At 34.0% G+C, this 72,089-nt stretch overlaps 3 protein-coding genes and 1 long non-coding RNA gene across 7 annotated transcripts; 3 read left to right on the top strand and 1 right to left on the bottom strand.

The window, feature by feature from the left end:
* Nucleotides 1–1,728: 1,728 nt before the first annotated feature.
* Nucleotides 1,729–4,164, top strand: LOC126665743 (uncharacterized). The gene is made up of 3 exons (XR_007637690.1): nucleotides 1,729–1,849; nucleotides 2,616–2,713; nucleotides 3,814–4,164. It is a non-coding gene; the product is annotated as an uncharacterized LOC126665743 (long non-coding RNA).
* An 11,869-nt stretch (nucleotides 4,165–16,033) lies between these two features.
* Nucleotides 16,034–24,115, top strand: LOC126665949 (L-ascorbate oxidase-like). Its single transcript, XM_050358894.2, has 5 exons — nucleotides 16,034–16,379; nucleotides 16,851–16,943; nucleotides 17,311–17,523; nucleotides 18,092–18,286; nucleotides 23,002–24,115. The coding sequence occupies exons 1-5, from the start codon at nucleotides 16,119–16,121 to the stop codon at nucleotides 23,965–23,967; spliced, it is 1,728 nt and encodes a 575-aa protein (XP_050214851.1). The 5' UTR covers nucleotides 16,034–16,118; the 3' UTR covers nucleotides 23,968–24,115.
* A 503-nt stretch (nucleotides 24,116–24,618) lies between these two features.
* Nucleotides 24,619–30,644, bottom strand: LOC126654693 (uncharacterized). Of its 2 annotated transcripts, none has more exons than XM_050348641.2 (7): nucleotides 30,546–30,642; nucleotides 30,247–30,440; nucleotides 30,093–30,173; nucleotides 29,850–29,970; nucleotides 29,014–29,313; nucleotides 27,286–27,351; nucleotides 24,619–24,900 (listed from the first exon to the last, which is right to left on the bottom strand). In XM_050348641.2, exons 2-7 carry the CDS (start codon nucleotides 30,435–30,437, stop codon nucleotides 24,805–24,807), a joined length of 855 nt encoding a protein of 284 aa, XP_050204598.1. In that variant the 5' UTR covers nucleotides 30,438–30,440; nucleotides 30,546–30,642; the 3' UTR covers nucleotides 24,619–24,804. The 2 variants fall into 2 exon arrangements, with proteins under 2 accessions (XP_050204598.1, XP_050204605.1); XM_050348648.2 differs by having other exon boundaries at nucleotides 24,900–24,996; nucleotides 30,546–30,644.
* A 41-nt stretch (nucleotides 30,645–30,685) lies between these two features.
* Nucleotides 30,686–37,799, top strand: LOC126654681 (tryptophan--tRNA ligase, cytoplasmic). Of its 3 annotated transcripts, none has more exons than XR_007632673.2 (12): nucleotides 30,686–31,120; nucleotides 31,197–31,382; nucleotides 31,458–31,509; nucleotides 31,605–31,670; nucleotides 32,237–32,323; nucleotides 34,162–34,254; nucleotides 35,051–35,131; nucleotides 36,224–36,295; nucleotides 36,607–36,675; nucleotides 36,914–37,024; nucleotides 37,195–37,335; nucleotides 37,526–37,799. XR_007632673.2 is itself a non-coding variant. In XM_050348620.2 (11 exons), the coding sequence occupies exons 1-11, from the start codon at nucleotides 30,777–30,779 to the stop codon at nucleotides 37,243–37,245; spliced, it is 1,212 nt and encodes a 403-aa protein (XP_050204577.1). In that variant the 5' UTR covers nucleotides 30,686–30,776; the 3' UTR covers nucleotides 37,246–37,504. The 3 variants fall into 3 exon arrangements, 1 of the variants encoding a protein (XP_050204577.1); XR_007632672.2 differs by having other exon boundaries at nucleotides 37,523–37,799; XM_050348620.2 differs by lacking the exon at nucleotides 37,526–37,799 and having other exon boundaries at nucleotides 37,195–37,504.
* Nucleotides 37,800–72,089: the final 34,290 nt, after the last annotated feature.

Genomic DNA, 72,089 nt, shown 5'->3' with positions numbered 1-72,089 from the left:
TAATAGATTTTACTTATATGTTTTTAATATAAAATATGCTTATCATATATTTTAAATACACATAATATATTATAAAATGCATTAAATATACAATATATAATAATTTACGAGACGTGATTGAGATATTTTTTAAACATATTTTCTTAATACTCTACATCTCAAAGACTTATCGAAAATTTTATTACATGTATTACATATAGATTTTGTATACATATTTAATATATCTCTGATAAATAATTTATATATATGATAGATATATTTTTAAAATGTATTAAACAGATACATCGTTGATATATAATTTATACATAATATGTACATCCTTAATATATGTCTTTTAGATGTATTTGTTAGATACATCTTTCATATACAATTAAAATATAATAAGTATATCCTTACTATGTATCATTAATAAATATTTTATACAATTTACAGAGCATGTGGCATATTTTTATTTTTATATATGTTATAGATACATTTCAACTACCCGTTTTCAATGCGTTAAATATACAACTCAAATACAAATACTATACATATACGATACATTTCTTATGACGACATTATATTGTTATTAGTTTTTTTATTTATACGATACATATACGATATATATAGGATACATCAATGATACATTATAGATACATCACCTGATACGTCATAGATGTACCACCGGTACATTATAGATACATTATTGATACATCATAAATACATCAATAATACATTACCAATGCATCTTTGATACATCGTAGATACATCAATCGATTTTTAAACTAGTGGAGTAGCCCATACAAGTGATAATTATATGTTAACGCTAGTTCATCTTTGATCACAAGTCAATTTAATTATTATGCTCGAGAGAGTGTTAGAAAATGAGACCATGAGTAAAGCATTCCCTCTTATGATACATTGCAGACTAAATTTTTTTTAAACTGTAATTTTGTTATAACATAAATGTTAAGTTATTTACATTATAGATACATGTTTGATGTATAATTTATACATTGTAATTTTTATATTAAAATTGATGGATTATTATAAGAGGCTATTGATATTATTTAATGCGTGAATTTTAATTAAAATATGTGATACATATATTTTTTAATTTAAAATATATTATACATACACCTTCGAGACACATAAATAATACATATTAATAATATATTTATTTATTTATTTATTTATTTTTGTTAAAGAAAAATGAAAAAATAGTAATCAAATATGTCCTTGATACATATTTGATACATAACAGATACATAAATGATATATGTTTGAATAGTTTTGACAAACTGACACGTGGTTGGTGCACAGCTCTGATGCGCGTGGCAGACACATGTCAGACGCGTTTCTAACGCGTTTTTGACCTATTCTGACGCGTTTTTGACTTTTTTTGACTTGTTTTGTGTGTGCCATGTGTTGCATCCTCATTGAGAAGGTATTAAATGTAAAGTTTCAGCTTTTTGAGGTGCTCATGTAATATTTCAACAAACTTAGCATTTTTGTTTTTTTCTTCCATTTTTTGAATATTTTTGTTATCTTCTCAAATAAAAAATTAGATAAAGGCCCATGAGGCATTACGAGCCCAACTCAAAATGCAAAAGGCTAAGATGCAAAATCTGAAAGTTAAGAACCCAATTTGTATCATTAAAAGAATTAAAGGATTGAATTGGCACTTTTGCCATTTCATCGCTCAAAACATATCAGAACCAATATTTCTCTTCATTCTCTCAACACCATCCACGCATAAGAGAGAAAAATTGGAAAAAATGATGTCCAACCCTCAAGTCACATAAAATCAAGCCAAAATCTCTACATGATCATCATTCCAGCATAATCACACTGAAACAATAAATTGGAGGTATTGAGCTTAAACCTTAAACTAAACATTGGTTTGAAAAGTTAAGTTTTGTTTTATTTCTGAACTCGATTTGATGATTTAGAGGTCTATGATAGGTTGTAGTGAGTTTTTGATGAGTTTGTAATAGTTTGTAACTCAATTGTTGAGGTTTTGATTTAATTTAAAAATCTGGAAATTAGTTCATCAATGGAGTTTGAACAATTGTGAGTTGAGATGGCTTAGAGGTTGAGGGGGGAGCCCGATGGCCGGAGACGAAGGACTAGTCAGGCCACGGCGGGCCTGACTAATATGCTCGTTGAGCAGACGCGGTCTGCTCTTTAAAGAGCATACCTGCTGGTCTGCCATGGCGAGGCGGACCAGCTGGTCGTTGGGGGTCAAGGGGGTTCGCCAGAGTTTGTCCAATTCCGATGTCTTTTTGACGAATTCGATGCGTTTGGTATTTTTGACAATTTTGCAAAAGTGAATAAATGCTTTGTAAAAGCTGAAAATAAAAGATAAAGTTTTTGATAAATGATTTTTGGATTTAAGGAGTTGGTAAAGTTTGATGCTAAGTGATTGTGTATAGTTGTATTGAAAGCATTAGCTCGCTTGATAGGTTGATTATGTGATAAGTTGTTGGATTATAATGTGTTTTAGGAAAACATGATTAAAAATAAGGACGTAGCGTAAAATTCAAGTTTGAATACTTGAATAGAATACCAACGATTTTGCTAGAGTGTTTATTTGAATATGAAACTCGAATATAACGCTATATTATTATGTATAGATCCTTCGAGTTGTGGCTGTGGGGAAATAGTGGATTACGCGCTCTTTTCGACCGTGAATCCATATTTATTACTTTTGTGCTTTGTGGAAGCTATCGAGGTAAGTTCCTGTATTACTCTCGCGTATTTATATTTTGATATTAAATACTATGCTTTATGATTGTTCTAGTTTCTAAAATATACTTTTGAAACTAGTATTTTGATATGAAAAAGATAATATATGTTATAATTAATAAAGATAGCTACATTTTGATAAAAAGATCACATATATGATTCGATTTTACGAAAAAGATGAAATGCATATAGAATTGTGAAATTATAACCTACATGCACTTAATTCAAGAGATAAGTAAGTTATAATCCAAAAGTGCAATATTATGAAACCGTCAATGAGACGGCAATTCTGGTTTGAGTAATGTGCATTGTATAAGGAGGAAATCCTTATCCTATAAAGGCATGGAATTGATATTTTTGAAATAAAAAATTTATGATTTTAAACAAAGTACTTATTATTCCATTATATTGACTAAGTACTTTAAAGTATTGAATTTGTAGCTGTATATCCTAAAGTTTTAGGATTATATTTTGTGCATGATCCGTAGAAAACGAACTATCTATTAGGTGTCAATAGGCTGTGTGATCACCAAAGTCGTATTGGTCTAGACGTATGTAGTTGTGTATATGATGAAAAGTACGTGGTTCAGAATGGAAAGTGAACGAGTTCGATGTGTTTAGTACCTCATAAAGAGGACATTTTGTGATTAGTGCCTCATAAAGAGGATATCTTGAAATAGACTGTAAGGTATACTCGTTGAGTTATCTCGAGACCTAGGTCTATTTGGGTAACTTGGTGAACTATCTCGAGTCCCACTTTTGTTTAGTAAAGCGATAATACTATTTGGACGATGTGATTTGGTGTGGGTATGAACGTTTTGAACATAAGTGGTATAGGTACCATGTTTCAGGAATAAGAGTAAGGTTTTAAACGGATCAATGTTTGAATCTTGTATACGTACTTTTATATACAATTATTTTATCAATATATATGTTTAAAGTACTTTGTGTTTGAAATGTATTTGTTATATAGTTGAAAGGTTTGTTTTGTTATGATTGCGACCACTTTATTTTATATGTAATACCGATTGTAATCTAAGAACTCACTCAGCGCTGTCTAACCCATTGATATTTAACATTTTTCAGGTGTGTAGATTTTAACTGTCAGATCCAGACTTCTAGTAGTAGATATGGAAGTCGTCTTTTTTCCATGTATAGTTTTCGCTCCTTGGCACTGCGTAGTTCAGACGTTATGCTTTTTGGTCAGGGTTTTTAGCGGTTTATGTTTCTTTTGCTCAGTAACTGATATTGTTTATAATATTTTTTAAGGCCTTGTTTTGCCAGTATATGAGGTTAGTTGTGTATATAAACTGACATAGCTGGTTGATGTGTATGTAGTCTCTGCACTCTGATATGTGTATATGTACGTAAATATGTTTATAAAATGGTTTGCAAACTTTTCAACAGGCACGGTTGGTTAAGTTTACAGCCATTATGTTGCCGATTTTTCTAAAAGAATATATTAATATTTTTATAACAATCATTTTAAAAAGGAAAAAAGTTTGTATCGCTAGGCTTGCTACGGGTTTCGGTGCTACCACACCCATTCCCTAGCGTCGGCCATGGCTTAAAATTTTGGGTTGTGACACTTAAACTGTCAGTAGTTGGATCCTCCATTTCATCTAGAACAACATTACATGGAGGAGGTGGACTAAGGCTTTAACTTTCTAACATCCCTAACGGTATATTTTCTAACATATACCTCAACAGTCCCTATCTTTATCTCGGCCAGATCCATTTACATAAATTGCTCTCATGGTTAATTGGTTTAATCCCTTCATGATACTCTACCCCTGACTCTTTCCAACGGTAATCCACAAGCGCCTTAGGTAATAATTTGCAACTCATTTATCAAGGTTAACCATTCTAATCTCATCAAGGTCTTATATCCTACTCTTGACTTCTCCATTATGATACCTCCACTCCCCAAGTTCCCCACTAATATGTAAGTTTATGGTGAAATATTTTGAATCACCTGGAGAAACTGCAAAATAGAATAGGCAACAAGAATTCAACCAACCAATAAACCAACAACCATCATTTATTACACAAGCCAACACACTAAAACAAACCACAAAATTAAATGCAACAACAATAATTAATTCCCTAACAACCTCCTCCAACACAAAAACCAAGCATATAAAGAAATATTCAAACGACAAATTTAACATTAAAGCATACATAGCATATTCTGTATTAAAAAAACAAGCACAGCCAAATATCTGGTTCCACAGTAATCAACCAATCCATAATTTACATACAGCTAATTTGTAATACATATAGTCAATCATAAATTGTCCTACAAATGTACATGTTAAACAGTCAACCACATTAAAAAAAAACAACAATTTTCATGCTAAACCGTCAACCACCACAATTTTTACTTAAATGATTCTACAAAGTTTCATAAAAGCATACTCTCAACAACATTATCGCTGCTATCAGAACTATACATTAAATCGTATCGAGGTGTCCAGGAGTCCCTTTTCTTTCATCCTTCCTATTTTCCTTATCTTTTCCTTTTCTCTCCATTTTTTGAAACCCACACTGACTTCATCTTTTCCTTTTCTCTTCAAACCTATCAAGCATGAATGATTAATGAAGTTATAATTCCTAATCAACCCACAAAAAATCAAAAAGGTAGTTAAGAAGTTAAAATTTCTTACCTTTTTTAAAAAACAAAATTCGGACTTTTAGGTCCTCGGTCACTGAAACTGCTCCCTTTGTCCCTTTCTTCTTCTTCTTTTTATAGAGATCTTGTTCTTCTTTTTAAGCAGTTAACGAGTCTCTTTTCTTTTTGTTTACAAAGGTCTTCGTCTTCGGTAACAGTGAATAAAAAAAAAGCTTCCCAAAAATGGCAAACGGCGGAAATGATGAACAATGGAGGAAAAATGGAGAAGAATGAAAGAAAAATGGGAAAGAAAAATCAAACCCTAGGTGAGTTGAAATTGAAGAAGACGAAAAGAAAAAATTTAAAAAGAAAGAAGAAACACGAAAATAAGGGGGAAAGAGAAATAAAAGTAAGAGAGAGAATGAAGAGTTATTGCAGTTATATTTTTTTCTTTATTTTTTTTTTAAAAGTCAACTAACATATGCATGACATATGTCTGACATGCGTGCAGGAAATAGGCGCCACCCTTTTTTTTATGTCAGAATGAGTAATTCGATGCCACGTCAGCGAATTATCGGCAATTTTTGAGCTCAGAGGGTTAAGCAAACGCCGCCACAAAAACCAGAAGGTTTTGTGATTATTTTTAAACATTTAGCGGTTTAGTGATCGAGGACCCAAAAATCAGGGTACATGGGTGATTATTAGCCGAAAAATTACTTTCCAGTCAAATAATTTCTTTTAGCATTTATTCCACTAAAATTTTAATTTTATTAATTTTATTCTAATAGTCTAAGAAATAAAATTTTAATATATATATATATATATATATATATATATATTACTTTAATTTATAAAAATGTGTTATAATTATACTAAATATATTTTAAGCTATTTATATTGATTTAACAATGACAAGTGATGGATTTGATAAAATTATTTTTATTTCATTTTATGGATACTTTTTAATATGTAAACTTAGTTCATGATGTTATATTTGTTATTTGATAGTTTTAAATTTAGAATAATTTCAATATTGTGTGAGTTTTATATAAGTAAAAAACGAATTAAATTAATATTTAAAAATGATGAATTTCATAAGCAAATTGAGATAATTTATATTAGTTTAAAAATTTTAAAGGAAAAAAGTTATCATTTTTAAAATTATATCAAACAACATGTCATTTAGACAAAAAAAAGGCCAGCGGCAATGTCGTTTATCTAATAAAATTTAGTCCTCTTGTAATAAAATTTATATTTCCGCTACTGTCCAAAAGTTTGCTGGATAAACTTCAATTATATTTTTATTATTATGAAAAATTATATCAAACGCGTTATAATTTTTTGGATTAGATTTTGGCAGTTCTTTCCGATATTTTAGTTTCTTTTGGAAAAGAATAAGAAACAAAATGTAAATATTATTGAGGTTCTGATGTCTTTTCATTGGGTATTTATTGCCCCCACAACATATGCATATTCATTTTCTACAGCTACTTGTTAACCTGAATACGGCAGATATAAGTATTCATTTAAACAAACAAACAAAAACTCACCTTAATAGAAAAGTTTATCATTTATTGTATCAATAGCAACAATGAAGTAGTTATAAGTGGCTTGCATATGACAAGTTTTTATATGTTTTATATCTAAATTTTCAAAAGAACATAACCGCCGCCTCTCTTTTTAAAAGGAGGTCGCTTAATGCATGCTATAATTGAATTTTTTTTTAATGAATATAATTGAATTCTTTTCATTAAAATATAAAATTAACAGACAATGTTTTTTGGGTTTTTTTTTTCATTTCAAGTCTTTTTATTTTACAAAATTCAAATTTATGCTCATTTTGTATGTATCCGCCCTCTTATAATGACGGACGGTGACGGAATTAAAAATTTTATTCAGGTGAGACAATTTTTTTTAGTCAAACGATGCGTTGTCCGGTTATAGTTTTAGACCGAATGACATGTTATTTAACACTTTGATTTTTGTAGACTAAATGATATATTTTTGAATAATTGTGTATAAAATCACCACATTTATACGAAATCTTAAAAATAACACGATCTTTGAAACGTGTCAATTCAGGTACCACATTTCGTTTTTTTAAAAACAACATCGGTTTAGTGGCGTTTTTACTGATTTGGCATGACACGTGACAGACCCATCGGTGTCTAAGTCAGCAAAATTTTATCTAAACTATGCCCATGTTACTTTTGAAAAGAAATGAAAGGTGATACCCTAAATTGACACGTTTTAAAGGCCGTGTTATTTTTGAGATTTTGTATAAAGATGGTGATATTATATGTAATTAACCCTATATTTTTTGGCTCAATATTTTTTAGAAAATTATGCGATCATCTTTAAAATAACTATTCGGTATTCATCAATCTCGAAAATTTTAAAAAAAAAGAGATTCGTTCAAATAAGTTTTTTTAGACCGAATGCCATGTTATGTGAATCTTTTTTTTTTTAAAGAAAGTTAAATCAAATGATATGTCGATTTCCTCAATTTATTTATAAAAAATATTTTTTTTAAAATAATTATTAGGTACTCATCAGTTTCAGAAATTTCAAAACCGGAATTTATTTGGCTATTTATTTAATTAAACGATATATTTGAATTTTTTTAATAAAAAATAGACCAAATGATATTATTGTTGGGCTCATTTTTTTATAAAAACATTATTTAATCCTATTTAAAATAATTATTTTGTATTTATTAGTTATAACAAAATTGGAATCAGGTAGGAGGCCTGCTTCCGCACTAATGGCTGATAATACGTTTTTTAATAGTGTGTGTGTATTGTTGGTAAAAATACGCAAGCGTACGTAGCCAACTTGTAATACAGACTGCGAAGTCTGGATATCGTACCCACAGAGAAAGCTCTAAAGACAACCAGTTAAGAGACTCGATTCGAATAGTCGGAAAGATAATTTTGTTTGTTGTGTAATTTAAAAGACATAATTTAATGATTGTAAGTTAAATAAACTAAAGCTGTATTTCAAATGATGTTTAACAATAATGGAAAAAGCAGGGATTATTAATCTTTGTTATGCTGTTTACTTGATTCGGATTATGAATTGTATTGTTCTGATGAGGTTCGAACTAATCTAAAGCACCTAAAATTCTCTCTCGAGCAATTACAGGCAAAAACATTAAACTAACTAATATTAGGTTAATTATTCACTCTCGCACAATGATTAACCTATGTATAAATCAATTAAATGATTGTTAAGCAAATTTAAAGAACACACACTCGTTAATTCACTCTCTCACAATCAACTCCTGTGTTCTTAATTATATTGTTCTATTCCAATTATACTCTCTCGAGCTAAAACTAAAACTTATGGCATAAACTAAGTGATCAGTTTAGGCTAAGCATTAAGCACAATAATTAAACCCCATCAAGAACAAAAACCCATAAATCCAATTCAATTAAACAGACATAATTTTAATTAATAATCCCCAATGAAGGGTTTAGCTAGACATAATAATAAAAAGACTTAAAGAAACAATTAAAGAAATCATTCTGTAATAAAAATCAATACTGAATATAGAATTAAGATCAATCGTACCTTGTTTGAATGTAACTAATAATAATTGAAGAAACAATAATGAAATTAATCCAAGAACGAAGCGATGGAAACTATAATCTATGAAATTAGGGTTTTTGTCTAGAAAGCGGTAAATTCGTCGAACCCTTTACAAGATGTAGTCATTAACTATTTATACCCATGTGTAATTATGGTCAAATTCTGATTTGTAGCTATTTGAAATGTCAAATATGCCCCTTAGACTTCAGTAATGCATTGATTTCTCGCAGACGCAAACTTGTAAAAACAACACGTTTCTGGCTGAATTCTGGGGTCTCACGACGCGAGACCCACCCTTCACGTCGTGAGAACTTTGAAATGTCAACAGTAGGTCTTCTTCGTCCTTAACAACGGTGGTCTTCTTCTTCACCGTCAGCAGCGGGGGTCTTCTTCTTCGTTGTTGTCGGTCTATTCTTAAACAATAGCAGCTGTTTATCTTCATTTTTGTGTTTTTTCCTTCATTATTTGTAATGGCTGTAATGGAGGATTTAAGATGGTGGGGATTTAAGATCCACGGTGGATTCAGGTGGTGGGTATTTAGATGAACTCTGGTTGGATTATGTTGTGTGGAAAATGTGGATGCTCACTAGAATTGCAGATATCGATTGTTGGTTGGTCAATTAGTGTCATTACTGAAAATGTTTAGCGTCGGAGATAGGGTTGTGATGGAATTAAGGTGGCGACGGAGGTGGGGTTGTGATGGAATTAAGGTGGCAGCGGAGGTGGGACTGTGATGGGTTGAGGCGGTAGAATTTAGGGATTTTATTAAATAAATTAATTTTAATTTAGTAAATCTAATTTTAATTTAATAAATTAATTAATTTTGATTTAACTAAATAAATTATAGTATAAACATCACCAGTTTCAGAGATAAGCGGGTGTGTCTCAGTCTCCAACGGAATGAGACATAAGGACTTAAATTGAAGACTTTGGATAGTGCATGAACTTATTATGGATGTTTTTTAGTACAGGAACCCAAGTTGAAACAGAGGATAAGTGCAGGGAACTAAATATACGTTTGGCCTAAAAAGTTTTCACACATTACTGTTAGCAACATCACCATCATAACCCTCAAATGTAACACTAGTGTCCAATGGTGTGAAATTAGTAAAGTAAAAAACGGAGAAAGAAATACAGGAAGAAACAGAGGAATCAATAAAGGAGATAACCAAAGAGTACACGAAGCAGGGGAACGAAGGAAGTGAAACAATTGCGGGAATTTCAACTTGTATATTACTGTGAATATGAGCATATTAAATACAAGTGAGTTACCCACAAATCTTGGGTTTGTTACAAGAATTACAACAGAAGATATACATAGAAATATAGCCAATATATACGGCAACTACATGTACAGTAGATAGCAATTTGAATTTCAAATGATAACTGAATATGACTCTTATCACCCGCCCGCAAGTTGAACTCGGGATTGAACGACGTTCAACTTGTCTCGAAGAAAATGAAATAGCGTCTTAGCTAGCGGTTTCGTTAGAATATCAGCAATTTGTGATTCAGAATTGATGAATTGAACATCAAGAAATTTGCTCGCTACATGCTCATGAACATAATGATAATCAATCTCAAAAATGTTTCGAACGAGAATGAAAAATGGGCGTTGTAGTGAGATATGGTGTGCTGAGATTATCACACCATAATATAGGACATTTACCAACTGTAAAACCCAACTCATTGATGATAGAATAAATCCACTTCAGCTCCGAGACAGTGGTGGAAAGTGCTCTATACTCAGCTTCAGTTGACGATTTAGCTACCATTCTCTGCTTTCTAGAACCCCAAGCAATAAGATTATTACCATAAAAAAATACAAAAACCAGTGGTAGACCGTCGATCATCAATTGAACTCGCCCAATCGCTGTCACTATAAGCTGAAATTATAGTAGAGGCTGATTTGCGTAACATAATACCATGAGTAATGGTAGATTGAAGATAGCGCAAGATTCGCTTAACGACGGACCAATGAATATCCGTAGGTTGATGCATAAATTGTGATACTTTGTCGACAGAGAATGAGATATGGCCTTGTAAGTGATAAATATTGTAAGCCCCCAACAATACTGCGATACAATGATGCATCTTGAAAAGAATCACCAGTACTAAGTGATAAACTGTTTTTCGGATCAGCAGGAGTACTAATACCATTTGCTTCCTCCATTCGGGCTTTGTGCAGTAAATCACGAATATACTTCTTTTGAGTTAAGTACAATCCATTATCATTCCATGTAGCTTCAACACCCAAAAAATAGTGGAGTATGCCAAGATCTTTAATAGAAAATTCAGTACCAAGTGATTCAATAATTGAAGCAGTATGTGAGGAATCATTGCCCGTGAGAATGATGTCATCCACATAAAGAATGCAGAATAATTGAATATAATTTTTCTTGTAGAAATACAATGAACTGTCTGTCTTTGATCCTTCAAAACCAAGAGCAAGAAGAGTTGATGGAAGCCGTTTGTACCATTGACGAGGTGCTTGTTTGAGGCCGTACAATGACCCGTGAAGTTTGCAAACATAATCTGCTGCTTTCAGCTTATCAGCAAAACCTTGCGGTTGAGACATAAAAACATCTTATTCGAGAAAGCCATGAAGAAATGCATTCGAAACATCAAGTTGTTTGACTGGCCAATTATGAGAAACAACAACCAATAATATAAGACGAACCGTTGCTGGACGAATGACTAGATTATAAGTATCAGTAAAATCAACACCTAGTCTTTGATGAAAACCCTTAGCCACTAATCTGGCTTTGTATCGATCTATAGTGCCATCAGATTTTCGTTTAATTCGATAAACCCATTTGTTACCAACCACATTGTGAGAAGGGTGTGGAGGAACAAGAGTCCATGTGTGATTGTTTGAAAGATCATCGATTTCATCTTGCATAGCTGCTTTCCATAGAGATGACTTAACTGTTTTACTGAAACATGATGGCTCTTCTTCTGTGTTTATGGTTGCCGTGAAAATTTTGGGTTTCAGGTTACCTGACTTTAACCGTGTATTATAAGGGTGAGAAGAGGTGGCTTGAGTTTGAGTAGCCAAAACAGGTATAGGAGATGAATTAATTTGAACATCAATGGGTAAAGGAGAAGACGTTTGATTGGAGTGAGCATGTGAAAGGTTATTGACTAAAATAGAAGAAATAGGTGGGACCCGTGACTTGTGATGGGAAAGAGTCAAATCAGATGACATGGCAGGAGGAGCACAAGAATCTTGGAGATTGGTTGAGTGGTTGGGTTGAAATAAAGTTGCAGCTGGTTGATTTAAATTAGCATGATTTGGTGGAGATATTGTAGGTAGGGTCTCATTTGGTATAATAGGGTCATGAGAACAATCCGGATTTATGGGAGTATTTGAATTTGAGATTGATTCTTTAGCAGGAACCAACAAGATTTGAATTATAGCAGGTGAAGAAGCTTGAATTTTAACCAGTGCTGACACATCATTTTTCTTCTGAAATGGAAATTCCTGTTCAGCAAAAAACAACATGTCTCGATGTTAGCATTTTATTGGTAATTAAATTAAGTAAAATATACCCTTTGTGAATTTTGCAATAACCAAGAAAAACACAAGCAGTTGACCGATCTGAAAATTTATTCACAGCATATGGACGTAGCCATGGATAACACAAGCAACCGAAAACTCGCAAATCATTATAATGAGGCTGAATATTGAAAATAATATGATATGGAGATGTATGATTATGTAAAGATGGTGTAGGCAATCTATTAATTAAATAAATTGCAGTATCAAAAGCATACGTCCAATATTATCAGAGGAACATTAGAATGGTTAAGCAAAGACAGACCAGTTTCAACAATATGTCGATGTTTTCTTTCTGCTAAACCATTTTGTTCAGGAGTCTTTGGGCAAGAACTACTTCGTGTGATACCATTATCCACAAGATATTTTGTAAGACCAACAAATTCACTGCCAAGATAAGAGTGAAAAACTTTCATAGAACGAGCAAAGAATTTCTCAATAATGGTACGAAATTTGAACAAAGATATTAAACACATCAGAGTTATGTTTCAAGAAATAAATCCAACAATATTTACTAAAATGGTCATGAAAAATAACATAATATCGGAAACCATCAACAGACTCAATTGGAGATGGTCCCCAAACATCTGAGCTAATGACATCCAAAGGACCTTGACACCGAAATTTTGAGACAGGAAACGGCAATTTATGACTCTTGCTAACACTACAAGCATTACACATAGACTGCGATTTATTTGAGACTGGAATTTTTGCATTAATCAAAATCTTATTCACTAATTGGGCTGCCGCATGACCAAGACGATTATGCCATGTCGAGAATGAACAATAATGTGCTACTTTTATTGGAGTTGAATCTTTCTTTGGTACTAGAAAGAGAGAATACAATCCTTGATTACTCGTGCTTGATATTAAAACCTTCTTCGTGCGGATATCCTTTATTTCAAAGTGACATGGGAAAAATTCAACAGAAACTTGGTTAGCACTAGTAAAAGAAGCAACAGACAGTAAATTGGAACAAGCATGAGGAACACAAAGTATATTTTGTAATTGAAAAGATGAATCAAAAGAATTAAATTGAGATGATCCAATATGAGTAATAGGAAGAATATTACCATCACCAATCTTGATACCATCAGAACCATTATATTCGGCTGAAACGTGAAGATTTTTCAAATCAGAAGTCAAATGATGTGTAGCACCCGTATCCATAATCCATGCTTGATGATTTGGGTTGGAAGATGCTGCAAGATTAGAACTTGGAGAAGGTTGCAGATTATAGTTTTCCCGTCGAATTTTTGGAGAAGAGAATTTGTTTGCATAATGCCCATTTCCATTACAATTAAAGCATGTAACAGTGAGAGGATCAAAACTGGTTTCATACACCTGAAAATTGATACTATCGTGAGTTGTTGGAAAAGTTTCTGCCACGGCCTCCTCGTGGTTTTATATCCCCGACCCCTGCTAAAATTGTTTGAGAAATTTCGGATGCCTTGAGAAAACTGATTGGCCGAATAAAAAGCAGTGGGAATATTCACAACATTTAATTTTTCAGCAACTAATAAACTAGCTTCTTCACTCAAAAGCAAGCCATACAGATCATCAAATCCAATAGAATCCAAACGATTTTCCAAAGATCGAAGAAATGGTCGATATGTATGATAAAGACCATTATTAATAACCTGCACAAGATCATCTTCAAGAACCACAGCTCCAAGAGCAAGCAACTGATCAAACATAACTTTTGCACGTTGAATGTACGTAGAAATGGTTTCATCATTTGATTTTTGGAGACGGAAAAAAATTTCTTTAATTGTTCGAATTTGTGCCTTTGAGCCATAAGAATGGGTGCAGAAAGTTTCTGCCATGCTTCCTTTGCTGTGGAAACATTTACAATTTGATAAATAAAATTCTATGAAACTGAGCTGATTATCCAAGTAAGAACCAATTGATCGTATCTATACCAGGAATGATAAGCAGGATTGGGTTCATCATCCTTGATTTTTGGTGGTGGGGTGGAAGTATTGTCAATATGGTTATCGAGATCGTAAGAACGAAGTAATGGCATTAATTGAGCTTGCCATATGAGATAATTTGTTGTGTTCAATTTGATAGGTAAGTGAGCTGTTAAATTTGCATTAGCAAAGGTATTAGAAGAATTTCCAGCTATTTTGAAGAGAAAAGAAAATTTTGTTTTGAAACCTTAATGCAGCTCTGATACCATGAAACAATTGCTGGAATTTCAACTTATATATTACTGTGAATAGGAGCATATTAAATACAAGTGAGTTACCCACAAATCTTGGGTTTGTTACAAGAATTATAACAGAAGATGTACATAGAAATATAGCCAATATATACGGCAACTACATGTACAGTAGATAGCAATTTGAATTTCAAATGATAACTGAATATGACTCTTATCAGGAAGAACCTCGGAAAAAAGGAGGAATGATGGTCGAAATAACAGAAATGAAGGAAATCAAGCAAATTAGGGAAGTTATAGAGATGACGAAACAAACCCAGAAAATTGAGAAAATAACAACGAACACAGGAGTAGTCGATTTTTATTTATAGAAAATATAAATATAAATATAAATATTAAATAATAATTAAATTAGTAATTTATTTTAATTTAAATTCTAGTTAAATAATAATTAAAATAATAATTAATTAAATATTAATGTAGTCTATTTTGCTTAGTACAATGATCATTTTGTAGTTTTTTTTCCCGTCTAGTGACCATTTTGTTATATCTGAAAAATAGAATGACTTTTAGAATTAATTACCCCTTCTTCAGTTTGTTAAAGAATTTAAAATTTGTGGTGATATGTAATTTGATGCAGAGTTGGTGGGGATAAAACAGGCGGTTGGAAAAAAAGAAAGACAAAGGAAGAAGAAGAGGATGATTAATTAGACTTAGAGTTATTTCTTTTATTTAATGGCTTCATGCAGCGTTTAGATTTTTTAAAATTGACTATTTTGATTTTTAGCTGCCATATGAACTGATTCTAAAGATGTTATGAGAAACTGGACCACATATTTTTTCGCTGGAATTTCAACTAAAATTAAGAGAGTTTATGAGTCGAAATTGAATCTCAGAAAATTTGGTGATTGAGAGCCAAAAGATCATGAAAGGTGGATGTAAACAAGCTTAAGATATAATGGTTTATATTAGGCAAAATATATCTATACACACCTACAATTATGTCTCGTTTGTTAAATTTATCATACTCTTAAAATTTTATCAGTTTGATATATTTTTTTCGATTTTTGTTAAATATATTCAAACTTTATATATAAATGACATCACACAACATTATATGTTCATGTGGACAAAGTTATCCTACTTGGAATATACAATATGACAACTTGTCAGCTCAAAATTAAATATAAATATATTTGGTAGCACTTCGAAAGATGATGGACCAAACTATCAAAAAATTAAAATCACATGGTATATATATTTAAAAAACTAGACATAGTTGTGGGGTATGTTTTGATTTTAAAATTATATGAAAAAAAATGAATACCACAAATAGTGGTTGTCTATTCATATAGGAAAAGAAAAGGCAGCATACACTTGTTACTATAAATCATCTCTCTATAAACATATTAATGCATTACAACTAAGTTCTGTGAGCTCAAATCATAAACCCATACTGAGTGAGAATGATAGGTGAGAGGATTGTGGTTTGCATGGTGCTGTTATCGTTGATGAAAGCATCATTTGGTGTGAAAAGACATTTTTACAAATGGAATGTAGAGTATATGTTCTGGTCACCGGATTGTAAAGAGAACATGGTTATGGGTATCAACGGACAGTTTCCAGGGCCGACCATCAGATCACGAGCAGGAGATTACATTCATGTTCAGCTTACTAATAAGCTTCACACTGAAGGAGTTGTTATTCATTGGCATGGAATTCGACAGGTTTTCTTTTTCTCTTCTTTACTCTTTTATATTCATGTTCAGCTTAGCTTCACTCTTTCAAATATGTGATTTTGGAAGGTTTTTTAGTGTTTTACGGTCAAATTATACATACGTAGTAATCAAATTTTGATTATTTATAACAAATAATATCTTATATTTCATATATACACACAATCAACAAAAAATCGACTTGAAATAATTTTCTTCGGTAACCAAAAATCCTTCTATCTTAACATAACCAAATAGTATAGTAACTAAAATGTTACGTTTTGAAGTTCGGTCACCATTTTGAAACTTTTTAAAAGTACAGTGACCTCCAAAATCAATTACCCCAAACTGCTATACTAAAAAAAAGTACAGTAACCACCATAATCAAATACCCATAGGTTTTTAGTGAAAGATTCATTGGTTTGCATGCAATGAGCTATGTTTTTATTAATTACTATATATATTTTTATGTTTGTTTTGTAGATGGGAACGCCATGGGCAGATGGTACTGCCTCCATTTCTCAGTGTGTTATTAATCCCGGCGAAACATTTAATTATAGATTCATTGTCGACAGGGTAATTAAATAATATCTCTCATCTTCTCTTTTCTCATTTTTATGTTGTTTTTTCAGCTCAAATTTCCCTAAAATTATTCTGTGTTTCTATTTTACTATAATATTTCTACTGTTAAAGTAAACAATCCATAAAATAATTGTATCTTGTTTCATTAAAATTCATGCATTGAATAATATTTCTACTTTTATGTATTTTTCTCCCTTTTTAACACAGTTTGGTTTAATTGTTTTCATAAGTATGAAAAGAATTTAACTTTTCATTGAATTAAATTGCATGGGTCAAATGTTGGTATTGTATAAAATGAGAAGATGAGTTGAAGTATAAGCATCGAAAGTAAATTGAATGAAATATGAGGATGATGGTGCAGGCAGGAACATATTTTTACCATGGACATTATGGAATGCAAAGGTCAGCAGGGCTATATGGGTCATTAATAGTTGATGTGGGCAAAGGAGAAAAGGAGGGATTTGAATACGATGGTGAATTTGATTTACTATTAAGTGATTGGTGGCATCAAGGTGTTCATCTCCAAGAACTTGGCCTTTCCTCCAGCCCTATACGTTGGATCGGTGAACCCCAGGTGACCTTTAACTATAAATTATCATCAATTTTCTGGTGAAAAATATAGACATTATCCTAATTAAATATTAAGCAAGTTGATGTTAGTGGCTATTAAAATAATTTTCTCTATTGATGCCTTTTGAAATCAAGTAATATCCTAAACAATAAAAATATTTGGTATTATATTTAACATTCATGGTTGGTCCGTCTTTATCTTTCACTTTTGCTATTCAAGAAATATAAAAAAAAAAGACAATTTAATCCATCACTTAAATATTAATTTTTAGGCAGAAGATAAAAAAAATTATTTAGAAAGAGTATGTAACTTTTTTTTAATTCTTTTTCATTTGGGCCCTTAATATTTTTAAATGGTGCAAAAAACACCTCCACATTTGAAAAAAAAAACCACAGAATAAATCAATAGGGCTTAAATGCTCTTTTTGAAATTTTTAAAACCAAATTGTGCCAAATTTTAAAAAGTTGAGAGTTCATATGGAAATAAAATAATTAAAATAATTTAGATGCTTCTTTAGCCTATTTTTTAAGCTTAATTTGTAAATTGTTATCATAATATGTTTTCATTTCAGAGCATACTCATCAATGGAAGAGGGCAATATAACTGTTCCCTAGCAGCGCACTATAGCAAAAACCCTAGCCAACAATGTATGTTAAAAGGTGGTGAACAATGCGCACCCTATATTCTGCATGTGGAACCACAAAAGAAATACAGGCTAAGAATTGCCAGTACCACTGCCCTAGCTTCTCTCAACTTCGCCATTGCTGTAAGTACTCTCCTCTTTTTTGTAATTTATTTTAATACATCTAACGAAACTTTTAAATTTGATAAATCTATTACAGTTTTTTTTTCTTTTGATGAATGAAATTTTTTAAACGATATGTTGCATGAAAAATTAGATTAATATATATATGTGTGTATGTGTGACTATTAAAATAAAATAAAAACACAATACGATAGGTACATAATAGTTTTTTTAATTCATTAGTAAACTACATGTGAAAGTGAAGAACTAGTGAGATTAGACTAAAATTAATGTTATGTTAGGCTAAAATTATGAAAATTTAATGTTAGTTAAATTTGCAAGGAATTAATGTTCAATTTTTTTTTGGAATCATTAGATGTACATAGAATATGGTAAAGTTAAGAAGGTTTAGGTTTGGTTGAATTGTTTAAAGAGAGTAGTATAGTCATAGTCATAATAGTCAGCTTTGTTTTGATGGTATAAAAATATAGGAATAAGAATTTGTTAATGCTACAAGAAAGTTGGCAAGTTGTGATAAGGAAGTGTGTGTTGCTATGTAAAGATAGATTATTATTTTTAGGGCGAATTCATTAAAGAATAAAAAAGGAAAAATGAATCATTAATCTACCTTTATTGGAGAATAAAGTTGAGAGAGTGATGAGTGAATTGAATAGACAAATTAGTAAATTACTAAGTAGTAGTAGAGCACATTAGATCAAAGAAAATTAATGGCGACGTTGGTATGGATTATTCATACAATTCATGAAAAATTAGGATATTAACCACTTCAAGTCACTGAACTTACTTGTTATTATCGAAAGGGTACTAAACTTCATTTTATTATAAAAAAATCACTAAACTGTACATTTTGTTAGAACGAGATGTCACTCATATAAAACGCATCGTTTTGACACTAAAACGCACCGTTTTTGCTTATGTGGCAAACCGGAATTGCAAATAGGAAAATAACTAAGTGACCTTTTTGTAATTAACGATAAGTTAAGTGACATTTTTGTAACAACATTTGACCGAATCCGCCGTAGTGACCTCCCGTTATAATAAAAGATTTAACTCGGTAACCTATTTGTAATAAAATGAAGTTTAGTACCCTTTCTATAATAACATATAAGTTCAGTAATTTAGGGTGTTTAATATCCGAAAAAACTGTTTTTACTCCTTCAGTTTAGGCGATATACATAGTAAAGTGCATCAAATCAGACCATCCAATAAAAAAAATTAAATTAAATCATCAATAGGAAATTTAATTAGTTGGACTAAAAGGTGGAAAGAAAAAACAAATTTTTAAGTTCATTTGAGTTGATATGACTAATATTATTATAACAATAATACTATAATTAAACTAATTATTTTTTTATATATTTAACAATAGGCTTAATTTATAGTTTGACCCTAAACTTATACTCTTTCATCCATCTAAACTTTACGTTTAACCAATCGTATCTCTAAACATGTTAAATATTTTCTTTTGACCCCTGAATTTGATAAGTTGTAAACGTTGACCTCGTCCACTTGGTTTTGACGCATATGTTCATACAAAAATTGGCGCATCAGGATAGAAAAACAAAATTTAGGTGGACAAAATAATGGCTTATTGTTTGACCCTTGAATTTGTACTAATTAACCCACTAGACCTCTAAACTTTTTGTTCAGCCCTCACACCTCTAAACTTGTTAAACTATCTTTCTTAACCCCTAACTTGAATGTTTTAAATTTATTTAAATTTATATTTTATTTTTAATATATATTTAACTTAATTAATAATTAATAATAAAATAATTTTATTAAACTAAATCTATATTAAAAGATAAATTTAAAACTCTCAAGTTCAGGGGTTAATAATGATAATTTTAACAAATTTAGAGGTGTGATGGGTTAAACAAAATGTTTAGAGGTCAATTAGTAAAAATTCAGGGGTCAAACGATGTATTAAGTGTTGTATATTTTGGTGATGTGGCAAATGAGCTAGCAGTCTAGTCAAAGATCTTTCGCCACGTAAGTGCGTTTGAGATTCAATCTCCATTTCAGAGGTTAAAAAGGATTATTTCACAAGTTCAGAGGTTTAATAGGTTACACATTAAATTTAGAGGTTAGATGGATAAAAAAATATAAATTCATAGGTCAAATTATGTACTAAACTTTTTATAATGAAATATATATATATCATCACATTCTAACTAGAGGTCACATTTGAATAAGACACATTCTAATTAAAATTTCAAATAATTGTTTTAATTCATAAATTAACTAGCACTATCTAGATTATTTTAAAATGCGTGTTTAAACTAAAAAAACGTGTAAATTTGATATATTTTTATGACATTACCTCTAAAATAAATCCAACTAAAAAAGAAAAACTCTACGCAAGCATTTCGTTCGAATTAGATTCATTTAAACTGCGATTTGAATATATTGTTTCAATACGTAAAACTGAATAAGAATATTTCAAAAATTGTCAAAAGTATAGATACAATTGTTTTTGCCTAATATTAATAAACCAACTGTGGGTAATAATTTTCGTCTCTATAATATTTAATTAGTTTTTTCATTTTGTAATTGTTGTAGTTGTTAATGATTAAAGGTGCCGAAATCAAACGTATAATAGAAGATAATGTTTGTAACTTTAGTGCGTGTATGATTATTTATTAAATTGCAATTCAAAAGTTAAAGAAACACAGTAATAATAGTAATAATATAATGAATAGTGGCTTGGTGCATTATTTTTATTTGGAATTTCATTATGATCTTTTATATATATTAATATATAGATTACTATAACTTTAACTTTTTTGAGTTCTAAGTTTAACTTTTTTGAATTTAACTTTTTTAATTGAAATATAAAAACATAAAAAAATGAAGTCCTCATGACACCTTTTGTAAAGAAAACTAGTGTTGTATATAAGTCAAAACAATCAAAAAGAAAATTATTTAAGAAATTAAAAATGAAATTTATCAAAAGTATCCGTTTTGATCTTGAAGTGGTTAGTACCAACTTGGCCTTATTTGTGATGGTTTGAAAACAAAAAAATAGAGCACATTACCAACTTGTGGCAGCATCTAAATAATTTCATGTAATTTTCTTTCTCTTGTCAAGTGGTGCGCGTTAAGCAATTTTTTCTTTAAGTCGAACACAACTATTTCTATAATAATTCATAGGCAAAATAACTAAAAAAAAACTTAGTCTTTTATATAATAGACAAAATAAACTAGGGCTTTTTTCAAAAATTCTCTTTTTTAAAAACTTTTGCAAAAATATCCTTTTTTTTATAGTTTATTAATATATTATTGGTAACTCATTAGTGGATTAGAGATAAAAAAAAATATTTTCAAAAAAGGAAGTATAAAGGGTAATTTTCCCATAAAACTATATGGTAAATTAAGAAATTTTAAAAGAAAGAAACTCTCAGTTTTTGACATTGTTTAAAAAAGTAAAGAAAAAAGGTCAATTTGATCCTTGAATATATTAACATTGACTAAATTGTCAACATTCTTATTATTTTATAAATAAATTTACTATTTCTATAAAAATTTAAAAACATAATTTTTTTATACAATTTTAAACAATTTTTAAAAGTAAAATAATATTATTTTTATCTAATAATTTTTTTCAAAAATATAACTACCACTATAATATTTTAATTTTATAAGTAGCATTTTAATTTAATAATTATTTAAATCAAATACAAAATATTTATCTATATTTAAAAAATAAGTCAAAAATATGCATATAATTATTGTTACATAATAATTTAAGAAATCAATATAAATATTTTTAAAATTTCAAAGTACATAAAATTAGTAAAAAATGATGATATAATTAGTAGAATTTAATTACGTTATGGATTGATTATCTATAAAAAAAAATTAAAATTTCATTATTTTTATCTTAAATTTTCTTTAGTAATATATAAAAAAAAGTTTTGTTACCATACTTTTAAATGTGGTAATTTTAAATCTAAATGAATGCCTCAAGCTTGTGCACCAGATTTTAAAAAAATTATTAAATAAAAATACCGTGTATAATTAAAATATTTGGAAAACAATACAAATTTTATTAGATAAAAAAAATCTAATTTTACTTTATTTTAAAAAACATACATAAAAATTGTATAACAAAATTTAATTTCATTAAATTTTTAAATCAAAATACTGGAATTATTTATAAATATAATAATAATTTTGACAATTTAGTCAACTTTAACAAATTTGGGACCAAGGTGACATTTTCTCTTTGCTTTTTCTTTAACGCATTTAGGAATATAGAGTATTTATTCTGTAACTTTTTAAAAAAATCAAGATCTCTTTTGTATTGAAAAATACCATAGGGTTTGTCTTGTCTTATTACTTCAAAGGTTGAGTTTTTTTTTTTAATATTTTTTTCTAATTTAAATATTTCAAACTAAATCGATCTAATTAAATTTGATTTATTTTTTAAATTCAATTGGTTTAAAATGCAATGAAATTTGTTTTATCAATAGAATCAAAACAAATCAAATAAGTAATAAAGTTAAAATTTCAAGTTGAAGAGATTTTGCCAAATTGATTGGAATATTTGTTTTTAGAAGAAATTGATTGGATTTTTGCACGCTCTTAACGGTCATTTCTCGTAAAACGGTGACCATTGCTGGTCCTGCTATTATGATTTGTACTTCTAGGATGGATATCAACTTATTTAATTGGTTAACTATTCAGCAATAAATAAATGTGTAACACTGCAGGGTCACAAGATGGTGGTGGTAGAAGCAGATGGGAATTATGTGGAACCATTTAAAACTAAAAGCTTGGACATTTACTCTGGAGAGAGCTACTCTGTCATAATTACCACAAATAAAAATCCTTCTCAAAACTATTGGATTTCTGCGGGTGTTATAGCAAGACCACCCAATACTTCTCAAGCCCTAACTCTTCTAAATTATGTAAATGTGTCTGCTTCAAAACTCCCTAAATCCCCACCTCCTCAAACCCCTACATGGAACGACACCGCTCGTAGCAAAGCATTCACTAACCGCATTTTAGCCAAGAAGGGTACTCATCCCCCTCCCATAAATTACGACCGTCGCATCGTTCTGCTCAACACCCAAAACAGGCATAACGGCGTTATCAAGTGGGCTTTAAACAATGTTTCCCTCTCATTGCCCTTTACTCCATATTTAGGAGCTATGAAATTTGGTCTCCACCAAGCTTTTGATCAAGCGAAGCCACCCGAGTCGTACGACATGAGTTATGATGTGATGAAACCAGGGGACAACCCTAATACGACAATCGGAAATGGGGTTTACATGCTGGGTTACATGACAACGGTGGACGTGATACTTCAAAATGCAAATGCATTAAGCAAAGGAGTGAGCGAAGCGCATCCGTGGCACTTGCACGGGCACGACTTTTGGGTGTTGGGATATGGAGAAGGGAAGTTCAGTGAGAAAGATGAGAGGAAGCTGAACTTGAAGAATCCACCGTTGAGAAATACAGCAGTGATTTTCCCATATGGATGGACTGCACTAAGATTTGTAGCGGACAATCCAGGAGTCTGGGCATTTCACTGCCATATAGAGCCACATTTGCATATGGGTATGGGTGTTGTTTTTGCTGAAGCTGTTGAACGTGTTAAGAATATACCTTCAGAGGCCATATCCTGTGGTTTGACTGCCAGGAGGTTCATCAATACCACTAAGCTTCATGCCTAGAACTATTCCCTACTTCATAATTGTTAAAGCTATAACTAAAAGTTGCTTTCACTGTGCACGGATTTGAGTCTACCAGAACTCGGAATTCACAAATCAAGGATGTAATTTATTTAGTATATGCTTAATATGAACCCTTTCACTTTCCCTACCTTGTCTCTTTTCCTGTTTCATTCTCTCTGTATCTAATTCTAATATTATCTCCCTATACATAGACCGGTAATTATCTGTAGAAGGTAGAAGGTGCTAAAAAGCCGAACCTATCAGAATAACCAAATCAAACCGACAAATTCAATTTGACATAATAACTAAATTTTGACTTTTGAAAGTAAAAACAACCAACCGAACCACCTGGCTTGACAAAATGATATATTGAGCCAGGTTCAGTTAGATTTAAAAATATTCAGTTCGGATCGATTTAACATAAAATAAAATTTTAATTCGGTTCAAACAGAATACAACTCCTAATTGCCTTAGGCAAGGAAGGAAACTTGAAGGAACAAGATCAACTTTATAATCATGTATGAACAAGGAAAATAAGAAGTATAACATGAGAAATTTCAAACCTTAACATGTAAAACAAACCTTTCAAAGTGGAATATAAAGAGTTGTGGTGGATAATAGAGAGAGAATGTCATTAACGCATGCACAGAATTTAGCAACACTACTTCCAATTGACTTCTTGAATTTAGCAACATATATTTTTAAGCAAAGGACCATTCTCATTTAATTTGTAAACATTCAATCCCACAGAAAAGCAGCAACATTTAAGTCAGATATTGCATCAATTTAATTAATTTAATTGTAAGTCGAGCTAAAAAGTTCACCAATTTGCACAAACTATGCGTTGACAACATCTGCAAGCTTCTGTGTTTTGCGCGTTCTCTTCCTTTGCTTGGCTCTACTTCTCAAAGAATTGTCATCGCCATTACTTTCCTGCATCGCAACCCCCGCATGTTAGTTATGATTAGTACTATTTCAGCTCCAGAAAATGTCCCCCTCATTTGGATTAGTTGTTGCTGTTGCTAGGAGCTGACCAAAGAGTTAAAATAAAAACTTCAAAACGGAACTGTTGTGAAATGTTGGATTTTATTAATATCTCTAACCTCAGCTAAGTTAACAAAATATCCATTGTAATGCTCCTTCAATATTGATTAAAATAGTAATTCTAACTCTCTGAGTATAGATAACATCTTCATGTGAAATCTAACAATCATAACTTCAGAAATAACGATACTTCAAAAATGTATCATCTTACTATTTTTAGTACTTCCTCTACCGTTTAAATTATCATACTTATCCTTTTGGGATGTCCCATTCTAATGGTCACGTTTCTATTTATAATATAATTGCACAACCACTCTTTCTTTTTGTTTTTTGTTCAATAGCAACTTAGAAGTAACTATTATTTTATTAAAATGTGATAATTTATTCACTATAAGTTTTGAGTTCCAATGCACTTAAATTGTGCATTTGGTTCAAAATAATTTATTGTAATTGGTTTATTTAAAAATTCACTTAATAATTCCATTTAATTTTTTTTTAGAATTAATTGTGTTTATATCAAATGAATTACTAAATAAATTCATTTGTAAATGAAATAAAGTCTGCAAAAAAAATTGTAACAAACAAAGAGTAAAAGTTTAATAAATTGACTCTCATTATTAACCCTCGCTTCGCTTCAGAATTGACTAAAGTAAAATTAAAATGTAAAATTATATTCAACATTTTAAATTATGTATATATTAACTGTATAGAAAAATTGTGGTCATTTATTTAAAATTAGTTGTATGCACGATTTATATTTTATTTGAATATTAAAACTGATATAATGGTATAAAAACAAAATATATATTAAAAGAATAAAGTGGAAAATTATATTATTTAAGTACTATAACCAAGTACTGATTTAAAATTAAATAAATTAAATTAATAAGATAAAAATAATTTTTTAAAAGTTTTATGATTAAGTAGTAAAATAATTGAATATGAGTCGATGAATAATTCTATTAGTAATAGTTCTGTAAATTATACATTATTGAACTTTGAAGTTTAGATATCTTATAGATTTAGGTTAACAAATATGAATCAACGATTAACAAACGACCAAGAAACATCAATTTTTTTCATCTAAATTCAATGATTAAAATCTTAAAAATTTATAAAATTGTTACTTTTTAAAATTAATTTATTATGATTTTTAATAGTAAATTTTATTTTATGTAATGTTTTTGAGATATTATTTTATTGTAGGTGTTGTTTAAGAGGGACTATTTTGAAAATCAATTCACATAAAATAGAAAAGTTGTTAAAAGGGGGATTACTTAAACTAGTTCACATATTGGAAACAACAAAATAAAAGAGGGCCTATTTTGTAATTTTCTGTGTTGGTTTGCTTGTAATTAAATAAGAAAAGTTGGCCTTCTTTATCCATATGTGGTTGAAATTTTTGTAATTAAGTAAGACAGTGTTGAGCATTTGTAAGGGAACTTAGAGGAACTGACGACACTTAAACTATTTTTTTTTTATAATAGTTATTGTGAAATTACTTTAAAAGTTTGAGTTGTTTTAGTAAATTGCAACCAAAACACTGTTCAATGTTTCAATTTTATACTATGTATTTATCTAATATCTTTATCTTGATTTCATTTTTTTGCAAACACTGGTTTTTTTAATGTAATAATAAGGTATAACGTAGATAAACTACTTATTCATTGTATTTCTTAAACTATGTGTAAAAAGAAATATGACAACTAAAATGGAACCGACCTAGTGAAATTTTCATCCCACTTCCAAAGCCAATTTATAAGGCCTCTATTAATACCTCTGAAACACCACAACCATATGAACGTGAGCTAAGTAGGCATTCTCCTATAAATTTCAGAGCTCTACTTGGAAAATATACAAATTATATACAATACAAGTAAATTTGACGAACTAATGCTCCACTTGGTACATACATAAATATCAGATTACTTGCCTCCTTTCAAGAACTTCTACATAAAATCAGTCATGTATAAGCGGATTAAGACACTAACCAAACCCATGAACTGAAGTCAAAACATAGTGATTTCAATTCATAATATGACACCCAAGGTCACTCATTTCTCTGAATGACAGGCAATGCACCGAAAACATTTAAACTCATAAACCACATATGTAAGAAATGCAAAGTAGCAAAGACTACATAACTTAGCATTTTGCAATTAACATCATATTAAAATGTTAATCCTGAAATCTTTCAAGTTGAGCAATGCACATTCTCACTCGACACACAAATCAAACAAGAAGTAAACCATGCAAAAACAAAATTACACGTACCTTCTCTGATGAAGGCTTTGAGTTTCTATCCTCCTTTCTCTTTTTGCATGAAAGTGGATTTGGCCCCTGAGAAGTTCATGAGTCATGACAATGATAATAGCTATATCAAAAACAAAAACCTCTTAAAAGTAGTTAGCAAATATAAGAATAGGAATCCACCATCTACAATTTTGTTCATATTAATCCAGAAAAATCAAATATGAATTGACCAGCAAAAAAACTCTTGGAACCTAATATGTCAAAGTAGTTGACATGATCCACTTACTGTCATCCAAGTATAATATAGTATAAAACAATTACAGTAAACTTCATGAAGGAACCAAAACATACACAATGGTTGATGAAGTGGACCACTATTTTGCAAAAATATATATGCATTCTGTAATTTTAGACAGTCATTGTCACTTCCTATCTAGGGTTGTAAACGAGTTGGGTAACTCGCGAGTTGCTCGAGATCAACTCGAAAAAAAAAACTTGACCTCGAATTACTCGAGTTTTATCTCGAGGCGACATCTAGTATCAACTAAAGAGGCATGTGAAGGCATGATCCATTATGAAAATATGCTGGACGGCTTAAAATAATAGGTGAAGCATGAGAAAATTGTAAGTGGATTTATAATTTTTGTGGTGAAGAGAAGCAAGTAACTTACACTAGAATAAAAGCTTATTTACTAAAAATAGGTGGATAGGAATTAGAGCAACAAACAAATAGATCTTCTAATTTTTCAACAAATGCTAGTCTCATTGCCTAATACTTCTACTTATGATTCTACAAAGTGTTAGATATGCTTTTATAAAAAATAGAATTGATAATTCTCCTCTCAATAGAGCTTTCGAAATGCAAATTAAATATAATTAAGAGCTGAAATTGATAAAATGCCATATACTGGGTTTGCCACTCAGTTTTGCTAAAATAAATCTCTATTATGCGAGTTTCTATTAATTTTCTACTAATCAAGCATTGGGGGTTTATAGTTATACCTCCGAGTCACAATAAATGAAGAGCCATACTACTTCAATAAGAAAAGAAAAATATAGAAAGATAACTAGAACTTATTAGAAGCAGTTGGTGGGAAAAATGTGTTTAGCATAATGACCGATTGATGGAGTAACCCTAAATAAACTTTGATTAATATAATAGTTGTACCGAATCTAGTCAAATGTTTGTGAAATGTGTGAGACTGCTCATGTCAAGTGAATGGCAAGCATTTTATTGCTAATATATTGCTAAAGGTGATTTAAGAAGTTGCGCATAAAAAAGTTATCCAAGTCATTACTAATAATGATATGTGAAACTTTTAAAATTTCAACTTCAATAATGTAATGGAATTGAAAGACACTTGTTTCATATATAGTTGATTTTGAGTATATTGGAATTATTTATTTCATGAGTTATCATAAATGTATAGCAATTCAATTATAAGAATATAGATTTATCTATAAAAAAAATTAATTTTTTTTTAATATTTATAAATATACCCCTATATTTTTCTTATTTACACGTTTTTGCTTTGTACATTTTATTAAAATGTTTCGCAGTTTTTGTTCATGTGAAACCTAGTCTACCATAAGTTAAATAATTAGGATCTCTCTCAACTAGTTGTCCTTCAGTTGCACATTGTTCCAAATGTCACAGCTCACAAGAGCACAAACATGATCTTGCGAAACTATCAGCTTAGCTGCAGATGTCAAGATAAAAAATGTTGGAAAGCCAGAAAGAAACAGTACCTTAGCTCTTTTTCTTTTAAATTGAGGCCTATCCTTGACATTCATGTTCTGTGCATTGCGCTTCTTCTTAACAGAACGCATTTCCAAATTTTGATCTCCCAAGCCTTCATTTTCCTTACAAGAATGTCCAGCTTCTTCATTTGCCAATATGGTCTTAGTGTTTTTTAACATTTTCTTTTCTAATTCAGTTGCATGCAAGCGCTCTTCTTCAGAAGCTTTAACAAACTCATGTTGAACTGAAGATGGTGGCTCAAGGTGCAGGGAATTTCGCAGACCATATATAAGAGGGACAGCTGGTACCTGTGCAGCAGCTAAATTTTTAGGAACTATTAACGGATGAACTAAAATCAATTTAAATATATTCACATAGTCCATCTACATAATATGTTTACCCACTACTTTGTTTAACACCTATCATCCTTCTATATGTCGTAGCTCAAGAAAAGGAAAAATTATAAAAGCAGAGTGGTTATTATTTGATATAGGCATGTTAAGTAATCACAAGTTCATTAGAGGAGTGTTGTTGATTAACCTTCTAAAATGTACTTCTATGAAACCTATGGAATAAATTGTTAAAGCATGACAAGGTAACTACTTTTAGTCTGGTGAACTAACGAGTTAAAAAGATTCTGAAAATTAGCTGTGCAATAGATAGTCTACGGAATCGAAAAGACAAATAAGACATATAAGCATTTATCTGGCCAGCAATGAACATAGAATCATCACTATACATATACTTTGTGCTGCAATTGAAAGACAAGATGAATGAAGCAGAAAAGATATAATAAAATCAAAGCTTTCTTTTTGTTTATCCAAAAATGGCAGTGAACAGTAACCTCACGGAACTTCTTCCGCATTCCAAAATCCTGGGTAGCGAGAAAAAAGTGCTCGGGATTCTGTTCCCCAATAACTTGTGAAATGCAAGCTTCAGCACTCTTTACCTTGTCATGATCACATCTGAAATTAGAAATTACTAAAGAAATCAGTAACAGCAAGCATAACAAATTTGAACAGTTAAAGTTGACAGACATACAAGGAATGAAGCAAAAAGAGAAGAGAATGAAAAGTCGAGTTTGTACCTTGCAGTGAAGAGTTGACGAGCAGCCTGAAAAGAGTCTAAATATGACTTACCGAGTCTTTTGAGCTCGGCATGAACACACCTAAAAGGGCATATATTCAAACAGTTTGAATTGATAAAAATAACTAATAATAATAATAAAAAATCATACGAACCTGGTTGTGAAAAGCTTGACAGGAGCGCCAAGTATATTAGCGAGAGCAGTATCAGCAGGTGCAATTTGATTAGCGATAAGATGATGAACAAACGTACCATCACACAGAATCTTAAAGGGCTGTCTAAAGCCATGACATGTCGTGTAAAATCTCACTGCCCTACGATGCCGCTTCTGCTTCTTCACCCTCATCACCTAAAAAATAGCAAACAGTAATCATGAAAACTTAACCAAATTTGCATTCAGTTGAAGCTTAGTTAGATTGATGGTTTTATATAATCAAATCAAAACAAAACTTACAAAAATCAAAAACTACAAGCAGAGGCACTTTGTCTAGAGACGGTGAAATAGAGAGGCACTTTGTGTAGAGAGACGTTAATTTTAATTAGGGTTTTTTTTTTGTTTTCCTTATTTCCGGTTTAGTCAAAAACGACGCCGTATAGTCAGGTTTTGATTTAACCTCAACAGTGAAAGAGTAGAGTAGAAAAGCCTGCTCCTGCTCCTGCTCCTGTGAAGGAATCGAAGGAAGCAATGGTAGAGAAGACGGTAGATAAGAGTGTTGAAGAAGAAGAAGGTGACCAAATAGTCAATCCATGGGAAGTTTCCGCAAAAGACGGAACCAAAATCGATTACGACAAACTAATCGACAAATTCGGCTGCCAAAGACTCGACCAAACCCTAATCGACCGCGTCCATACCCTAACCGGCCGTCCTCCTCATGTCTTCCTCCGCCGCGGCGTCTTCTTCGCCCACCGCGATTTCAACGAAATCCTTGACGCTTTCGAGAGAGGACACAAATTCTACCTCTACACTGGCCGCGGTCCTTCCTCCGAATCACTGCATTTAGGTCATCTCATTCCCTTTATGTTTACTAAGTAAGTCACAACAACAATTTCAATATCTTCTACTATCATTAAGAGTTTGATTATAATCCTTTTAATTGTGTCTCAGGTATTTGCAGGAGGCTTTTAGAGTTCCGCTTGTAATCCAGCTAACCGATGATGAGAAGAGCATGTGGAAAAACCTTTCCATTGAGGAGAGCAAACGATTAGCCAGAGAAAATGCTAGAGATATTATTGCTTGTGGTTTTGATGTTACTCGAACTTTCATTTTCCAAGATTTTAACTATGTTGCCGGGTAATCACTCATTTTATCTATCACCGCGATTTCTTTTCCTATATTTTCAAACCTCTCACTTTTTCAATTGCACAGTTCATTTTACGAGAACATGGTGAAGGTTCAGAAGTGTGTTACATATAATAAGGTCACTTCACATCCACTATACAATTACACTTTGTTTCTTTTGATCAACAACCCGTAGTTTGTTCCATTACTCTTCAATTATGCTGCAATTCTCAGGTTGTCGGTATATTTGGTTTCACCGGCGAAGATCATATTGGAAAAGTTAGCTTCCCAGCCGTACAGGTTAGTTTTATGTTTCTTTTATTTATCTCAACTGCCTACATCTACTAAGATGTGAAAGTTTCTGTCACCGAATTAAGATGTTTTTTTTTTTTGCTTGTATTCCTTAAAATTAGATTCTTTTCATGATGATCACAATCACTTCATTTGCTCGTCTTTTAATGTCAAGCGTTTTATAGAGTTGCTTTACATAATTTTTCAATGCTTTGAAGATGTTACTTGATAGAATTTAATTCTTTTTCAGTAGCTGACAAGTCATATCTCAAGCAAATAAGATTCTAAACCGACAATTTTACCACCCAAAATCCTGATTAGGCCTAATATCTGCCACTGAAATGAAGTTTTCTATTTTCATATTACAAGAAGAAAAGAAAATAAGATGGCTGCATATAGAATTTTGTAATATCTCTTTGTACGGAGCCACTATCATTGGTTATATTGAAAACAGAAAACATAGTAGACTTAGTAGGAATCACTGTCATTCTTAATCTCTATTGGGGTCGCTGGGATTGTTGGTATTAGAGTACTTATATTGAAGGATCTGTATGCTTCACTTTTTGTTGTTGCAGGCCGTTCCATCTTTTCCTAGTTCGTTTCCACACTTATTCTCTGGGAAAGATGACCTTCGTTGCTTAGTACCGTGTGCAATTGACCAGGTAAAAGCCCTCTCCATCCTGAAAGTTTCTATTTGGTATGATTATGCTCTGAATAAAGTAACATTGATAAAGTTGAAACTCCTATGCATCCAGTGCTCATTCTTAATGTATCTGGTACTTTGGTTTTGATATTTAATAACTGATAACACCATCATTATCAATTTAATTTTCTTATGTCGCCACCTCTGTTACCAACTTCTCTATCACCAATAAAACTACCATCACTTATTTGATTTTTTTAATCATGTCCTTATTGTTCTTTTTCAGTTCTTTTTACTTTGTGTTAACTTGGTTAGAATCCACACCTTAATTTTTATTTTTAATCTTTGGTATTCTAAAAAATAAATCTATACCTCTAGAACTTAATAAATAAAAGTTTAAAGAAATTACTAAATTACTCCCTCCGTCCTAATAAAGTTGCCAGTGGGAGAATATTTTTTTGTCCCTAAACTCTTGTTTACTTCTAAAGAGTAACAATTTTTAAACTTAATCTTCCTATACTACCCCTATTTAAAATCCACTAATGGACTAGTATTTATTGACATCTATGAGTAAATTGTTAGTGGACCCTACATTAAATAAGGTTATAATAAGTAAAGTAGAGAAAACATTATAAAATTGTGTTTTCTTAAACTGTGTGATAATAACAAAGTGGACAACTCTATTGGGACGGAGGGGACGGAGGGAGTATATTGTATGCAATTACTGATTTTGACTTCTGTTTAATGGCCTGGTAGATGTGGATACAAATGATTAACATTGTTCTAATGCTTTTGGTTATAAACAATAAGTCCTTAAGAATTTGTGATTGGTTTTGTGGCATTCCTCTGGATGTATTGTTAGTGATTTTAGGTTAGAAGTTGCCCTTTAGGTAAAATGAAAAAGTGATTCATAAAGAAAGGTGTTACTAGTATTACTATATGAATTAGGTGTCACTTTCAGTTTAAACATTCATTCTTTGAAAGTGCAACTTTAATTTCTGAATTCTTTAATTAAAATATCTATAGCTTAAAATTGAGAAACCGAAAGTGTCAAAGCACTTGTGAAACATGCACTGTCCAAATTTCGTTGTTAAGTTAACCTATGAAGTGGGCTACAGTAAGAATACGAGGTTACAAATACTATGTGTATAAGGTTAATGTAATTAATATCTGAACGAAGCATGGAACAATGGTTTATGTAGGTAGATAAGGTGGCATTGCACATTTTGTAGAAATTTGATGCTTAGAATTAGGAGACTTCTACTTGCGGATGCCTTTTTCTACTCATCTTGCCGATGAAAATATTTAAGGCATTGTAGGACATTGAGTTTGATTATCACAAGAGAAATAGGCAATGACTGTCTGGTTTTCTCCAAATCATGTACTTCCTTTATCCCAGATTTATGCAGTATTTTCAATTTTGTTTTTCCAAATCATAGGTAGTCATTTATTAAATGAATGATGAATTGTCTTATATTAATTATAATAGCATACATTAAATAGAAAACTAAAGATACCAAAAGGCATAAAGTTTTTATTATCAAATACGGATAAGTCTGATATTTTTCTATAAATTAACTTATTTTCTTAATTAGTTGATTTTTTCAAATATATGTGTTTGTCCTAAACTGCCTCCATTTCCGTATCAGTTCTGTTTTTATTTTACATTTTATTTGGTTTTAAATCAAGGGATGGATTAGTTTGCCTGTTTCTATTTGATTGAATTATGGCCCTTCTTTTGCTCCTAAAGTTAGAGAGATAAGGCAAACTCTGTTCCTAATTTAATTCATTTTTATTGACTGATTTTCTTCAATTTTGTTTCTGATCTAATTTTTGTTTTTATTTCCTCACTTTTAGGATCCATATTTCAGAATGACTCGAGATGTTGCTCCTCGGATAGGATATCACAAGCCTGCATTGATTGAATCATTATTCTTCCCTGCACTACAGGTTATTAAATATATATATTCATAGAAATACTTCTGACCTAGAGTATTACTATCTATTCAAATGGTTACATTATTTGTTTTGGCAATATTTGTAATAAAATTGCTAGAACTCATCAGAACTTTAGTCAAACTGGAATTATACCCAGTCTAATTGTTTCTCTCCATTAGGTAATGGATAAAGCTATCTGGAGAACGTTCTTAATCTTACTAAACTTTTGGCTTCTCATGTGACGCTATAGTCGAGATACCAAGTCCTTTTGATGGACCATAACATGATAACATGGAAAGAACATCATAACTAGAATTGAATTAGAAAGGGTTTTCTAATTTATTCTAACTTCTTTTTAATTTAGTCTTAGGAGTAATAAAAAATAAGATGCCAATTGGTACTTGTAGCAGTCTATGACTTGAAAATAATTGTTATTAGTGTTAGAAATGATAAGAATATGTGCTGCCTATGAAGAGTTAAAGAAGTTGTATATTGCATAGCACTTAAATATTTGTCCTTTCAAATAAACTCGAGGGACTTTTTTGAGATGCAAATTAAGTCGAGTCTAAGCTGTAATCATCACTTGAGAAAAATGAAAGTTTATGTATTTATGGCCTCAATGTTCTGTTATGATGCGTGATCTGAAAATGTTTGACATTAACTTTAAGCTGTGGAACAGTTATTGAGGTTTTCGTTTCCATCATTAGTACACCAGTTTCTAAACAATTGGCATTTGTACTTGATCACATAGCTATACATACATCTAAATTGTAAATCATTGGTTTCCTTAATATGGATACATTTGCAGGGGGAGACCAAGAAAATGTCAGCAAGTGATGCAAATTCAGCTGTATATGTGACTGATTCAGCAAAGGAAATCAAGAACAAGGTATAATCCTTGTAAGGAGACTAACGAACAACATGCTTCTACAAATGCACTAAAATCTTGCTGATGTACTACAGTAGAAGAGAATAATATATTTCCCAGCTTTTTCTGTAGGAAAGATAATAAAAGTAACTAGCTGGACAAGGAGAATTGGGAGGTATTTAAGTATCCCTTGTCCAATCTCATTACACCGACATTTAAGAATAAGGAAGTGGCTAAAATTTTCTGGCATATCTATTTCCAATATTCCATAAACCACCGCTATAAAATCAGACGGCGAAAGAGTAGTGGGTTCTAATTTAATATTTTGTCAAATAAATAAAAATCTTTAGAGCTACTTATGGTAAAATGATATTCATTCCTCATTTCTCATTGTGCCATCACATTGTTGCTGCCCCATTCAGATATGACTTCAAGTTAACCAAAACCTATGATAATATTATATTTATTGGGTAGGGATAGGTTATGGCTTATTCTATTTTTGGGTGGTTGAATCTAAAGCATGTTTCTCTTTTTCTTCTTTTTGGACGTCTAGCATAATCTTGTATGAAATATGTTAGTAGCTACCTTCTGTCCAGCCAGCTTTCAATCCTTGTTGAATAGCTTTTAAGTTAGCAATTATAAACCTGTGGCGCATAGAAAAAGTATTACTGTTGTCTGCTGCTGCACTGATCCCTAATAAGTGCATTTCATGCTTAATTTTTCTTTTTTAAGTGTTATTCGTTGTACCTGTTAGTTAAGCTGCCGCTCTTGCCTGGTCAAATCTATTTATAGCGTATCTTATGCACTGCACTTTTTTTGACTGGGTAACAAAAAAAAAGAGGGGGGCTTAATTCTGTTATAAGGTAGAACCAGATAGTTGAACTAATCGAATCTTCAATCCTCCGCTGGTTGTAATACTTCATTGAGATGAGTGTCATATCTTCATACTGTTGAATGAATTTTCATGAACTTGCTAGTAATAATTTTTTTTTGATGGTATTTAGTGATGCTTTAATGTGGTTAATAGTTCATTACAATGAAGCACATGCTTTATTGGGCTTTGCTTAAGGGTTCCTGTGCATACTTATGGTGTTTTTTTATTGACGGCTATAGATAAACAAGTATGCATTCTCTGGCGGGCAAGATTCTTTAGAGAAACAAAGACAATTTGGAGCGAATATCGAGGTATGAAGAAGATTAAATTTACATTTTAATGGTCATGCAAGCTTTATATAGGACACACTGCCAAATAATCTTCTGGGAAGTCATCTTTTTGTTGTTTGCATAGGTTATATGCTAATGTAATGTTATGAAATGAATAAAATGAAAAGGAAGAGGGGAAGGAAGGGAAAGGGGAGGGAATTTTTGGTCATTTTTTTCTTTTAATTCGTTTGGAGTAGAGAGGTGTTAGAGATTTGCTCTAAGTTATTATTTGTGTTCAATCTTTCTATAAAAATGGAACATCATAGGTTAAATTTGTAGTCTGTTTTCTGCAGGTAGATATATCGATCAAATATTTAAATTTTTTCCTAGAGGATGACGATGAGCTTGAACACATTAAAAAGGTAATGTGTCTATTCTCTTGATCATTCCAGTAATCTTCTTACAAGGATAAGTAATGTTTGCCAAATCTGAAAATTTTAAATGGGTAATCACAATGAGTCAAAGTGTGCATAGATTGATTTTTGTATAGCCAAAGAAATTTTCTTATGTGTGGATCATGGCTCCTACACTTATGAAATGCATAAAAAAAGCTTTAAGAACCAAATGTTTCTCTTTACTAATGGTGAAGTTCAAATTTAGGAGTATGCTGCGGGACGCATGCTAACAGGAGAGGTGAAAAATCGCCTTGCTGAGGTTTTGACTGAAATTGTTAAAAGACATAATTTGGCTCGGTCTGCTGTGACTGATGAAGTAAGCTTTCTGCATAGCATTTTAGTATCAAGTTTTTTAGCGAGCTCTCTGGTTATTGTGGTTTGCTTTGCACTCTCGAGGCAATGCATTTCTAGTTATATGAATTTGATTTCATTCTCATGAAATTCCATCAAAGCTTATTGGCTTAAATCATGGTTTTTGGCTTTCAGATGGTGGATGCTTTTATGGCCGTCCGGCCTCTTCCCAGTATGTTCCATTAAGGTTAAAGTGGATAAGTGTAAGCTTTTAGATGTAAGGCTTCAATGTTGCGTTTTTCGATTTAAGGCTCGAATATTGCTTCAAAATTTTGGGTAAGCAGTCTGTTTCTATGCAATATCAATGATTGATTTAGCATTTTTGAAAATTACAATAAACACAAGGTAATCTTTAATTACAGATGAGATATTTGTTAGGAAGAAAGAGTTCATTCTAATGCAAATATAAATCTGAATTATTAATTGATTAGTACCTTTTGTTTCATTTGTATGTTGGTGATAGTAGCCGCAACGCTCACTATTCCTCATTGTATGGACTGAAGTCGGTCATCTTGCTGCTGGTCCGTTTTTGTGGTTTTCCAGTAGAGGCATGGGTTTGAAAAACTCATGAAATTTCCTTGAGAAAAAAAAACACTGGCACATTTGGATTGGTAGATTTTAGTCAAAATTTGTGGATTTAATCGAAATACATTTTTATTAGAAAAAACATATCTTAACAATTGATATATTTTGAAAATATTCCATCTTCCAATATTATCATCTGAAATTTCACCCTCTAAGCAGCAAAATTGAAATTCATTCATTTTTTAAAATTGATTTTCACATATTTAGTATTTTCATTTTTTTAGTTGGTTATTAGCGAGTTTAGGTCAAATTTACTGTCTACCAGATTTTTGCAAACAAGAGTATGACCAAATTTTATATTTCTATATAATTCTATGTGTTCTTAAAATACATGTTTCGGTAACTTATTTACACTTTTATTTATCAAGTTTTGATTTTTTTTTTTCTGACTTTTTACGGATTTTTTTTAATTTCACAAATACCTTTTTCGTTTTTCAATTTCGGTTTTCGGTTTTTCGGTTCGGTCGATCGAACCGGAAAAATCGACTGAACCGACCGATTGCACATCTTTATTTTTCAGTTTTTAATAATTTATTCTTCTTTTATAGATTTTTTTTTTTTGATTTTTTTAATTTTTTTATAGTGTAACAATAATGTATATATATTATTTTTATGGTGTTTTGATAGTGTAAGATTAGTGTATATATAGTATATATATAGTGTATTTATGGCATTTTGTAGTGTTTTATAGTTTATACCATGAAACACAACAAATACAGCATAAATACTGCAAATACAATATACACACTGTAAATGCACCAAAGATATATTAAAAAATGGCATAAACACACAAAAAAGATATAGATATTCCAAAAAACACTAGAAATACACCAGAAATATACTAAAACGTAAATATATTATAACATTACTATAAATGCACCATAAATCAATTTGTTCTTTACAAAATTAGTAGCAATAAACAAATTTATGAATAAGAGAGACAAAATAAATAATTATATGAATAATAGAACAATTTTATAAATAAAAAATTATAGATTTACAATAATATATTTAAAAAATGTTTTAAATCATTATAAAAAACTTAAAAAATTACACAAATCTAAAAACGAGTCGAGAAATTCGTAGTGCGAATGGAAGAGACGTACAAACTAGCGCGAACAGAAAGACGAACCGAAAAACGACTGGAAACGACGATAAAATCCATCGGAAGTAGACGAACAAAAGCGTAAATAAAAAAGCAAACTGAAAAGACTAACAGAAAAGTAACCGGAGAAAACAAATTGAAAACCAAACCAAAAAAAAAAAAAAAAAAAAAAGAAGAGAGAATTTTGAGATAGAAAAGAGAAAAAAAAGTGGTTATATGAAAGTTTAGAGAATTTTTCAAAAATACCCATACTGCGTATAAATATTTTAAAAAATACGGTTTGACCAGTGTGGATTGATTTTTACGGTTTGACTTTTAAAAGTTGCGAAATTACATTTTTTGAGTTGAAAAATACGGTTTTTTATTTTAAAAAACCAGTAATTTTACTATCGGGTTACTAACAGTTTACCAACGGTTTACAAACAAAAAGTTTACTAACGGTTTACTAACAGTTTACCAACGATTTTTATTTATAAAAATACAGTAAATCTCATATCGGTTTACTAATAAAAATTTTACTATCAATTTACTAACTGTTTACTAACAGTTTACTTAAAAGTTAAATTTACTATTAATTTACTTTTAAACCGTATAGTTAATTCATAAATCGTTTACTATTAGTTTACTAAAAAATAAGTTAATTTACCATCCGTTTACTAACACTTTACTAGTTTTACTAAATAGTAAACCGGTAGTCAACAAATAGTAAACCGTCAATCAACTGATAGTCAATCAATAGTAAACCGATAGTGTAACAGATAGTAATTTCAATTGGGTATCCTCAAAAACACAAAAGATTACAACTTTTGTAATATTAAGTTTGAGGATCCATCTCACAAGTCAATATGATTTTTCATAATTTTAAGGTCATTTTTATTAGAATAAGTGCAAAGTTACATCGACACTTCAACTACATAGACCATTGGTTACAACAGAAATTATACCAAAAGACAAGAAAATACAATGGACACTTCAAATGCATAGACCACTCTTGTTTCAAATAGAGTGGCACGATATGTTACAAAATTGCCATCTGAATCTTTGAAATGTCCAATCCAAATTTAAACTTGCAGGCAATTAACAATCTGAATCATTGAAATGTTCACATATGAAATATTAACATCAAACCCATACAAACTAATCTAATAACACAACTGTTGAATGTTTATTATGTAAATATTCTTAAGAAAATAGCATTTAAGACGATTGATACAACAATCAAAAAAGAGGAATCCAACTTTATGTGGTTATTGGTTAATAAAGTTGAAAGAGTACATTCTATGGAAGTACTAGATTTACATTAATAATAGCCATAATTCTGATCTTGACTGTATAACGGCGTATACAAGATCAATGATTGAAGTCGATATTAAGTAGAAAGCTCAAAGGAGGGAGTAGACTATTCCTAATTTATATGATCGATATGAGGTTCGTTATAATTTTTAAAAGATAAGAGTAATGAGAATTAAAGGAAAAGGGAAATTTCAAGAAAAATACCAATTTTGTCATACTCAACTTTATTATAAAAAAGTAAAGTAATACGTGATGCAAGAAGGCGTGTGATATGAAGTGGCTTTTAGCATCAAGGGTATGCTAAATGGTGGCTTATCTAATACAACGCTAAGGAAGTAGCAGCTGTAACGTCTGATAACACATATCAAGGAACAAATAGAAAACGATAAGGTGCTGGACAAAGATGGAATGGATTCTGAACACGATGATTGTACACCATTTACTACTATTGAATATTTAATTGATGAAAGAGGATAAGTGTAAGATTATATGGAGAATCGATTGCTTTAAAGCATATTAATGGACATAATGGCTGATTACAATATCAGATAGTAGCAAAAAAATCGAATGTTCTTAATAAAGTAAGATGAACTAAAAGTACGAATGTTGATCATCAAAGATAAAGTTGATAAACTATTTATGCATAGAATGTAACATGAGTTTCATATAAGCTGTAGATTCGGCAACAACGCGTGTCAGATGTGCGATTGGAGTTATTGAATGAATCGGAAAAGTTGGATGACAGAGTGAGTAAATCCCGACCATATGGAGACGGTGGTAAGCTCCCAATCTTAACAACATGATGACGAATATAGGAATCTCGGTCATGTGACGATGATAGTTACACTTTCCCAGTCACATTATAAAGGATTTTAAGGATCGTATCGAAATGGAGATGTTTGTATAGAATTTACATCGACTGATTGATGTAACAAGTATATTATAAGAAGAATGAGGTTAGAATTATGAGGAATAAGGTGACAGTCTCAATCAATGAAGTTGTACAATTAAATTTGAAAATTCAAGGAGAAATTGTTATAGGGGGGGGGGGAACAATGTAATACTCTGTAAGTTCAAGTGTCATATTCTGCAACGTGTCCTATAAAGAGGGACCAGAGTTGCAAAGATAGGAAGTTATCGATATTAAAGACAAGATAATAATCGAGTAGGACATCTATGTTTATTGATTTGAATAATGAAAATTGGATATCGACATCCAATAAAGTAAGAAATAATAATATTAAAAGGGAATATATGGGAAAAATATATAAAGTGAACCTTATGTCTCGAAATAGAAGTTTAGATGTTATAATCTAAGATTAAATTAAAAGAGGTTATCAGAATATATTTTATAAAGAATCGGAGTAGTAGTATTTATTTGCTTAGAAATAATACGTAAATAATCGAGTTAAAGCGGTTAATTAGTCGTTTGATTAAAAGAAAAGATAAAAGGTTGATTGTTTAAAAGACAAAGATGAGGAACCAAGAGGGCAATTTATCCAAGGGTATAAATAGCTAGTGATATGAATTGCAAGGGTATAAATAGCTAGTGATATGAATTGCAATAAAATGAAACTTCCATATATCAATTCTTCATTTACATGTCAACTTGAATAACTTAGGGTTTCTTTGTTTTTAATAAAAATTGGAAGATTCTTATTGCGTTAAATCAAGAAATCGATTATCTACCATCCAAGAGTCTCAAATTAAGGTAAGCCTCAAGTTTTAATTTTTGAAATTAGGGTTTTATAGGCTGTTTTTTTGTGGATTGCATGCGGTTGAATCGAGAGCTCTGTAACCTAGTCGTTTTGATGAAATTATGATGTCTGATTGTTGTTTTGAGTTGGGTTTTGAGTATTCATTGTTTGTTAAACGTTTTGGGACCTTGGAGCACATCAGAATTGCACGGAACGTGAGTTCTGAGCTGCGCGCGGGAACAGTAGAGCTGTGCGGGCACATGGTCTCTTAGTACAGGCGCACAGATGGACTGTGCTGGCGCACAGCGAACGAAGCTGCCGATCGATACATTTTTACCTTAGTTTTGACCCGGAATATCCATTCGAGTATGTTTGGACTTCAAAAGTGAACCGAGAGCATCCTGATTAGACAAAAGGATACTAATGTGATTATCAAATGAGATATTGATTGTATAAGTTGTTTTTTTGGTTAAGGTAAACGATTTCAAATGGTATGATAGGGCTATATGAGTTTGAGTTGTTGAGTAAAACAACAAACATGCGAGTTAGGGTTTTCAAGTCCCGATGTTGAATGAAAGCATAGTATCAGTCTAGTCTTAGACATAGGTTTTGTTGTTAAAATAAGTGTTTATGATATTAAACACATTCTAACATTGTGTTGCAATAGAGGATCCGAGGAGCTACCAGACCAACAATGATGCATATTTGAGGAATCGATCTATCGACGAGCTTATCTTTATATCTTCGTGTAGCGATCATAGTGAGTTTACATTTTACTTATATGTATTATTATACAAAGTTGTTTATTATACGATACGAAACACATTGCATATTACATAGTTTTATCGAAATGATTATCATTCGTGATTTGCATAAAAGTATTAAAACCAATAGTGATCCGAGGGAACGGGCTACCTATTGGACATTAATAAGACTGTGTGATCACCGGTGTTGGATAAGTCCTAGATGTCAGCTCTAACTAACTTTAGATAATAGGCACAAGGTTGAACTCAGTGGAAATAACTTTGGACCTGTGCCTAGGGAGTTGAACTCGGTAGAATTATCTCAGGACTCATACCTTGGGTTTGAAGAAGTGACATGAGTTAACTCGGCAGAACTATCCCGAGACTATGTCCCATGGTTTAATTTAACTCGGTAGAATTATCTCGGGACCATACCATTTGGATCGATCAATTTGTTGTGTTAGATTGTGAATTGAGTTTGGTATGTTTTGTATGATTGTAAGATAAGGGTTTCAGTCGGATCGAATACTTATGTTATGATTATAAATATTCTATTTTTATGTAGTGTTATTTTATATAATACCTTAAGTAATTATGAACTCACTCAGCGTAGTCTGTCCTAGTTGTTGTTTAAAATTTCAGGTACGTAGAGTCTAATAGGTAAGACTTCCTATATATTTCGAGAGTCTTGTTTTTGGCATGTACATTGCATAAACTTCAGCTTAGAACTTCAATAGTCTTAGTGGACATTCATAGCCGTCACAAAAGTGTGTTAACATCATTTTGTTTTATCTCTATTGTCTTTGTATATATATTTTGTAGGCTACGTGACTTAGTGTTTCTGCCATGGTGCTAGTTGCCAAGTTTGGTCTTGTTGTATTGCACCAGCTATATTATGTGATCAGATTTATGCTTGCAACAGATTTTGGAGCAACCACTCCCATTCCCTAGCGCCGGTCGCGATTCGAAGATCGGGTTGTGACACGCTGATTAAGCATATTTAAAGAATTGTGTTGTTGTATATCTGTTGGTTGATGCTGTAATACCCCGGATATTTAATATAATTAAATCGTGCCACATGTCGAGAATTCCGATAAATTAAATACACTCTTATTTAATTTATTAATATTGGAAATTTGGAATAATTTTCGTTACGCATAATTATCGGGATTTATAGGAAGGCTAAGAAAATTAATATAAAATAAAATATAATTTCCGCGACAATAATTATTCCGCCAAGGTTCTTAGAATAATTTATAGTATTTTTGATAAAAGTTTCGTATCGATCAGAGACTGTTCAAAATTCGGACGCGGATGTGTTTTCGGGTCAAATCGCAAATTTAAAGAGTATAAGGATCTAAGTGCAAAATAGCCATCCCTATATAAGGCATAAGCCTTATCTCCAAGTCCACTAACTCATTTCCTAAAATAAGAAGAAGAATTCTCCAGAGAATTCAAGAGAGAAAGAAGAAAATTTCATTTTCCTAGCCTAAGCTCACGTTCATCATTGCCCTCGCTGTCGGGTCGCCGTTCGTGATCCGATTTTCAATTTTTTCGTCTCTAATTCTTCGTTTTGCTGAGGAGTACAAGGTAAGCTCAACGTTTTGTATTTCGGTTGAGTAAATCTCTCGGTATATCAATCTGATCGTTTAGGGGCTTTTGTATCGATTATCGTTTTAAATCGAGATTAATGTTTCTATATCGTTTTAATTTTTTTTTTGGTGATTTGGCATCGTATTTGAGATGGGTTATCGAAGGTTTGCTGTTTCGGGGTCGGAAGCACCTCGGGAATTCGGAATTTAGCATCGGGATGCGAGCCCGCGGCTGTGCCAACGCACTGCACACTGTGCGATCACATAGGTGTTGTGCAAACGCACAACAGGATTATGCGAACGCACAGTCTGGAGAGACCGTACAAACGCATAGTCTTTTGAGGACTATGCAATCACACAGCCTCTGGGCGAACGCACAGTCCGCTGTGCGAACGTATAGACGGACGTGTGAACGCGTAGTGAATCGTTCCACCGTTTTTGCTTTCGACAGTTCGTTCCGTATTCACGTATCGTAATCAAAATTAATTGGTTTATCGATTGATTTATGTAAGTAGACCTAAAAGTTTAGATCGGATTGAGAATCGAATCGAACGATCGATATGAATCGAATGAATTATAAATCGTTTATCAGAATTGATACGTGGGAAGCATGACAATTTATAATTTTAATGGGTCGTGTCTTGAGTCTAGAGTCAATTCTAGAATAGGTTCATGATTTTGAGTTTATCTAATATCGTTATAGATCCGGAGAACCAACCAGTTATTTGACCCGGAGCTCCAGGAAACTGATTGAAGAGATTGCTTTGCTTTTGCTGTTAATAGCACGATTTGTGAGTTTGCTATTTACTTTTGAAATATTTAAAAAGTATATCGTTTTGAGATTGCAAATGCTTTTATTATTTATTTATATTGCACTTGTTTATATCGTGAATGTTTATATGAAATTTCATTCATACTTGAATTTGAAACCAGTATAGATCCGATGGAACGTGCCTTCCTATTGCGCGGTAATAGGACTGCGTGATCACCGGTTTTGATTTGAGAAGTTATAAAAAGGGCCTATAATATCGAATATCGAATTGGATACGAGGTTTAACTCGGTTGAACTATCTCTGGACCCGTATCTAGTGGGTTCAACTCGGTCGAACTATCTCGGGACCCATAACTTGGGATTAAGTGATGTAGAGGTTGAACTCGGTTGAACTATTTTGGGAACCAATTGGATCGATCGGATTGAATATGATCGTATATGAATAAATATTGGAGAATAGGGTTTCATTCGGATCTGTTACTTAACTAATTTGATCGTATTGTTTACATTATCGATTCCATGTTTTATTTAAATGCTTATTAGTAACTATGCAAACTCACTCAGTATATCCCCATATATTGACTCCTCACATTTCTTACATTTCAGGCAAGAAGTATTTTTGAAGAATCAGACTTTTATCCTTACTTTAGAAGTCTACCTATTTTTGAAGTATGTACAGAAAAAGTATTTTGATCATAGAGTTGTAGTAGACAGATGTCCTGGTGTTGTGTGTTGTAACTAAAGTTTTAGTACTTTCGTACTCTGATGTTTTATGTATTTATTGTTAAGTTATATATGCGCATTATCGTTTGATCGTTATTGGCATGACACGTATGTATAACTGTCATGCATATCGTTTAGTGAATTTCGGAATTATCGATAGATCGTTAGGCTTGCTACGGGTTCCGGAGCTAGCACTCCCGTTTCCTAGCTCCGGTCTCGGCCCATGAGATTGGGTCGTGACAAAGTTGGTATCAGAGCATGGTCCAGTTACTATTACTCATGTCGGATATGTGTTAAGTGATCGAACACCTAGGATTCTACTACATCACATAGGGATTGAGTCATATCCTTGTCAAGTATTCATTTGATTTTCAAAACTTTCAGCTTTCCCTTTATGATGTGAGTATGTTATGTGTTGGTTTGATTGTATACGATGAATACGTGGAATTATACGTTATACGCTTTACGTTTGCGACAAGATGCTTAAATGGTTATATAGCGGTGTTCTCTTGGTCAGGATGTCTGACCAACGACAAATTGAAGATCAAGCTACAGCGCCACGAGTTACTGCTGAAGCAGCAAAGAATGTAGCCGCACAGAACGCAGCAGCGCGGAATCTTCTACAAGAAGCTGAAGATGAGTCTTCTGTTCACGGTGGAACCACAAGCTCAGGCACCACGAGTGCAACCACAAGGTCATCAGCCTGATCCTGCAGGCTTTAATTTGAATCAATTCCTTACGGGAGTTGCAGCTATGCAAGCTAAGCAAGTTGAGGTGCAATGCATCGAGAGAAACTACAACACCACCAAGCTCGTAATGTTGCTAATTTTGATCGAGAAATCGTTTTGGCTTACATAAATCTTAAGCCAACCAAGTTTGACGGAACAGGGGATGCTTTAGACTTCCTGGAAGAATTGGAACGCAACGCTAGACGTATGCAAGTAGACGGAAGACAATCGATCATTCTGGCAGAAATGTCAATGTGAGGATCTGCCTATGATTGGTTTCAGCGCAATATCCAATCGACAATGGATCAGATGACTTGGGCGGAATTTTTCAACCATTATAGAGGGTTCTTTCTACCGTTTGTTGTAATGGAGAGTCATCGTAACAAGTGGTTGATGTTGAATAGTGATGGAAGATCTGTACACGAGTACGTGATTGAGTTTACAAGGTTGAGTAGATTCATACCAGATTTGACCGCGGATCCAGTGAGAACTAATGCCAGATTCGTTCAAGGATTAGGGCCCGAATTTGTATGTTTGACATCGGACGTGAGTAAGCCTTTGGTACAGCTTATCGACAGTGCCAGGCAGATGGAGCTATCTTTGATTCAACATGGAAGGATTCCAGATCCTTCTAGTTATATGCCTGCACGAAGTGATACCTATCGCACTATTCAGAGTGCTCCAGCACAGCTGTATGCTGGAACTCATCCAAGGCCATCACAGCGCCAGCAAGATCGCAAGAGAGGTCGACATGGACCTCGAGTTGGAACAACTAGCACAGGGTTCAATGCTAGATCTAAAAGTGGATTGGGAGGCGGAGCTCCTATTTGTTTGACATGTAATAAGAGGCACTACGGCGTGTGCCACATTGCTATTGGGGCATGTTTCAACTGTGGCCAACAGGGTCACGTTGCTAGAGATTGTCCAAGATCATGACCTTCAGGATCGACTGTTAGTGTGGCCCAGCCAACTTATCAGCAGTAGACGCCTGCCTACCAGTGGAATCTGGGCAAGGAAGTACGTTTACTGGGAAACGTGGAAGAGGATATGGTAATAGGGGATGTCGAACTGATGGAGGACGTGGAGCTTGTCAGACTTCACAAGCTGGTTGAAGTCAAGCAAGATTATTTGTGTTGAATCATCAGGAGGCTCAGGCTTCCAATGTTGTTGTACAAGGTACATTCCCTATCGCTTCACAAGACGCTTTAATGTTGTTTGATCTGGGTGCTACGCATTCGTTTGTTTCGCTTAGTTTCGCAACTAAGTTAGGAATGCAACCGGCGCATCTTAAGAAATCCTTTATCGGTAGACACTCCAGTTGGTGAGAGTGTGGAAGTAAGTATCGTTTACCACTCTTGTCCTGTGAAGGTTCAAGGATGAGATTTATTGGTCGATTTTATTTTGCTCGAACTGTTAGTTTTTTACGTTATACTAGGAATGGATTGGCTAGCTCAACACTACGCCAATGTTGATTGTCGGAAGAAGACGGTAACGTTCAACACGCCTGGAATTAAACCAATTTCAATTCAGGGTGATCAAACATAATCTCCTATGAGCATCGTTTCAGCTATCAAAGCTTCTCGTATGTTAAGGAAAGGATGTCAGGGATTTCTAGCCATAGTACGAGATGTGGAGAAGAAATCTATGGAATTAATCGATGTACCGGTAGTATCAGAATATCCAGATGTCTTTCCAAGGAATTACCTGGATTACCCCCAGATCGAGAGATAGCGTTCTGTATCGAGTTGGCTCCTGGTACGAAGCCGATATTGATACCTCCTTATCGTATGGACCCTGCAGAGCTTAAAGAATTGAAAGACCAACTGGAAGAGTTGTTGGATTGTGGTTTTATCAAGCCGAGTGTATCCCCGTGGGGTGCACCAGTGTTATTCTTCAAAAAGAAAGATGGATCGCTTCGACTTTGCATCGATTATCGACAACCGAACAAGGTGACGATTAAAAACAAGTATTTGTTACCTAGAATCGATGATCTGTTCGATCAGTTACAAGGAGAAAAGTACTTCTCCAAGATCGACTTGAGATCAGGATATCATCAATTGAAGATTCGAGATTATGATATATCAAATAATGCTTTTCGAACTCGATATGGTCATTATGAGTTTCCGGTTATGTCATTCGGACTAACCAATGCACCAGCGACTTTCATGGATTTGATGAATAGAATATTCAAGCCATTTTTGAATCAGTTTGTGATCGTGTTCATCGAGGAAATTTTGAGTTACTCACGTACAGAAGAAGAGCACGCACATCATTTGTCGATAATACTTTAAACGCTGAGGGAGCATTAGCTTTATGCCAAGTTTTCCAAATGCGAGTTTTGGTTAACGGAAGTAGCCTTATTGGGTCACATAGTATCTCAAAATGGCATCAAGGTTTGACCCAAAGAAAATCGAAGCTGTTTCGGAATGGAAACGACCTGAATCGTTTACAGAAATTTGAAGTTTCCTCGGTTTAGTAGGATACTACAGACGATTTGTGCAGGACTTCTCGAGGATCGTTGCACCATTGACAAAGCTAATTCAAAAGAACGCCAGATTCAATTGGACAAATCAGTGTGAACTCAGTTTCCTGAAATTGAAGGAGTGTTAGACAACAGCACCAGTTCTAACACTACTAGAAGGAACGGAAGGATTCACAGTCTACTATGATGCATCGAGAGTGGGACTAGGTTGTGTCCTTATGCAACATGGTTGAGTGATTGCCTATGCATCTCGACCATTGAAGAAACAAAAAGTGAATTATCCGACTCACGATTTGGAACTAGCAGCGGGAAGGTTCTCGCTAAAGATTTGGAGGCATTATCTGTACGGTGCAATGTGCGAGATATTTACCGATCAAAAGAGTCTGAAGTACATCTTTGATCAATTTCAAATATTTCGTACAGTACCCAATAAATTATTGGGTGTTCTTTTAATGGTTAGTTGGAAATTTTTTTCGGTATAGAACACTCATGTCGAAAAAAAGATTTGAGTACACCAGAGGTGCGTCCTTCCCGGTCCTCTCGTACTAGGGAAAGGTCCTCTCGAGAGTTAAACCTCAGACAACAGAGATGTTTAGAGTTATTGAAGGACTACGATTGTACGATATAGTACCACCCAGGTAAAGCCAACGTAGTGGCAGATGCCTTAAGTAGAAAATCAGCATGAAGTCTCACGAATATTGCAACAACGTGGCAGAGACCATTAGTTAAAGAAATTCATACGATGTTTAGCCAAAGAGTCAAGTTCGAGGTTTCATCTCTTGGAAACCTGATGACTCAGCTAACTATACGACCAACGTTAATTGATCGAATCAAAGAATGGCAAGGAAAGTGTCAAAGAACCTCAAATGAAGCATTTTGATCGATGTAATCCAGCAAGGAAAGTGTCAAGATTTCAGTATCGTCAACGGAGCGTTGAGGTACGGTAATCGATTGTGCATACCAGACACGGACAACTTAAGACAGCAAATCATGGAGGAGACCAATGGATCGACTTACAGTGTTCATCCGGGTTCTACAAAAATGTACCACGACATTAAGGAAACGTATTGGTGGAATTGAATGAAGAAAGACATCACTTAGAGTTTGTGGCAAGATGTCCGACTTGTCAATAAGTCAAATTGGAGCATCAGCGACCATATGGATTTTTTCAGTCGTTGCCATTCTGGAATAGAAGTGGGAGCGAATAAAGATGGATTTTGTTGTCAGATTACCAAGAACGCAGAAAGGATTTGATTCCATTTTGGGTGTTCGTAGATCGCTTGACGAAGTCAGCACACTTCATTCCCGTCAAGACGACTTATTCTGCAGCGAAGCTAGCCCAAATGTAAATCGACAAGATCATTAGCTTACATGGAGTACCGGTATCGATTATTTTAGAAAGAGGTTCCGTATTTACCTCTCGGTTCTGGAAGAGTTTACAAGAGGCATTAGGAACGCGATTATATTTCAGCACTACTTTCCATCCTCAGACAGACGGCCAGTCTGAAAGAACGATTCAGACTCTGGAAGACATGCTTCGAATGTGCGTTCTGGATTTTGGAGGTAGTTGGGATACCTACCTACCTTTAATCAAATTCGCGTATAACAACAGTTACCATTCAAGTATCGAGATGGCTCCATTTGAAGCCCTATATGGACGCAAGTGTAGATCTCCCATTTGTTGGGATGAAGTTTGTGAGAGAAAGTTAACTGGAGCAGCAGTTATCCAGATTACTTATGAGAAAGTACCGTTGATAAAGCAACATTTGAATACAGCCTTCGGTCGACGGAAGAGCTACGCAGACCCCAAGAGAAAAGATGTGGAGTTTTAGATCGGAGATTATGTTTTCCTCAAAGTATCACCAATGAAAGGAGTACTTCGTTTCTGAAAGAAAAGCAAATTGGCTCCGAGGTACATCAGACCTTATCAGATCGTGGAGCGCGTAGGCTCAGTTGCCTACAGGCTAAACTTGCCACCGGATATGTCGCAGGTTTATCATGTCTTTCATATTTCCATACATCGGAAGAATGTATCAGATCCTTCTCACGTGATTCAACCGCAAGCGGTGGAATGTGAATGAGGAGCTATCATACGAAGAGGAACCAGTGCAAATCGTTGATACACAAGTGTGGCAAAAGCGGATGAAGCAGATTCCCATAATGAAAATTCTTTAAGGGAACTACTCCGTGGAGGAATGCACGTAGGAAACAGAAGAAGATATGAGGCAAAAGTACCCATATCTATTTGCTCAAGCTACGTAACTAAAGTGTTAAATTCGAGGACGAATTAAATTTGGGGGGAGGTGAATGTAATACCCCGAATATTTAAAATAATTAAATCGTGCCACATGTCGAGAATTCCGATAAATTAAATAAAAGTTGATTTAATTTATTAATATTGGAATTCAGAATAATTTTCGTTAAGCAGAATTATCGGGATTTATATGAAAGTTGAGACATTTAATATAAAATAAAATATACATTCCGCGACGATAATTATTCCACCAAGGTTCTTAGAATATTATTATAGTATTTTTGATAAAAGTTTCGTATCGATCAGAGACTTTTCCAAATTCGGACGCAGATTTATTTTCGGGTCAAATCGCAAATTTAAAGAGTTTAAGGACCTAAGTGCAAAATAGCCATCCCTATATAAGGCTTAAGAATTATCTCCAAGTCCACTAACTCATTTCCTAAAACAAGAAGAGGAATTCTCTAGAGAATTCAAGAGAGAAAGAAGAAGATTTCATTTTTCTAGCCTAAGCTCACGTTCATCATCATCCTCGCCGTTGGGTCGCCGTTCGTGATCCGATTTTCAAGTTTTTCATCTCTAATTTGTCGTATCGCTGAGGAGTATAAGGTACGCTTAATGTTTTATATTTCGGTTGAGTAAATCTCTCGGTATATCAATTTGATCGTTTAGGGGCTTTTATATCGACTATCGTTTAAAATCGAGATTAATGTTTCTATAATGTTTCGATTTTGTTTTTGGTTATTTGACATCGTGTTTGAGATGGGCTATCAAAGTTTAATTGTTTCGGAGTTGGAAGCACCTCGGGATGCGAGCCCGCGGCTGTGCGCAACAAAGCTCGGCTGTACGAATGCACAACACACTGTGCGATCACACAGGTGTTGTGCGAACACACTGCAGGACTGTGCGGAAGCCCAGTCTGGAGAGACTGTGCAAACGCACAGCCAGACTGTGCGAGCGCACAGTCTATAAAGGACTGTGCGGTCCCACAGCCTCTATGCGAACGCACAGACAGACGTGCGAACGCATAGTGAATCGTTCCATCGTTTTTGCTTTCGACAGTTTGTTTCGTATTCGCGTATCGTAATCAATCAAAATTAATTGGTTTATCGATTGATTTATGTAAGTTGACCTAAAAGTTTAGATCGGATCAAGAATCGAATTGAAGGATCAATATGAATCGAATGAATTATATATCATTTATCGAAATTGATACGTGGGAAGCATGACGATTTATAATTTTAATGGGTCGCGTCTTTAGTCTAGACTCAATTCTAGAATAGGTTCCTGATTTTGAGTTTATATAATATGGCTATAGATCCTGTGAACCATCCAGTTATTGGACCCGGAGCTTCAGGAACCTGATCAAAGAGATTGCTTTGCTTTTGCTGTTAATAGCACGATCTGTGAGTTTGCTATTTACTTTTGAAGTATTTAAAAAGTATATCGTTTTCATATCGCAAATGCTTTTATCATTTATTTATATCACACTTGTTTATATCGTGAATGTTTAAATGAAATTGTATTCATACTTGAATTGAAAACCAGTATAGATCCGATGGAACGCGCATTCCTATTACGTGGTAATAGGACTGCGTGATCACCAGTTTTGATTTGAGAAGTTATAAAAAGGGCCTATAATATCGAATATCGAACATCGAATATCGAAGTTTGAATTTGTATTGAATTGGATACGAGGTTTAACTCGGTTGAACTATGTTGGGACCCGTATTCAATGGGTTTAACTCGGTCGAAATATCTCGGGACCCGTATTCAATGGGTTTAACTCGGTCGAACTATCTCGGGACCCACAACTTAGGATTAAGTTATGGTAGAGGTTGAGCTCGGTTGAACTATCTCGGGACCCTACCAGTTGGATCGATCAGATTGAATATGATAGTATATGAATAAATATTGAATAAATATGATAACGCATGCATAGTTTTTTGTGGGTTATGTGGTTGTCGTAGCCTATCTACATGGTGTTCTTTTTGTATGCCCCGCATGTTAGATGAGATATGCCATGTTGTTTGTTCGATCTCTGTTGTTGTGTCGTGTGAGTAGCATGCAAGGTCGTTTAGCATATTTTACTGTTGGTGTAGTCTCGATACTTTTGAGTACGTGTTGTGAGTTGAACCATAGTGTTGACCCTCGTAATTGTTTTATATGTCAAAATCTGATAATACTGAAATAGGTGTGTCGGTTAATGAGAATCAGGATCATTTAAGAAATAATTATAAGGATGAAGAGGAGCGTGACCCTTTGGAATTGTTGGTGGAATCAGAGCGAGAATCTAACGAAAATCAGTGGGAAAGTTATACTGGTTATAATATGGCCAAACATCGTGAGCTTGTTTCTGCTCATGAGAATCTGCTGTTTGTGTTGTGGTTAGAGTCGAACCTTATATGAGTTGGAATATCAGAATGATCGACATTTAGATATTCTGAAGAAAGATTTTGAAACGTGACTAGGGGTGATCGTTCAGTGAAGGAATACACCAACGTTTTTATTAGTATGAACGTTGCAATACCAGATTTGATGGTGAACAACATGGAAGTGTGTGCGACATGTGTAAATGTAGTGGAAGCGTTGAGGTCGAGGACTGATCAAGAAGTGGATGGTCATAAAGTATGTGCGAGATGCAAGTTGGTAACTGAACATATGGAATAAGACCATAAAGCACACGGAACACACAAATACCACATCGTCTAGGAAGAGCAAAGAATGCACGCTCGCTTATAAATATACCAACCCTAAATCCTCACAAGGATCAGATGTTCAAACACTTCATCGATACATTACTAAATCCTTACAAGGATCGGATGTTCAAACAACTCACATATTTAGTCCGATTTTATGTTAGGAACCTCTTGTAAACTCCCCACATCTATCATTTGGCGCCGTCTATGGGGACTAGTTCTAAAAACAAATTTTATTGATAGAAGCGGGGAAACTGCAAGAACCAAGCAAACCCACAACATTACCCATAGCCTAGCCAAGTGTAATACCCCATACGTTTGACGTTGCCAAAGTAGGCAACTTGTCACTTATTAGCAACTAGAACTATCAGACTAAAGATTATCTAAGAGATATATTAAGACAAGACCCGAGTAGGTCGGTTTTGCAAATTCTAATATGGAAAGTTTGATATTAGAACTTAATTAAACGATAGAATTGAGACTAATGAAAAAGGTAAGAAACATTATTAAAATAGAGTTTAAGTCCCAAATTTGTAAATAATATACTAATACTCGGGAATCGTAATTAAAAGATGATCGATAGAAAATATTAATAATGGATTAGTATTATTTATTTGGATATAAATAATACGTATTTATTTGAGTTAAACTTAATGGTTAATTGTTGGATTAAAAAGATAAGTTAAAATAAAAGATTGTTTAAGTTAAAGAATTGAAGGACTTAAGGAGCATCTTTACCTAAATATATAAGGACATAATTATGAATATGAAACATTCATATTAATTCAAAATAAAAGTAAGCATCAGACAAAAAACGTGAATGAAAAGTTGGCGATAATTAGGGTTTGCTCGTTCGACGTCCAATTCACGCAATTTTTGTTCTGTTGCTTCAAGGAAATCAAAATCTACCATCTCTAAGCTTCAAAACAAGGTACGGATGAGTTTTTGACATAGGGTTTGATGGTTTATTGGTGAATTAGTTGATTTATGTTGCGGTCGAATCAAACACGTCGAAATCATGTTGTTTTTGTCGTTTTTGATGGTTTTCGAGATGGGTTTTGTGTTCAACTGAAGTGGTAACATGTTGGAATCGATTGGAGGGTTTTCCGATGGTCGGAGACGCATCAGAACAGTTCTAGGAGCTGTTTTTGATAGTCTCACGATGTGAGACTAGTGTCTCACGACGTGGGACAAGCATAGGCTGTCTCACGACGTGAGAAAAGGGTCTCATGATGTGATACCCATGTCTCACAACGTGAGACCGAGTTTTTCAGTCTCATGATGTGAGACTACCTTCTCACATCGTGAGAAGGCAGGCCACACCGTACCCAGCCAATTTTTAGCCAGGTACGACGTGCCGAGGTCCGACACGACGCACTCTAGCTCGAAATCACTTGTTGGACTCCAAAAAATAATCATGGAATTGGATTTAGAACTAGACGTTTAAGGTTAAGGTTTTGGAATTTAATTGTCGAACAATTGATAATCGATCAGTAGAGTATAACAAGTCCTATTGACTAAGAATAGAAAACCATTAAGAGTTATCGAATTCAATAATCGTAGTATGGACAAGATTGAAACAACCTAACTTTGTAACTTAGGGTTTTGTTTTAGATATGCGAGGTTCATATAAATATACTAAACGTGCATTTGATTTGACTGACACACACATCGGCGAGCTACAAGATCGACGGGTTTGGATTAGCAAGGGTTTATAATCATATCGATAGCATAGTAGATTGGATAGCGGTCTATGTGAGTTATATTTTACTTTCGTGTATTATACGTTAAAGCTATTTGATATATTATAGTATTATTATCAATTGCATCGCATATTATATGACTTGATTGTATTGATTGTTTTAAGTATAAGAATCCGGTGTGCGATCCGAGGGAACAAGCTACCTATTGGGTGTCAATAGGCTGTGTGATCACCAGTGTCGGGTAAGTCTTAGCAAATTGAATTAGACTAACTCCTTCGTGTTAGACACAAGGTTGAACTCAGTAGAACTATCTCGGGACCTATGTCTAGCGGGTTGAACTCAGTCGAACTATCACAGGACTCACATATCGATCGTTTTGTTATAAGTATTGGTACTAGTTTAACTCGGTCAAACTATCGCGAGACTGTACCACTTGGTATAGGTTAAACTCGATCGAAATATTCCGGGACTGTACCACTTGGTATAGGTTAAACTCGCTCGAACTATCCCGGAACCTTACCAGCATGATTTGAGAAATGACTATCCCTCACAAATACTAGGAAATACCTAGTTTAGGATGGTTTACAAGATTAGGGTTTCGATCGGATCAAATGCTTGGCTTATATTATAAATTTGTACAAATGTTTTTTTCAATGCTACGTTATTTTTATAATACCATTAGTAATATGTAATCTCACTCAACATAGTTTGACCCGTTGTTGTTTAACAATTTCAGGTGCTTAGAGGTTGGACATGGCTAGAGTCCACCTTTTGGGTCCTGAAGTCTGCAGTTGCATGTATAGTTCCTGACTTCTGCGGAGCTGCAGTAGTAGTCATCAATTGACAGAGTCGTGGCCTGTGACTGTAGTTTTACTTGTTGTTGTTTTGTATATCGTTTTGGTAGGCTACGCCAATTGTATTTTGTTTCACGGTGTTAGTTTCCCGTGATATGACTTAGATACACTAGTATGTATATAGTATCGTTGGGCTAGTACATACGTGGTACATAAGTTATATCCCTATGTGTTTTAGATCGACCGACTAGTGTGTTTATATGTATATATTTTTGTATATTTTCTTCCGACTGTTTAGCCCTAGTGTGATTGTTTATTTGCAAAAAAGTTTTACTTGTTTTAGGCTTGCTACGGGTTTCAGAGCTACCACTCCCATTCTCTAGCGCCGGTCTCGACTCAATAATCTGGGTCGTGAAAAAATTGGTATCAAAGCAGTTTGTCTAGTTACCATTGCTAGTATACGTTTGGAGTGCAGTTGGTCAAGAATACCACTGCCAGTCTGTGAATAATGTTTGTTTGACCTTAGATGCTCTGTCATTATGTAACCTAGGAACTAATGTAGCAAAAGAGTCGAATGTTAATTGTTTGAATTCGGTTGATTTTGTGAGTTATTTATTGTTATATAGAAGGTGTAAGTGTTACAAATGCTTAAGTGTTTGTGATATGCATAGATAGTTGACTAAGTATTAAGTATATTGTACATATCATAAGATAAGTTATCAGTTATTATGGAAATTGGATTTAGACCGTATCTCAAACTAAAGATTGTATTTATTTCAGCATGTGTGGGTAAAACGGAGCTCAGCCGCATGCTGTATTAGAAGAGGAGGAAGTGCCTCCTATCTATCAGAATGGGTTTCATCTAGAAGTTGGTGGACCATCAGATATCCACAAGAATGGATTTCACACTGACACTAGAAGATCACCTCAGATCCATCAGAACGGTTTTATGTCAGACAGTGATAGGTCTTTGTCGCTAGGAGTAGGACTCTTTCACCCGAGATAGAGTGTAGCGAGGAGAGTGAAGAGGACCCAGCAAAAGAAGAATCATCAGAGGAAGACCCATCACAGGAATCTGATGTCGAAGAGTTTAGAGGTGAACAGTTCTGGGCTAAGGTACAGAGGTACCGTAGTTTGAGAGAAGATGCAGCGGTGAGAGATAGTCAGAAGAGGCTAGCCTGAACCAGATTAGGACACAAATCCGTTATTATTTGAGGGACATGCTCTCAGTTGGAGCATATACTACGGAATTCCTGCGTATGATTGAGGAGATTCCTAGACTTAATAGGGATAACGAGGAGGTGAACCATAGGTATATTAGGGGCTTAGGACCCGAGATTGTTGGGTTGTTTAACCATGTCGATGAGCATTATTGATTGCTGCCTGCTAGGGCTCGAAGGATAGCCATTGAGAGTGAGTGGGATGATGACCCTATCCGACTTTTTTTCTTCAGGCGCTAGTATTATCCGGTGATTAGAAACCGCGCTAGTGCTAATTGGCACAAACCCGCGTTTATAGTGAGAGGTGGTAGTAATACTAGGCGAGTTAAGGGACGATGCTATGGAACAATGATTCGGGAGCCTAGCGTTCCACATCAGGCACCACCATGTATGATATGATCGATATGCTTTGTGTGCTTTTATGTTTGTATTGTTTTGTACTTATATGTGTATTGCATAGTAGCATTTAATTAATAGGGTGCATTAATAAAATAGTTTATTGTGTAGCTAATGCCTATAGAAATAGATTTCGATGAACATGCGCTTAATGAAGAAACGTCTATAAATAAATTATTAGGACAATAATTGGATGAAAAACACATAATAAATCTATCGTGAAACGTAATACCTATATTACGTTTTAGTTATCACGAAGGATAGCATGTATATTGAAGAAAGATCGTTGTGAATAGTTAGTACGTGTGCCTAAGGGTCATGCTATACAAGTTGTGATCGAGAAGATTTATTGTGAAGATGGATAGTCTATGGAAGGCTTTAAGCAGAATATTGATCAGAAATGCTGAAGGAAAATATCGCTGGTTGCGAAAAACATAGATAAGTGTTATCGGATAACAAAAATACCAATATCAAAATCATAATAAACTCTAATAAATAATAAAGATACTCCATTACATTGTCGGAGAGTGTGTAGTATGGAGGAACTTACGGTTTTACAAAAGATACGTAAACCTTATAATTTTAACAGTGCAATTGTGCTTAGACATCGCATATGGCATGTCATAATCACGTTAGCCATGCATACAAGTATTATTATGTATGTAATTTCTATAAAAGAATGATTTTTAAATTGTAGATCATGAATCATACTTGTATAAATATTGAAGAAAACGTGATTTTTCCAAGCAACTCTTTAGTGATGAGAGGTGCCATCACTCTGAGCTACAATTGTACTAATAATTTCAAACGATTTAAAAATAAAGTATTTGAATTGGAGAAAGGATTGAAAAGCTGGCCAGCCAAAAGATTTTTGAAGTCATATTTGTTTGTGAGTGAACTCGGATGTAAAACTCTGTGACATATAATAAAAGATCATCGATAAGCAAAATTAAGAATCATAGACTGAACCCCCAATAAAATAATTAAGCCATGTTAATAACAAGATGCCTATGGAATTGATAAAATGAAGACGAGATATCGATGGCAAATTGGGTGTAAACGAAAGATGAAAAGTATCGAGGCGCATAACCCTAAAGAGTAAATGAAGAGGATGAAAGTTATATTTTGGCTAAGGACTATGGAGGTCAGCCAAGTTATATATACATATTGGAAGGTTGCGTACGACGCATAATGACCACAAGTAACAAAATGAATATAATAAAGGTGAAAATAATCAAAAGAGGAGGATCCAACTTTATATAGACGAATGGCGAATGAAGTTGAGAGAAACATTTGATAAAGTTCAAGATTGACGTTGATAGTCGAGGTATCCGAAGAACATAAAAATGAAGGTAGTAGATATGTTATGAGATATGAAGTAACCTAAGGACCAAGAAGAAAAGATCGTGGATGCTAAGGAAAAAAGATATCGAAAGAAAGCACTAAGAAGAAGAACGTGAAGGAGAAAGAGAATGGTATAATATGTGGAGACGATAATAATAGTTTAAACCAATCAATTAAAGAGCAAGTAATTAATGAATGGACGAGAGATAACATGAGAAACAGTACCAAGTTTTCTATGATTGTCTAAGACAAGATATAATTTGCTATGGTTGCAATAGAAGGGGTAGAGTAAACCTAATGATGAAGTCATGTGAGGAGTAAGTAGGGGTACCCCTATGAGTAATATAAGGTTATTCGAGAAGCGAAGTGTGATTATGCTATAAGCATTATGAGAATAAAAGGTGTAACAAGCAAAGGAAATAAGGTTATTTCCCTCACCTTTAGATATATGAAATGTAAGTACAATTTGAAAGACACGTATAAACCACGATATTTCAGAGGAGATTAGTGATAGTACAAGAGTACAAGGAAGGAATGATGCTTATTAAGTAATTATAAATTACGAAATCAGCTTTGTGCAATGAGCAAGGATGATATTCAAGTGAATATAAGTTAAATGATGGATGGAGAATTGTAAAATGGATAATTACAATCGCTCATACATTAAGGAATATGCATGAAAGATGTAGTTAGAACTTGTTAAAGTCGTCAGTCGTACAACGATCTCAGCATAACGATGAATGAATCAGTGAAGAATTAACAGAATTGTTAACTAAAGCTTTGCACGTTATTGAATAACGAGATATATGAAGCGAATAGTTAAAGTCAACATGGAATGAAGAACTCAAGAATAGTAGTGAACTTTTCTTGACCGATAAATCGACGAGAAGCTCGTTATGATCATTAGTGGATAAAAGAGGAGAATTTGAAGAAGGTAAAGGATATAAATGGTATCACACCCAACCTTATAAAATGAAGGTATTCATTAGGCATGTCATATAAGTTAGCCGCTAAACCAAGGGTTTATTATATGGGGATTTGGTCAGTACTTCGCTATGGGAATAACAATTGTATTATGTGAAACAGAAATCGTGAACGATTCAGATATAAACGAAATAGGTTCCAAACATAATCGGTGTGCAACGTATGCAACTATCATAAGTTAATGGGTAAAGGAGGACGAGTATAACATCCAATAGAAAGTCGGTTGCTCTATGATCACATTACGTAGATGTAATTAAAGAGATCAAGCGAGTAAGAAATGGCGGTTAAGGTACGATTGAAATCGACAAGAATAAAGATTAGAAGACAGCTATACATGAAGAAAGAGATTCATAACAAAAGACAAATGGATGGAAGTACGACCATAGATCATCAAGGACAAAGATAATTAACTATCGATGTATGCATCGCAACTAGCATATTATATAAGATGCAGACGTTATAACAAAAACTACACAAGAAAGGGTAATCAAGTATAATTTCAAGTATCGAAAGGATCGTTAAGAATTAAATGACAGATCGAGTAAGCCCAGTCAATGATGACCGAGGCGAAGTCCCGATCATTTGACAATGGTGATAAACTTCCAAATTTGGAGAGTAATTCAAGTTGTGTGACAACGGTGAAGTGAAAACCGATCGATGACAACGATTACACGTCCCTAATCAGAATACGAAGAATTTTAAGGATTGTATCACGAATTGAAGTTCTGTTAAGAGAATAGATCGACAAGCCAACAATAGTTGCTAGGCCAAAATTGCAAATTGGAAAATTTGCAATTTTTCAAATGAGAGAATAAGAACGGATTTGTCAGGAATGAAGTGATAAACTCGACCCTTAAAGCAACCGATTGAATATAAGAGATGAGGAATAAACCACCAAAAGAAGGTTTTTCAAACGTCGATTCCAAACCATTATGGTACCAAGTATGAGAAGCGGAGAAGCGAAACTACACGCCAACTAATACCATGAAGTGAATAAACTGCAAGGTTATGAAAAGAACAACAAAAGGATAGTAAGTTATATGAAAATTTGAGGACAATTTTTTATAAGGGGAGAAAAATGTAATACCTCGTACGTTTGACGTTGCCAAAGTAGGCAACTTGTCTCTTTTAAGAAACCAGAACTATCAGACTAAAGATTATCAAAGAGATATATTAAAACAAGTCCTGAGTAGGTCGATTTTGAAAATTCTAATATGGAAAGTTTGATATTAGAACTCAATTAAAAGATAGAAGTGGGACTAATGGAAATGGTAAGAAAAGTTATTAAAATAGAGTTTAACTCCCAAATCTGTAAATAATATACTAATTCTCGGGAATCATAATTAAAAGATTATCGACGGAAAATATTATTATGGATTAGTATTATTTATTTGAATATAAATAATACGTATGTATTGGAATTAAAGTTAATGGTTAATCGTTGGATTAAAAAGATAAGTTAAAAGAAAAGATTGTTTAAGCTAAAGAATTGAAGGAATTAAGGAGCATCTTACCTAAATAAATAAGGACATAATTATGAATACGAAACGTTCATATGAATTCTAAAGCAAAGTAAGCATCAGATAGAAAACTTGAAGGAAAAGTTGGCGGTAGCTAGGGTTTACTCGTTCGACATCTGATTCGCGCGATTTTCATTCTGTTGCTTTAAGGAAATCAAACTCTACCATCTATAAGCTTCAAAGCAAGGTCATTATGTATTTTTGACTTAGGCTTTTGATGGTTTATTGGATGTTTTAGTTGAGTTATGTTGCGTTATAATCGAACACGTTGAAATCATGTTATTTTGTCGTTTTTTATGGTTTTCGAGATGGGATTTGTGTTGAACTGAAGTGGTAACATGTTGGAATCGATTGGAGGGTTTTCTGATGGTCAAAGACGCGTCGGAACAGCTCTAGGAGCTGTTCTCGATTGTCTCACAATGTGAGACTAGTGTCTCACGACGTGAGACAAGCTTAGACTGTCTCACGATGTGAGACTCTTAGGCTATCTGACGATGTGAGACAAAGGTCTCACGACGTGAGACCCATGTCTCACGACGTGAGACTGAGTCTTTCGGTCTCAGGGCACACCGTGCCCAGCAAATGTTTTTCCGGGCACGACGTGTCGAGGTTCGACACAACGTACATTGGCTCGAAATCACTTATTGGACTACGAAATAAATCATGAAATTTGATTTATAACTAGAATTTTAAGGATAAGGTTTCAGAATTTAATTGTCGAACAATTGATAATCGTTTATTAGAGTATAACAAGTGTTATTGACTAAGTATAGAAAGCCATTAAGAGTTATCGAATTCAATAATCGTAGTACAGACAAGATTGAAACAACCTATGTTCGTAACTTAAGGTTTTGTTTTAGATATGCGAGGTTCACATTTATATACTAAACGTGCATTTGATTTAAACATGTGACAGACACATAGGCAAGCTACAAAATCAACGGATTTGGATTAGCAAGGGTTTATACTCATATCTATAGCATAGTAGATTGCAAAGCGGTCCATGTGAGTTATATTATAATTTCGTATATCATTCGTAAAAGCTATTTGATATATAATAGTATTATTATCCATTGCATTGCATATTATATGACTTGATTGTATTGATTGTATTAAGTATAAGAATCTGGTGTGCAATCCGAGGGAACAAGCTACCTATTGGGTGTCAATAGGCTGTGTGATCACCATTGTCGGGTAAGTCTTAGCAAATAGAATTAGACTAACTCCTTCGGGTTAGACACAAGGTTGAACTCAATGGAACTATCTCGGGACCTGTGTCTAGTGGGTTGAACGCAGTCAAACTATCCCGGGACTCACATATCGATCGTTTGGTTACAAGTATTGGTACTAGTTTAACTCGATCGATCTATCCCGGGACTGTACCACTTAGTATAGGTTAAACTCGGTCGAACTATCCCGGGACCTTACCAACAGGATTTGAGAAATCAATATCCCTCGCAAATACTAGGAAATACCTAGTTCAGGATCGTTTACAAGATTAGGGTTTCGATCGGATTAAATGCTTGGCTTATATTATATATTTATACAAATGTTTATTTAAATGCGATGTAATTTTTATAATACCTCTAGTAATATGTAATCTCACTCAACATAGTCTGACTCGTTGTTATTTAACAATTTCACGTGCTTAAAGTTTGGACTTGGCTAGAGTCCACCTTTTGGGTCCGGAAGTCTGCAGTTGCATGTATAGTTCCTGACTTCCATAGAGTTGCAGTAGTAGTCATCAGTTGACAAAGTCGTGGCATGTTACTGTAGTTTTTACTTGCTGCAATAGTAGTCATCAATTCCAGTTGTATTTTGTTTCCCGGTGTTAGTTACCCGTGATATGACCTAGATACACTAGTATGTATACAGTATCGTTAGGCCTATATGTACGTGGTATGGAAGTTATATGCCCATTGTTTTAGATTGACTAGTGTGTATATATATATGTTTGTATATTTGTTTCCGACTATTTAGTCATTGTGTGAATGTTTATTTGCGAAAACGTTTTAATTCTTTTAGGCTTGTAACGGGTTTCAGAGTTACCAATACCATTCTCTAGCGCCAGTCTCGACTCAATAATTTGGGCTGTGACACCAAGATAGACATATTAGATAAACAACATGCTATGAAAAGAAAGAGAGCGGTAAATGCAGACGATCCTCTAAAAGGATACAAGCGGAACAAGATCGTTTTACCAGCGGTTGAGTACAATGTGACTCCGAATCTCCATCAGGAGGAACGGGAATGACCCCTCGTAGTAACGGAAATGATGGGAGGATGAAAGGTCTGGAGAATATCAATAGATCAAGGAGCCTAGGTAAACGTAATCACGGAGGAGGCTTATCAGGCTACAGGCGGGAGTCAGATCCGGATAAAGAGAAGGCTTAATAACTTACGAGGAAAAGGAGGGAAGACTCCCGACGATAGGAGCGGAAGAGATCCATATGGTCTTCAAAGACCAATAAGGATGGAAGAGAACGATTACCTCCCCATTCTAGATAGTAAAGAGAAAACTCCCATACAACCTAATACTAGGACGACCATTAATCTACAGATCAGGAGCAGCTATTGACACTAGAAAAAGGAAAATGATGGTCCCTACAGAGGAAGGAACAATGATAATTGAAGGGAGCCGAAAGGAAGAGAAAGTTTGTCACCTCTTGGCCCTGGCTGAGTTTCTCCACATAGACAAAATATTGGAACTCCCGTACGAGGAATCAACGGCAGAACCAGTCAGAGAAACAAAGCTCTAGGAAATCCATGCTGGGAAAATGTGAAAATAGGCATTAGCGTGAGGAAGTCAACAGAAATGGAAATCAAAAAGGTGCTTCGCGAGTTCCAAGGAACATTTGCTACTAAGGCTTTGGAGATCAAAGGAGTAGACCCAGGGGTAGCATGCACGAGCTGAACATTAGCTCAACCATGAAGCCAGTTTGGGAGAAGAAATAGAGACATTCTGAAGATCGACAAAAGGTAATAACAGAACAGGTAGAGAAATTGATGGGGGCATGTTTCATCAAGGAGGTCAAGTATCCGGAATGGCTAAGAAACGTGGTCCTAGTGAAAAAGGCAAATGGCAAACACCGCATATGCGTCGACTTAACGAACCTAAACAAAGGCAAACAGCGCATGTGCATCTACCACGGGCTATGTGTTGTATAGCCTGGCGGACATGACGCAAGGGTACAATCAGATCCCGATGAAGGAGGAAGATCAGACAAAGACAAGGTTTGTCACCGACGAAAGTACCTAATGTTACACAATGATGTCGTTTCGGTTAATAAATATAGGTGCAACTTACCAGCGGTTGATGAAATACATGTTCAAAGATCAAATCGGTAAGACAATGGAAGTATACGTCGATAATGTGATTGTGAAAAGCAAAAGCGAAGAAGATGACCCGAAAGACCTACAAACAATGATGGAAGTGCTCGACAAGTTCAACATGAATATGAACCCAGAAACATGCACATTCAGAGTAGAACGAGTGAAATTTCTGGATACATGGTGTCACAGAGAGGAGTGTTAGCAAACCTAGAAAAAATCAAAGCCATCCTAGAAATGCCCCATCAAAGAATCAATGGGGAGTACAAATCCTCAACGGAATAGTAACGGTGCTGGGAAGGTTCATCTCGTCATCAGCAAAAAGATGCCTCTCGTTCTACAATACATTGAAAACAAAAACATTCAAATGGGGCACGAAATGCGACTAAGCCTTTGACGACCTAAATAAGTTCTTGATAAAACCACCACTATTGAGCCGATATAGAGATGCAGAAATCCTTTACCTTTAAACTTTGATATGTAGAGACACAACCGCAATGGTTCTAGTAAGAGAAGAGGCAGGCCAACAACTACCAGTGTACTATGTCAGTCGGACCTTGAAGGACGCAGAGTAGTGATACCCGGAAATCTAAAAGATGGCGCTAGCCCTAATAACAACGGAAAAAAAAATCAAAACCGTATTTCTATGGACATCCGATAGTCGTAAGAACCGACCAACCATTAAAGCAGATGCTTCAAAGGTCGGAACTCTCCGGGAGGTTAGTCAAATGGTCAGTACAACTAGGAGAACACAACATCAAATACGAGTCAAGAAAAGCAATGAAAGCCCAAGCCTTAGCTGATTTTATGGCGGAGCTAACTGGATATTCCACAACAGATATGGAAGTAAAAGAACAATGGGAACTATATGTCGACGGGGCAAAAAGTGAGAAGGGAGCAGGAGCAGGAGTCATCCTTAAAGGCCCTCATCCTTAAAGGCCCGCACAACGTACGACTCGAGTACGGGGTCCACTTGAACTTCACAACAACGAACAATGTAACGAAGTACGAATCGCTGATAGCGGGATTAGCACTAGCGGTCGAGGTAAGAACTGAGAACTTGAAGATCCACTGTGACTCGCAGTTGGTAGTTGGACAAATTGAGGGAACATTCGCCACAAAGGAAGAAAACCTGATAAAATATCACAAAAGAGCAAAGGAACTGTTAAAAGAAATCGAGAAGAGAGGAGGACAATGGCAAATAAAGAAAATACGGAGAATGGAAAATGCAGAAGCGGATATAATAGCAAAAGAAGCCTCGGAGAAAAATAACAAATTCTAGCAAATAGAGCTCAAAGAGGAAATATTGTCGCTGACCATCGACGCACTAAAAAACTATCCTATGCAATATATAGACAAGTGGATTGAGCCAATCTGGAAATACCTAAAAAGGGAGAAACTCCTGACAACAAAGGGGAGGCGGAAAAGGTGAGAAGAGCATCCAGTCGATACACAATTTACCAAGGAACGATGATTCGAACGACCGTAAAAACACCATGGTCCAGATGCGTATCACGAAGAGAAGGGTAATACATCTTGAGCGAACTACATGATGGAATATGTTGAGCCCATGAAGGGCCGACTATTATGGTAAGAAAAGCGTCTTTGAAAGGATATTATTGGTCAACTATTGAAGTAGACTCGAAGGAACTGGTCAAGAAATGTGATAAATGTAAAAATCACGGAGAAAAATCGCACATACCCGCCCAAGAGACAAAGCCTGCACGCATTCCTTGGCCGTTTGCAAAGTGGAGAATTGACATCCTCGGACCATTCCCAACGGTGAAGAATAAAAAGAAATTAATCTTTGTGGCAGTTGACAATTATACCAAATGGGTGGAAGACCCCCAAACTAATGGAATGACAGATGTTATAAACAGAACAATCTGCAAAAGATTTAAGAAAAGGTTGGACAAGGAAAAAGGCAATTGGGCGGAGGAGCTAAACATCATAGTATGGGCATATAGAATGACACCAAGGAAAGAAACGGGAGAAACGCCCTTTCGACTGACATACATATTGGAAGCAGTCATCCTAGTAGAAATTATAATGCCTACGATAAGAACAAAGCACTACAATGAAGAAACAAACGAATATGAGATGAGGTTGTCGAAGGATCACTTGGAAGAAAAAAGACATGCAGAAAATATCCGAGTAGAAGCTTACCGAAGTCAAACAACTAGATACCATAATAGGAGAGTAAAAGCACGAGACTTTAGGGTGAGGGACTTGGTCTTAAGAGATGCTGCAATAGGCAAAGGCAATGCTGGAGTAGACAAGCTAGAAAGCAACTGGAGGGACCGTATCAAGTAATCAAGACAACCGGAAACAGAGCCTACCACCTAGAAACAATAAAAGGACAGGAAGTACCTAGATTCTGGAATGTAGAACACCTCAAATTGTATCATGAATAAAAATCATAAGGTAACGTTTATCACAAGCTATAATATGTGCATAAACAAACAAAATATATGGGAAACAATTCCCAAAAGGCAATGACCACTACATTTAAGAAACATTTCTGAAAAGGAAAAGGCCAAACCATCTGAGGAACATCCCTTAAGAAAAAAACACAACAGCAAATAAGGCAAGAACAAAGGATACAGGGAACAATCCCCACAGCAAAAGAAGCAATCACCAACACAATCACTCGACTGAAACAAAATTCCACCAAGAAAATGCAAATTGAAGGCATAATCAAATAATACAAGCAAACAGAGAAATAAAAACAAAATAAAAGGTAAAAAAAATGTAAGTTCATTAAATGGTAACGACCAATAAGAGTCTATAAAAAACATCAATTACAAAAGTTACCCCCCACTAGGAGTGCTCAAAAAACCAAAACCCTCCGACAGAAACGAAATACTAGGATCCGGCATAGCCAAAGGAAGAGAAGCAAATGGAGATGCAACACCCAGAGACAATGGAGGAAGGTTGTGGCGGCTAACTGGAACTGAAGGCCCAGGAGGAACAGACAGAGGTAAACAAACATGAGGTGGCATGGCTTAAGCATGCTTATGCTCTGCTAACAAACTCTTAGCTTCTTCCTACAATACGCAGGAATCGAAAACCAGGAAAGAGGTATCCCCACCAGGGTGAAGAGACAAGTAGTCGTCACAGATATCCCTTTGATGCAACCTCAACAACCATGAAACAAGAAAAGTAGAATCTTCTAAACCCTTTTCCGCTGCAGCATGATCAGCCTTAACCCGACTAAGTTCGGCCCGAAGGTTGATGTTCTCCTTTCGTTGAAGGTCTTGTTCAATCAAAGTCTCCCTCGCCTGTAAAGTGGCAAACTTAAGATTCACCTGCTTAGCCATAAATTCACACTCCTTAGCAACGTATCGCTGATGGGCAACGCGCACACCATCAACAACGTTTAGAAATCCCTGGAAAATAGAGTCATAAAGATCATTTTCCTCCAGGCGATGATAAAGGGAAGAAGGCTCCATCATCCGATAAAATCACGAATTTGGCAAAGAATGCCCAAATCGCGACGGCTGCTACCAAATGTGAGAATTAGATGAGAACCTCGGTGAATAACATTACCAGGGAAGACCACCACGTCCTCTTCAATAACTAGAGAAGAGGAAGAAGCGGAAGAAGCCGTGAGATCCAAGGGAGTAGCAGAAACCCAAATCCGAGATAGAGGAGCGGATGAATAGACCAAAGGAACTGATGCAGCCTCGGTACGAGAAGGCGATGAGACCGTAATAGCGGGTGGACCTCCGGAAGAAACTAAAGGAGTAGCGCCAGTTAACATCAAAGGCAAGTAAGAAGGAATAGACGCAGATGGGGGAGGCACGGTCACATGCTTCTTTTTAGGAGGAAGTTCCGAGTCATCATTCCGGGAGCACTTCTGAGGAACCACAACAAGCTCATCTGGAAGAGGGGCGGAAAAATTAGAAGAGCAACCTACCAAAACATGTAGGGGAAAAAGTGAGTAAAAATATAATAACAACAAATAATAAATAAATGAAATTTAGAATAAAGGAAACAAACAAAAGACAACATACTAGCGGTAGGAGTAACAACCAGAAGAGAAATGGTCGCTGGAGTGGTGCGTCTCCACAAATACTCGCTAATAAAATCAGCATAGGATCGGAATCCCTCAGCGTATGTTGCCCCGATACTCTCAATTAAAGCATTCTCCTCCGGCAATACCTCCATAGGATCGTATGGATTGATGTCCAAACGCGAGGATCCAGGCCTAAAAGAGCGAATCAGGTGCGATATTATTATATAATTGCCCTTCCACTTCTTCAAAGAGTTTAAGATATCACTAAGCATCTTCAACCCAGAACAGAAGCTTAATGTGATGAACGACAATACATTGCGGCGGTATGAAGAGTTAATCCAATAGTGAATACGGTTAAGGGTTAGTAGGACACCATGAAGATGGTAAAGTGATTTTAAGCAAATGAAGTGACATATAGCATTAGGGTCCAGTTGAGACAGAGCAATGCTCCAGTTATCCAAAAAGCAAAGCAATAACGTGTCCAACGGGAAACAGAGACCATTCAGCAACTGTTCTTCAAAAACAAACAAACGACCAGGAGGAAGATGCAAATTCGCAAACTGAACATTGGCGGGGAGATCTAAGAGATAATCATCAGGGATGTCGTAGGTCTCTCTAAAAAAAACTAACAATTTTTGGGTGAGAGAACAGGGCCACTTCTTCAAAGAAGTAACAGCGTTTTGGTAACTTTCAGCCATGATCAAGGAGGAAGAAGAGCAAAAAGTTGAGAAAAGAGTAAGGATAGAAAGAGAAAAGAAGGAAAACAAAGAGAATAAAAAGGGAAAAAGAGATACTTCAAGAAAATTTTGAAAATAAAAGAGAAACGAAATGACGGCAGAACACCAAACGGTGCAAGACGCATTAAGTGCAGCATATCATGCTGTTAGAAAGGCATAGGAAAAGAGAAGAAGAGAAACTAAACAGACAACTCGGCCTAATAAATCCCGCTTCACAATATAGAAATAAATATCTATGCGAAACATGAACTAAGGAGGGGGGGGGGGGGGAATATGATGGAATAAGACCATAAAGCACACGAAACACACAAATCTCACATTGTTCAGGAGAAGCAAATAATGCACGTTTGCCTATAAATAGACCAATTTTAAATACTCATAAGGATCAGATATTCAGACACCTCACTAACACATTATTAGACACGAAACTCATACCTTTAATTTAATCATGTGTTAGGAACCTCTTGTAAAATCCCAACATCTATCATGAATCGTCTCATGTCGCGTCGGCTGAGAAGACAGCGTGATGAGATGATATTTAAAGTAAAGTATTAATATAAGTGTTATTCGAAGAAAATTGGATTTTATTATTTAATTATATAATTGGTGATTTGAGGATATTAGAATTTAAGAATAAATAATATTGAGAATACCAAGTGCACTTCTCACGGAGTTAAAAATATAGAAAATGTTTAATTGGGAATTTTATTTTGAATATTGAGTTTCTTGAATCAAATTATTTTGAAATGTTTTATCGCATAATTGTTTTCAAACATGTCACGAACATGCATTTTGTTATGCCATGGGTATGTTGCATTTGACACGTTAAATGCTCATTAATTATAAGAAATTAATAAATTGATTCATGCATAAATAAAACATGCATCACACCCTTAGAAACATGAGTTAGTTGTAACTATTTGGGGATGAGATGTGTCATCACCCTGGGCACAATTATGTACCATAATTTCATTGATATAATGGTTTTGAAAAGACGTTTTGAAAAGGAAGTTGCGAGTCATGTTTTGATAAATGTATTTTTAAGTTTTTGAATTGTAAACAATTTTAAAATCTTTACTGATAGGTACCTAGACATATGCTCTATGATGATAATGGTAAATAAAGACTTATGATATGGTGTTGTGATAGTGGATTGACTTGCACTCGACGTATAGAATAATTTTTTTTTCTCGATTTGAATGATCGAAATTCGATGATGTGGTTATTAAGCTCAAATTTGAGAATTTGGAGTGAGAAGGTTAAGGATTGGTTATGCTCTGTATATACATATATACAATGTTTTTAAACGGAAATTTATTTAGAAGTAACAGTATTTTATGAGGAAAGTAAAGGATTTTTTAAGGTGTAATTTAAGCTAAAGTCGGTTTTCGGTTGATCATATATTATAAACCTCAATATTTATTAAAATGAGTTTCAATTGTGGATTTCAAGGGAAAGAAAAGGTGTTCTTGTCATTGAGGTAACACAAAGTTTTTCCAATTGCGAAATGAAATAAAACGAGATTTTTTAACATTAAGTCAACGAACAGACCATGGAACTGTTCTTAAACGATAAACAGACCTAGATGTGTTCATCGTTAATGAACATTGTGTGAGAAGACGAACTGATATCTCTTTCGTCTTCTCAGATTGAAAAAAAAGTAAATTTTTTTATTTTTGGTCAGAGGTCGCAGAGGTAACGGGTGCGGCGACGGGTGGGTGAGTTTCAATTTTAGATTTGATTAGATGGTTCTACCTTTGATTAGATGATTTTAAGTTTGATAATATAGTTTTAGGTTTGATAATGTAGTTTTAGGTTTGATTTTGTTGGGTTTAATGGAGTTAGATTTTTTTGTATTATTACACATTTTAGGGGTACTTTGGTCATTTTACGGGTAAAAGGGGATTACTGGCCCAATTAGTAAAACTTAGAGGGTTTAATGACTATATTTTTTCCTTACGGGGTTTTATAAGTGGGGAGTGTGGGGGGAGGGGGAGGGGGGGCGCTAACTCAGGTGCCATGGTTGATTAATTGCCCAGTTTAACCAATAGCCATATCCAAAATCTTCATAAAAGGAATATAGTAACATTTATCAAATTCCATGCGGTGGCAATCACTAACCTTATGACCTATAATTTCATATAGAATACAATATATTTTTATATTTAAAAAAAATCCATGTATATTCAGTAAAGTTAGTTTCATTTGAAAAAGTTAGTTTAGTAACATCTAGAGAGACTTTAAGACGTAAAAATGGTTGATGCCATAGTAAAATAGTAAGGTCAAATTCCAATTCAACAAACTTAGTAAATAA

The sequence above is a fragment of the Mercurialis annua genome, linkage group LG1-X, assembly GCF_937616625.2.
Source record: "Mercurialis annua linkage group LG1-X, ddMerAnnu1.2, whole genome shotgun sequence".
Lineage (NCBI taxonomy): Eukaryota > Viridiplantae > Streptophyta > Magnoliopsida > Malpighiales > Euphorbiaceae > Mercurialis > Mercurialis annua.
The sequence above is the reverse complement of the archived record's forward strand: the minus strand, read 5'-3'. Positions and strand labels throughout refer to the sequence as shown.

Coding starts and splice junctions, on each gene's coding strand:
- LOC126665949 (XM_050358894.2), top strand. CDS start 16,119: ATGATAGGTGAGAGGATTGTGGTTTGCATGGTGCTGTTATCGTTGATG. Junction 16,380..16,850: donor ATTGGCATGGAATTCGACAG/GTTTTCTTTTTC, acceptor TTTGTTTTGTAG/ATGGGAACGCCATGGGCAGA. Junction 17,524..18,091: donor GTTGGATCGGTGAACCCCAG/GTGACCTTTAAC, acceptor TTTTCATTTCAG/AGCATACTCATCAATGGAAG.
- LOC126654681 (XM_050348620.2), top strand. CDS start 30,777: ATGGTAGAGAAGACGGTAGATAAGAGTGTTGAAGAAGAAGAAGGTGAC. Junction 31,121..31,196: donor ATTCCCTTTATGTTTACTAA/GTAAGTCACAAC, acceptor ATTGTGTCTCAG/GTATTTGCAGGAGGCTTTTA. Junction 36,676..36,913: donor AGCTTGAACACATTAAAAAG/GTAATGTGTCTA, acceptor GTTCAAATTTAG/GAGTATGCTGCGGGACGCAT.
- LOC126654693 (XM_050348641.2), bottom strand. CDS start 30,437: ATGAGGGTGAAGAAGCAGAAGCGGCATCGTAGGGCAGTGAGATTTTAC. Junction 27,352..29,013: donor TTAAAAGAAAAAGAGCTAAG/GTACTGTTTCTT, acceptor TGAACTTCTCAG/GGGCCAAATCCACTTTCATG. Junction 24,901..27,285: donor CAAAGCCTTCATCAGAGAAG/GTACGTGTAATT, acceptor GTTGCGATGCAG/GAAAGTAATGGCGATGACAA.